The sequence below is a fragment of the Rattus norvegicus genome, chromosome 5 (genome assembly GCF_036323735.1).
Source record: "Rattus norvegicus strain BN/NHsdMcwi chromosome 5, GRCr8, whole genome shotgun sequence".
In the NCBI taxonomy this organism is placed as follows: Eukaryota; Metazoa; Chordata; class Mammalia; order Rodentia; family Muridae; genus Rattus; species Rattus norvegicus.
In genome coordinates, this window is record NC_086023.1 from 33,737,615 (window position 1) to 33,809,703 (window position 72,089).

Below are 72,089 nucleotides of genomic sequence, written 5' to 3' on the forward strand. Positions count from 1 at the left end.
CCACCAAATAACATTAATAGTGGAATGGATCTATCGATGGTGATATACTCAGGAGGGAAACTAGCATTGTTAGCTTCTGTTAGCCTTGATGTTAAACTTACAAAGTGAATTATCCCCATGGGAGTGGAATACGTTTGAGGAAGGTGTAACGGTCACACCATGTAGACTGTATGCCTCAAGTGGCATTGAACGTATATTTTCTTTTGAAACTCATTTAGCTAACATTTAGCCTTTGTGCACTTTGTAGTGTTCCATTTAGTCTAAACAAGTACCTCTACCTCTGTGGCAAAATTTATGCACAAAATCCTCCACATAAAATAAACTGATACTTAACATGCATGTACCCTTGTAACTAAGCAAGGGGACTTACACAAATCATTACACTAAAATTCAGGCAATCCCAGACAGAAAGCTGCCCAAATGATGCTAAATCACACTGTAGGAATTGGATAACCTCTGTAGTCATTTTCTGGATTTTCTGATTACAAAGGCATGGAGAGATGCATGCTGGTGGTATCTGGGCTAAAGTGCTATTCAGCTTTAAGGCTTTTACAAGTAAACTTGATTATATTGTACTGATTTTTAGCACTTCTTCCCTTTTAAAAAGTCCTTATTTACTTTTTATTATATATGAGTGTTTTGTTTGAATTTATTTATCTGCATCATGTGTCTAAGGAGATCAAAAGAGGGCTTTGGATCCTGTGGGACTAGAGTTACAGCTGGTTGTGAGATGCCAAATGCTTGCTGGGAACTGAATCCAGATCCTCTGCAAGAGCATCACTTGATCTTAATGACTGAGCCAACTCTCCAGCCATCAGATTTTATTTTCAATAGTAGTATGTAGCTTATCATTTATTGATATTTTTAAAGTTAGGAAAACACCAGTAAAATGAATAAAGTTTTATAGTAAATGTGGTATATATATATATATATATATATATATATATCTTTGTAAGATTGATGAAGCTAAGAAGTGCATCCTGACAGGAACCGGATATAGCTGTCTCCTGGGAGACACAGACAGAGCATATCAAATACAGAGGCAAATACTAGCAGCAAACCATTGAACTGAGAATGTGACCCCCATTGGAGGAATTAGCGAAAGGACTGAAAGAGCTGAAGGGGCTTGCAACCCCATAAGAACAACAATGCCAACCAACCAGAACTTCCAGGGACTAAACCACTACCCAAAGGCATGTGTACATGGACTACTACCACTACCCATGTCTACATGGACTGACCCAGGGCTCCAACCGCATATGTAGCAGTGAATAGCTTTTTTTGGGGCACCAGTGGAAGGCAAAGCCCTCGGTCCTGACAAGGTTGGACACCCACTGTGAGGGAATGTCTGGGGAGGGAGAAACAGGGGGTGGATGGGGAGGGGAACACCCTCATAGAAGAAGGGAAGGGAGATGGGATAGGGGGCTTATATCCTGGAAACCTGGAAAGGGAATAACATTTGAAATGTAAATAAAAAATCCAATACAAAAAGAATATACACTGGATAAAAGAACACTGGTAATGTCCATTTAAAACTATGTAACAACTAAAACCAAAGCTATAGGTAACAACTATACTTTCAAAGCTATGACACATTGCTGAATATTATTTAAAAAAGTACAACTATAGAAATACATTATTTACTCATTGGAGAAACTATAGCTCTACCAAAATATATAAATCCAATAGAAAAAAGCACAATATTGTATAGAGTTAAAAAACATATAGTGGCCATCACATTTTGCTGTGCAAAGAGAAATACAAAGAGAATCTTAATTGACTGTCTGGGCAGTGATAAGAGACTGACAAACTCAGGCTGCCCTCAGCACTCTGCCCACTGCTCCATGATATTAACATTTGATCCCTCACACCATTTCCAAGATCAGGATAAAGAACCACACTCAGTCTCAACATATTAATTACAAACCTACTTAAATAAAAGCAGACTATTGAAAAACAACATCAGGATTGTGAGCACCCTAAATAGTCACACCATAGTCCATTCACATTGCTACAAGAAACCTTTATAGCCTGATTGTTTTATAATCAAGTCCATATCTCAGGGTTATGAGATCAGAAGGTCAGGGATCTGTTCTTGTGTGTGGCACAGGATAACTTCTCCCTCAAAAGTCCTCATAGCAGAAGCAGTTGTTATAAACACACTAACTCTATCATGATGACTCCACCATTTCAAAGTCATCTAACTCTCACTCTCAAGGGCCCTACCTAGCACTCTCATATCATATCCAGATGTATCCAAGCAAAATACTGCTTAGCCACCGAAAGGCCATCGCAATCCCCATGCAGCCCAAACACTGCTTGTGACAATAATACATAGAAAAGTATATTTAACTGGTCTATCTACTTGTAAAAATATGGATATTAGAATATTGAATTAACACTTAGTGAAGTGTTCACCCTGGCCACATACCAGTTACTGTCCAAGGTGGTGACAGGGACAGTGTAACTGAATGCAGTGGGCTTGCATCCTGGTGAGGGCAAGTCCCAAGATCAATAGACAACAATAATAGTGAAAAAGATGTGTTTGTTTGTGTTTTGGTTTTGTTTTTTGCTTGAAACTGGTAAAGAAAGTAGAGATGTTATTCCCCAAGTAATAATTCCTCTTACAGGGAAAAGATGAGCTTTTGTTTGAGAAACCCACACACATTCATATAGAAAAGAACTTCTGGAGCATGCTCAGTCAAGGAGTACATGCATTTGGTTGCTCAGTTTGAGGTCATAGTTCAAAAGGGAAAAGTAGTGAACTCATTTTGGAGTGTACTTTGCTGAAATTACTGAAGCCCATGTTCAAAAAACTGAAATGTTAGGAAAACCTCTGTTCAATTCATCAGAAAATGGAACTCAGCTTTTTCAACAGAGTTTTGCTTAGACATAAGGAGATTTTGAAGTGTGTTAACATAGGTGTTTACTCATAAGGACACCTATATCACTTATCAGCTAACACCAACATGATCTTCGCATGCCTGCATGTCCTAAGCGTGCCATGAAGATATTTAAAAATTATTCATGTTTATCTTTGCAGACATGAAAAACAAAAACAAGTTGTTTAGTAAAACTGCAGAAAATGTAATGCATGACCACTTTAGTAAAATTTTGTTAAGTATATTCCAGTATGTCCCTATAGAATTTATTCCCTCAACTAGCACCAAAATATTAATACTCATAAGAGCCACTTTGTACTCTGATTTCAATGTACTGTTTCTTCATTTTTCTTTTTAATTTTTATTATTAATTATTTTATTTGTTTACATTTCAAATGTCACTCTTCCCAATACCCCCTCTACAAGCCCCCCCACCACATCCCCACTCTCCATTTGCCTCTAAGAGAGTGCTTCCCTACCCACCCACTCTCACCTCTCAACTCTCACCTCTAGTATCACCCTTCTCTGTGGCATTAAGCCTCCATAGGACCAAGCACCTCCCTTCCCACTGATGTCAGATGAGGCAGTCTTCTGCTCTGGGAGCTCTAGGCATCCCATTAATTGATACCTTTGTTCTTCCTACGGGGTTACATTCCCCTTCTGCTCCTTCAGCTGAACTCTTCCACAGGGGGCCCTGAACTCAGTCCAATATCTCTAAGTATCTGCATCTGTCTCAGTCACCTTCTAGTAGAACCTCTCAGAGGACAGCCATGCTAGTCTCCTGTCTGCAAGCACCCCATAACATCAGTAATAGTGTCAGAGATCGGTGACCAAGTTGGTGACCAAGTTGGGCTGGTCATTGTTCAGCCGTTTCTCCAGTCTCTGCTCCATTTTTGTTCCTGCATTTATTTTAGACAGAAGCAATTTTGGGTTGAAAGTGTTGTGGGTGGGTTGGTGACCCCATCCCTCCACTGGAGTCATGTCTGGATACTAGAGGTGGTATCTTCAAGTTCCATCTTCCCACTGTTGGGCATTTTATCTAAGGTCACATGCACTGAGTCCAGGGAGCCTTCCCCATAAGAGCTCTCCAGGACTTTCTAGAGATTCTCCTGCCACCCACCCCAGAAGCTGCATATTTCTATTCATTCTCCTAGCCCTCTAGGATTCTCTCCTGTCTCCTCCCACACCTGACCCTACCCTCTTTTCCCCTCTCCCTCCCCTCTCCTACCCAGATCCCTCCCTGTTTCCCTCTGCTTCCCATGACTATTTTGTTCCCCCTTCTAAGTGGGACTTAAGCATCCTAACTTGGGCCTTCCTTCTTGTTTAACGTTTTTGACTCTATGGAGTGTATCATGGGTATTCTGTACTTTATGGTTAATATCCACTTATCAGTGAGTACATATCATGTATATCCTTTTGGGTCTGGGTTACCTGACTGAGGATATTTTCCAGTTCTATCCATTTGCCTGCAAAATTCATAATGTCCTTGGTTTTAATAGCTGAATGGTATTCCATTGTGTAATGAACCATATTTTCTGTATCCACTCTTCTGTTGAAGGACATCTGGATAGCTTCCAGTTTCTGGCTATTATGAATAAGGCTGCTATAAGCATAGTGGAGCATGTGTCCTTGTGGTATGGTGAAACATCTTTTAGCTATATGCTTAGGAACAGTTAGAGTTAGACAATGATTGAAGGAACTGAACGGGATAGCAACCTCACAGGCAGAACAATAGTGTCAACTAATCTGGACCCCTGGGAGCTCCCAGAGAGCTCCCATCAACCAAAGAGCATGCATGGCTGTTCTGAGGCCCCCTGGCACAGAGAGCTGCCTTGCCTGGTGTCATGGGGAGAGGATGCTCCTAATCAAGTAGAGACTTGATGCCCAATGGTGGAGGGATACCTGGTGGGCAAGCACACACTCAAAGGCCAAGGGGAAGAGAGATGAGGGGAAGAACTTTATTAGGGGGGACCAAGAGGGAGCAGCATTTGAAAAGTAAATAAATAAAATAACTAATTAATAAAAAAACTTTAATGTACACTAAGCAAGGGACAGTTAAACGAGCTAGGAGATAAAGACCACAAATTCCAACAGACTGTATTAAAAAACTTGACAATCAGATGTGACAGATTAGAATGGAAGGGATGTGACAGATGGTTTTTAGAAATTCTCATGTAGTAGAATAGCAGAAGCATCAGATAATCTATACATTATAACAGGGCACTGAAAGTTAACAGGTGAAAACTGTTTAGAAGAGTAATTGTTATCCCATACACACAAGTGTTCGGTGTTGCTTTAATTTTTAATATAAATGAAATTGAAATTCAAATTATTAGCTTAGCTTAATCTTGGTTTGTTTCTCTTTAGGTCTCTGACCACTTCAGCCTCTCCCAGGTTTGAAATGCTAAGAATCTTGGATTCCTAAGCTTCACAGTTTCTGACATCAGGAATCACTCTCCCTTATATTTAACCCATAAGGGGATTGCCCAGTCCTCACACCATTCTCGACTCTAACATCAACTACTGCACCACTGTGCCACTCGCGATATCCACACTTGCTACTGGTATTGCCTGCCTTGTTCTCATGAAGCATCACGGGGCATTCTTGTGTTGAATTCAATCTCTCTCTCTGGAGGTGGAAATGTCCCAGGAGGTTTCAATCACACCCTACAGCTGCTTCTCTGATTCATAACCCTAATGACTTTCCCACAGTTGTCTGTAACTCCTGCTTTTCCAAAAAATTCCAAATCATGTTTCATTATACAGTGAGCACAAATGCAGAAATGCTTTGTCAAGCCTATAAAATAGTTCCCACATAATTTAATATACTTGCTTATATACTGTTTCTTGTCATTATGGGGTCCGATATGTACTGAGTTAGCATTTTATAGTACACAGTTGTTTCTCCCAAACTTTTTTTATATTTATTTATTTTGTATGAGTACACTGTCGCTGTCTTCAGACACACCAGGAGAGGGCATCAGATCACATTACAGATGGTTGTGAGCCACCATATGGTTGCTTGGAATTGAACTCAGGATCTTTGGAAGAGTAGTCAGTGTTCTTAACCATTGAGCCTTCTCTCCAACCCCTTCCCAAATTCTTTAATGATGGAGAAATAGGATGGGATGTGGTAGCTTAATGATCACAAGAAAAGGAACAAGTGGGGTTTTACTTATTAGTAAGGCATTCCCAAATAAAACCCCAAAGTGTGTATTATTCATAGCAATGAAGAAACTAACCCAGAATACAACAGGTTGCCTGTTTTTTAAAAAACAAAATAAGCATCCTATATAATTGCATGTCTGCTTCACACATCCAAAGAATGTAGGAGACAGGGAGAGAGAGAGAGAGAGAGAGAGAGAGAGAGAGAGAGAGAGAGAGAGAGAGAGAGAGAAGTAGTTCAGGAACCTATTCCAGCAGGTTAACCAAACCAGGTCAGGCCTTTTTAAAAAGATATTCTTACTACTTGTTATGAATCGAATTAATTCTTTTACTTACAGCAAGATGCACTTGGGAAGGGCAGATTTCTCTGCTGGTAGACTGATGTAGAGATAACAACAGGGCAAAAATGGCCATTTCATCCTTTTCTTACAGTCTGGAGCAGACACTGAGCTCTGTGTCACTCAACAGGCATCCAAGGAAGACCAAGATGTAGGTCTCATAGAGGTCTGATACTGATGAGTCCCTAACTTCTTCCCAGCCTTATGCTTTGCCCTGGAAACAAACAAGCACACAGTGTATTTCCTCAGTTACTTTTCACTTTGCTATGTGTGGAATAAACTGGGATCCTCATTTTTTTCATAAATAGACTTGGGACTATCATTTTTTTTATAAGAGTACATGAGGATCAGGAGCAGTATCAGCCTAATGCCAGTGTGCCAGCAAGTGGCAGAGGTGAAACCAAATGCCATTTATCTGGATGCACTTGGAATCATTTCCTCCAAGAGGAAGCTCTTCTTCTTTGTCTTGATAAGACCATACCATTCTTCCTGGGAGATGACTTCTGAAATTAGTGATGAATGAGTCCAGGAACTCCTGGAGAAAAGCTATCCTCATAGCCCTTGTCTGAAAACAGTACCAACCAAGCCATTGGACTGAGACATTCTTTGCTTATCTAGTCTGATTTCTTACATAACTTAAAAAAATACATGAATTTAGTTTAACCTCTCAAGGACTTATAACAGGGTATTTTCTCTTTTACAGAGTATGTTAATACTATCAACAATGACATCACCCCCCACCAACAAAACAACCCCTACCGATAATCTAAAGTTAGGTACATCCTCAAATGCTATCCTGAACCTAAGTGGTCTGAGGACAGGGTTGTTTAATACTCCTGACCACCTGCGTGGTATCTCACTGTACCAGGTCCTTGGCATAGCTAGAGGATCCAGGTAAATCAGCAGACTTGCAGCGTTCTATTGGCAGTAGTTAGATCCTGTGACAGTCAAGGACAGTGATGTCATCAGGCAACAGCCACTCAAATAGCAAGATACAATCTTTTTCACAAACTACTAGTCTTTTCCCCAGGAACTACATAGGCATAGTTGTGTGCACCTACAACCTTGCATACAACTGAGACTTGGAGTACTGCTTTAAACCAACTGCTAAACAGAACTGAATATAATTTGATTTGGTTTTATTGGGAAAACAATGCAATGTAGATTCACCATTCATTCCCAACCCTTTTAAAAATACAGAGTCTAATACAATTTCTCTTCAAAACCACTCTCCTGGCAGGTCTACTTTCAAGAGAATTAGGATCCATATAAGAACTGAAGTGAGGCAACTGAAGTTTTGTCAGAAAACTTCATACAGTCATGAACAAATCTCCCACTCTTAACAATCTTACCTTGTTCTTCAAAACCCTCCTTACAATTACTCACATAGGTTTCTGACTTACCAGTTATTTCTACCAACTTATTGTTTTTAGTAAAAGGATTGATTTCCCTACACTGTACACCTCTACTTTGTTATCGAGCCTATGATTTTGACTGAGTCAGAAACCAATAAAAATGAAACATGTGCAAACTGAAGACAGAAGGGAATCACAATTTCTTTACCGTTTCCCATTCAGACTGAGAAAATAAACTAACTAAACAATAAAAATAAAAAGAAAGATCAAAGCAGAAGGGTCCAAAACTATGATCCCAAATAAATGAAAAAAGGTTGAATGCATGTGACAGTTTGATAGTGATGGAAAACTGATCAAGAGTTTGGTTGTCTCTGGCTAACCCAACTCTCAAAGACTACTTCCTCCAAGGATATTAAGACAGACACTTTTTTTCCTCTAAGTTACAAAGTATTTCAAGCAAATTATCTAATTTAAAAATGGCAGTCTCTCAAAAGAAATTCAAAATAATAAGAACCTTCAAGAATAACCAGATGGTGAAGAGGAGAAGGGGAATGGGTGTGATAACCACAACTGAAGATTATGAAAAGCCTGATGGAAACCACAAATTTGTAAGGTAATTAAAGGCTTAGTTTTTAACAAAGAGGTTTGAAACAGATGTATTCTTCTCATATAGGTGAACAATACTGTTCTCCAGAGATGCCTGCTATTAAACAAAACAATCTCAGTGCCAGTCTATTGTTCTAAGAGTTACTGATTATGCAGACTTTAGAGGCTGTTGCCATTGCAGGCTCCACATAGTAACTACATGATAAGGCACCATTGCCAAATACACCTGTCATGTGACAGACTTTTCATAGGAAGGGCACACACACACACACACACACACACACACACACACACACACACACACACACAGCTACTCATCCCCGAAAGGGAACTGATGACTTTTACTGGGATTATTTACAGGAATATGGATGAGGGGTTACTTACAGGAACAGAAATGACTCAAAGACAGCTGTATCACCAAAGCCCTCCCAGTATGTGTGATAGCTCACAAAAGCTGAAAATCTTGAGGACACTGGACAGACTGCAGACAGCTCAACAGATTGAAGAATGTCCTTTCAGGCAGCCATTTTATTTCTTCTAGGCAGTTTGCCTATCTTTTGCTTGTCTAGGTGACTGGCCTTATCTGAGAGATCCTCTTGCTTTTTTTATTCTTCCTATATACTCTAAAGAATCAGACTTCCTGATTCTGCAACTCTTTAATACAGTTCTTTATGTTGTGGTGACTGCAACAATAAAATGTTTTCATTGCTACTTCATAACCATACCTTTGCTACTGTTATGGTTTGTAGTGTAAATATTCAATATGCTGGATATCTGATATACCACACTGTTAAAGGATTGTTCTACTCCAAAGAGGTTGTGATCCACAGATGGAGAACTGTGGCTACAGGGAAAGAAAGAGTCTAGTGTATCTTGTCAGTTTCAGGGACTTCCTTAACCTATTTTGAGTTGTTTATTTTCTTTCTTAATGCTGCTTCCTGTCAGGTTTTCCTGGTTAGGTTGTTTCACCTCTCCCTAGAACCTGATTTCACTTCCTTATAAACATCCTTTTCTAAGAAGTTTCTATAAAGATGGAAGGGTTCAACCTCAGAGGAAACAGCTATATAATAATACATACTTTGATTGAACTTCATAGATAAATCAATCTGGATATGACAAGGAAGCTCTTTCCCTGCTGGTTCACTTTCATAGAGTCAGAGGATGCCATATGGCAACTGGAAAAGAAAAGATGTTAATGATCTTTTCCAGTACTGCATGCTATAATACCTACCTGCCAGGATAGGTGTCCCCATTGATGCAGAATCAGCATGACTTATATGGAGGCAACCAACTACTTTCTGTTTTGATTTGAGGTTAGTTCACAGAAGGAATTCCATACCTGGTACTGTAAACCTGGTCAAAAGCCCAATGATAAAGAGGTCATGAATTTAGAGGAAACTTCCTACTAATGTTTTGGCAAACCTTCTACATGTTTGTGCTGCTCTCACGCTCTCAACATTGGTCAGAGCAGCTTTTTGTTCCAGTGGCAGTAGATAAGAAAGAGATTTAAATGGACAAAATACTGAGGGTAAGTGATCGTGCATGACTTGGCTCTAAAAGGAACATCTGTATAAAAGCTAGAGTAAAACCAGTGAGGCTCGGAGAACAAAGTGGGAGGTAGAAGTGAAAGAACGTAAGAGCTGGAGGATGTATAAGAATGTTGTGAAATGCTGTCTTCTGACACAACGTGACCACTGTACACATGGCCTCACAGTAACATTGATTACTGCATAAAACCTGCACAAGATCAAGCCACTCTCATTCCAGCATGAATAGAGAAGGGGATCATGATATCACACTCCCAGCAGAAGAACTATTTGTAGTTGATAGCTTATATGGGAGGGAGACTCACAATCCATGGACTCACATGCATATGTACAGAGATAGTACCAACTAGACTCAGTGAGGTTGTTTTTCTAAAGAGGATTTGAAGTTAGGAAAAAGAAGAGTTGGATGAGCAGAGGAGAATTGGATGGGGAGTAAGGGTAACATGATTTAAAAAATACATGGTGTAAGTGTGGAGAATTTCTCAAAGAATAAATAAAACTATTGTATTTAAAATACTAATTGAAAAGACAAGGCAGCCTGCCCTCATCTCTGCATTAGTTAATCCTTGGCATTGAGGCTCACACTCTCTTCCTTCCCTGCTCGCACTGAGTTAAACAGCCAGCACTCCCCACCTTAGTGCAGATGTCACCTGCCTTTGAAGGAGTCAGAAAATTAACGCTCTTGAAGTGATAAGGCTGCTGCCACTCTTGAGCTACTGGAAAGAGGTAACCAAGTGTTCCCTGACAGCTGTGGCCTAGCCTCCAATAATGGAATAACCTCTGATAACGGAATGGGTAATTTCTTTCCAGGTCAAAACGTGCCTTTTCCAGATGTATGGTCCCGCCTTGCTGTCTGAACAAACGTTATCAGTTTTGAAGGATAATATTCCTTTACCCCTACCTAATCATGTAACACCAAGGCTCGAGAGCCCCAGTTTATACATCTTCCATATATATACCCCAGACCTTTAGACCTGAGTGTAGCATTCCTAACCTGCACAAACTCTTGTGAGTATTTTCATGGGTGTCGTTATCTCTGGTGCTCTCCCAGGGTTCTTGAAGTGGGAATAACACCAATCAGATTAATAATAAATATTATGATTAATATAAAATTTTACCAGAGCAAATACAAAGATGAGTTTATAAATAATGCACTCAGATGAAGCCATGAAGACAACCATGGGCATTAACCTGTTAGGATAAACAACCTTTTCTTTATCTTGCTTTCCTGGAATGTGGTTGAAGAGGTGACATATGATAATTTAACTCAAATACTGAATTCTTTTGTTGAAGGCAAAAGAAAAAGATCAGCAAACAAAGATAAGATGCATGTAAAGAATTCTAAGTATTGACTGTTTCAAACAGAAAGATTAAAGCAGTACATGACTTAACTTATGCTAAGTTGTAGTCAATTGTGTGAGCAGTTCAGAGAATACATAACCTACTGTTTTAAATCTCAGTCTCAAAGAACCTTAATGGTCAAAACAATGAACTAATATGTACTAATTAAGCAAATGAAGGAAATATTAAGTGGTCTAAAATTTCATTTAGTAGCTCTTCTCCATGTATGTACCCATTAAGTTCCTATTTAAATGAGTTTGGAGTTCTAGCTGTGGATGGCCAGCAAAGAGGTAATATTCTGCCATCAGTGCTGGACAAAAGCTTGATTTATAAAATGGATATGCATCGGTAACATGAAAACAATGGCAAAGGAAAACAATCACGTGGCGTTTTCCTCAGTTAATGAGGAAATACACCACTGTAAAATAAATAATAAAGCACTCATTTCTACACCCCAAAACATTAGCTCCAACAAAATGAAATTAAAAGTATTACTTAGTAAGCTGAACACGTCCCACGGGCTTTTAACATCTAATTTTGTTTTGGAAGGAGAACATTAAAGTGCACACTTTGTCATTATGATGGCAGTAAATACAATATGCTATAATCTTTATAGAAAGTATCCTGATAATATTCCTCAAAGATATGTCACACACATGTATGTACGTATGCTTATAAACTCCCAAGTTTACCTTCAGAAATTCATCCTAAGGATGTTTTAGGACGTTTATAAATTTGATAATTAGAAGCCTTTGAAATGCCTCACAACAGGACCTGAAGAGATAACAGGTAAATATATACAAAATGCAAATTCCAGGGGATTTGTCAAGGCAAGATGAACTGAAGTGTGGCAGCTGTTTGCAGATGAACTATTGGTGACAGTCCAGCCAGGTGACGAAGCATGGGCTTTGAAGATTCCAGTGGAGTAGGGAAGTATTATGGTGGGAACAGAAACTGTCTCTAGCAGGTTCAGGTGTCCCTACTGATGTGATGCTTTGGGAGTTCCTGAAATTTTAGGAGGGGCCTGGTTGAACAGAAGAGATCATTGTCATGTCTGAAGGTTGCACTTGGTCCTCAGCCCTGAGTTCAGTATCTTTCTGTCAGTCAGGAGATGAGTAGCCACCTCATCCATGGGCTCCCATAACCATGACTTAAGACTCACCACAGACCCATAACCAACAGAAGCAAGCTCCGAAATCACTTTCAAAATAAGTCTCCCAGCTCGGACGCTGCTGTGCATATTTCGTAATAGCAATAAGAAAGTGTAGCTCACATAAACATCTCCTTTGCTTAAACCGTAGCATAGGGCAAAGGCTTGGGATTTGTTTTTAAAGTATTTTCTGAAACCAGGAATATACAATATGTTTATTCCATTGAGCTAGAATTTCCTTTGAAACTGGAAAAAAATAATATGATTCTTATAAATGTAGTCCGATGTTCAAAGAATAGACTGTGACAGGAAGAAGATACAATTTCTGGAGACGAAAATCAATCCATACACTCTATAACAGCATAAGAGTCACAATGAGCATCTGCATCTGAAACCTGAAACAGCCTTAGGAGTCTGTCCTAAGCACAGCCAGTCAATAAATATTTACACATGGCTGACTCTTTTCCAGGCTCTGTGCCAAGTGCACAGGGTACAGAATCAGTAGAAGTTTATGGTTAGTTTCCAAATGGTCATATGAGTTAGAAAGTACCAGGGAAGTGAGAGTATGTTTATATTAGGCTAATTAGCCAGTGCTGATGTCTCTCCTCTATCTGGAGCCATCCCCAAGGGCAGTATGAACCATTGTTAGCGAGCTATGCTCTGTGAACAAAGCAGGAGAAATGTAGTTCCTGTAATAAACAGCTTCCAACTACACAGTATGCCAAGCAAAGTATCCAAATGTAACATTTTAAATTCTTCTATAGGTAAAATCAGTACATTTAAATAACAAGAGGAGAGAGCTGTTTTAAACAAGAAGTTATTACATGTGACTGAAAATTAAATAATGGTTCTATTGCACCAAAGACAAAAATATCTGACTGCCTTATGACAAATTCTACAGAAGATTTCTTTTTTTCAAATATCAAAGGTAGAGATCTAAGAAAGGTTTAAGTTTGCAAGAAAAATACACATAATTTTTTATCTTTGAAACTTTATGCCAGGTGCTCAGAGAATACTTGGTTTTAAGGATAAAGCTTTGTGCGGCAGCAATTTCACTTAAGGTGTAATGTTTTAAATATCTCAATTTCTCCAGCTTCATAAAATGAGGGGAAATCTTAAACTAAAAAATAATTTGTTTTATCCACAAGTCACTTCTTCTGTATTTAAACTGTTAAGTAAACCGATATTTTCGTTTCTGAAATCAGGCAGAAGAAAAGGATGAACAATCATTTCTTCCCAGAACTTTCTTCTTTAAAGACTGAATGTAGCAGTGGGCTACTGCCACGAGATTTGTTCCTTCAACCTGAAACTCAGCATTTATGTCTGTGCAATGATATTTGGTGCATGTATTTTTAGATAAGCTCATTAGTCTTTTGGTATTAAACTAGGTCTCATTATAGCATCAATCACACACTTAGATGATGGGAACACATTCTCTTTGGTCTTTAACTCTCAATAACACTGTTCAGACATCATTCCACAAACTCATAAGGCAAGAAACTCTCAGAACAAACAGTTTTAAATACCAAATTTGGCTATATTTTATCTAAGGGGACTGCAGACTAACACATATGCTTCATGTGGCCCAATACACTGACAATGTATTTCTGCACATACTAATTGGAGGTATGGAGTGGGGCTACAGAAACAGTCTTCTCTAAAGAGCAATAGAAGTTTAATTTCCTAATAGGTGTAGAGGCTAGAAAACCAAAGGGTCAGCATCTGTGAGGCACTTTTGCTATGCTATAACACAGAGGAAGCCACCCTGTATAGAAGGAAGAGAGTACCAATCTAATTTTTACAGCAACATATTCTCTTCACAGCTTACCCACTGCTGAGATTTGTACCTAACTGTACTCTTGTCATTTGTGGTGCTGTAATTTAATTATTGCCAGGACATATTTTACAGAAGAGAAAATGTTTATGCATAACATGCCAGTTGAATAAAGACAGCAGGCAGATTTCAGATGCCAACCTCAATTCCCACCTATTCTAATGCCCATGTTTCTAATACCTGACCACTCTAATACTCAATCTTCCTATTACAACCTACCCAACTAAGATGGCTCCACGTTGATGCCCACTCCCCTGAATATTGTCCACCCATGGCTGGTGATTATCCTTCCCATGCTGTGTTTTCAGTGCCCATTCTCCTACCCATTCCACTAGTACCCACTTTGCTACCTACCCAATCCCTATGATTACTTTTTCTCCTGAATATTCTCAATGGTCATTCTCCTGTCTGTTCTCACTACTATTACTCCCCACTCCTTTCTAGTCCCCACCATCATCTCTAAACTTCCTATTCATTGTCAATCATCATTGTTCACTCTGATACTTTACCCATGGTGACCCATCACTACCTACTTTCCCATTCTCCTCCATTCTACTCACTGCTCTTCAATACCATGCTCCATTCTTTCCCCAGTGCTCACCATCACTGCCTACTCTTGTCCCATTTCACCCACCAGGACCATTTCCAACTCTTCTCTCTAGTACCTACTCCCATTTGTCTTTCTACATCTCACCTATACAGACCACTTACCTCTTGACTCCTCACACTGTGAAAATACTCTCCTCCCTAATACCCCATCACTGTGCATTTTGCTGCCCACTCCCTAGCATCATTTCTTACTTTTCATTCTTTTGACCACTCTCATCTCTCTGTGTTATTATTGTCTACTCTTTTCCCTCTTCTACTCTGGCTGTAACCACTGACCACTTTTCTACCCACCCTCAGTGTACACTCCATTGCTATGCTACTGTTTAGATGTCATCTCACTAAAGCAGTGACTTAAATCCAAGAATAAGTGGTTAACCTTTTCACATATTAAAAGGCAATCCACATTTTTATATCTAACATACACCAATTACCCTCATTTTTATTTTTCCCTTCTGAGATCTTAAGTCTATTTTCCTTTGATCTTATAATTAGTAGCTCAGAGATTTTTACTTAGCTTGGGGAACAGACTCATTTTTTTTCTAACCTTCCATTTAGACTGAGAGTGGGGCCCAGAACCCCAAAGGTACAATGTGGCATTTATATTTCCTATGCGTCTGGTAAATTAATGTCAAATTAATAGGATCTAGACTCACACAGGAAAGAAATATCTGGGCATATCTGTTTAAGAGTTTTCAGACAGGAGGTAGACTGACTACTACTATAGGGGCCAAACATAGACTGGGTCTTAGACTGAAAAGGTAAAAAGCAGGCTGATCCCCAGAACCCAATTCTCCCTGCTTTCTGGCTGTGGACACAGTGTGACTAAGGGCTGTGTCATGTTCCTATACCATCCCTTTTCTGTCACCATGGATTGACCCTGATCTAAAATAAACCTTTGATATGATGCTAGAATCTGACATCACTCTCTGTTTACACAATCCTAGGGCTTCTGTGCCCATTTCTTTAAACTCTTGCAAATTTATCCCCAAAACCACTTCTTAATGTTTAGCAACCATATGCTTAGGGTTTCTCATGGCAATGAATCCCCCCTCTACTTGTTTTCTGTATTAGCCTTCTCATCACCATGGCAGACATGAACCAAAGGGCGGATAATTTATACTGACTGTATTACAGTCTCAGGAGGTTTAGTCCATAGCTGCATTGTCCCATGTGCTTGGTTAGCATATCAATGGGAAGCACATATAGGGAAGGAGAGTTATTCACTTTCCAGGTGGCCAGAAAGAAAGGGCCATGTTTGGGTTGCTAGTTTTCTACTTTTGCTTCTTTTATTCCATTATGGGCTCTGTTGGTGTAGATTGGTGCCATCTACATTCCAAGGCAAGGGTGAGAAATTCTCTCATAGTTACATTCAAAAGTATGTTTTTACTGAATGGATGTTTCTAAATATGATCAAGTTAGCACAGAATTAAGTTATTGTGGTGTTGAATTTAAAGATGTCTATAGATACTAACATATTTTACAAAAGTATCATAGTTAAAATATAATAAAGATGCTGTAATATTTGACATATAGAGAGGAATACAGAGTGTAAGAAAGTAAATAAAACATTTACATTAGGACCTACCTTATCTTAGTCTTTGGGCATGCTAAACACAAAATTTTCCTGTGCCCTGCACTTGCCTTTCCTAAGCTCCATACTTTTCCCTTTTATTCCAATCCTCTTAAACAGTTCTTGGCTTTAGATCAGTAACTCCAACAGAGCCGATTAAAACAAAAAGACAGACAGACAAACAAATACATAGGGGCTGGAAATACTGTTCAGTGGTTAAGAGTACATATTGTTTTTACAAAGAATCTTGGTTCAGGTTCTAGCACCCACTCTGGGAAGCTCACAACTGTCTGTAAGTCCAGTTCCAGGAGATCTGACTCACTCTCATGAACCTTGCCTCCCATAAAATTAAAAATAAGCTCTCTTAAAAAGGGTACTACTTATTTTTTATGAAAGAAGGCAGAAGCCTGAGAAGGGAAAAACAGAAGATACCCTAGAATTTCTGGAAATGCTAACTTGTTACACTTGGTCACAAAACAAATACCCTGTCTCAGCCATGGTAGAAAGCAAGGACTGACACCTCAGGCTGTATTTTCACTATTACATGTGTGCTATGGTAGTACACAATTTCACTCACACTCAGAAACATACACATAACATATGTACCCCCCCACACACAAACCAATATAATCAAAGACCAGATATGGTGGTACACTAAGTCATAGGATGCTGAGATAGAATGATCAGAAGTTTGAGACCACCCAGGAATACAATAGGTAATTCAGACCATCCTCAACTACATAGTAAAACTTTTTCTCAAGCAGAGTTATTCACAATGGTGTATGCCTATGATCAGTAGGCTGACATGGGATGATCGAGTTTGAGGCTAACCTTGGCTACATAGCAAGCCCCTATTTCCAAGAAAAAAATATAGGACAAAACAGGCAAACAAGAATCCAACACCTAGGATGAATATCCTAGTGAGAATATTGAAATTGGAAAACATGTATGGAAAAAAATTTCAAGAGAACTCTGGTTAGTATTCCAGTTTCAGAAAGCAATGTTATGAAGTCTGAAATTCTGATCAGTCTTAAATCCTGAATCCCTATGGCTAACCTTTATCAACTTGCTTGGAGTTTGCAATATCTGACCTCATCCTGGCCATGGTCTAGTTTCAAAATGCTTAGAAATATCTGCCGGGAACATGGGCTGACTGAGCAAAACTCTTCAGGAAAAAGTGTCTCTTCAAAGCACATAGCAGAGTCTTCCATGTTCTTGCCCTTTTCTTCTTGAGTGCTCCTGCTGTTCTTTCAGAAGCTTTCTGCGATAATCCCTGGAGTCATCTAGGTCTGAGCAGGCATCCTGGCACCCATACAAGCTGTCTGTATAGATCTCCTCCGCGGGGATGCTTGCCTCTTAGAGGCTCTGTTTCCTCACTTGTCAAAAGGATGAAAGAAGCTAGAAAAATTTCATGTAAATATTTCAAAAAGGAAGTAAGTTTTATAAAACACCAGGCAAGAAATTCCATACATCAAGTAGTCCATAAACATCAGTCTCTTGCATTTGCTATTTTTTTTAAAGATTTATTTATTTATTAAGTACACTGTAGCTGTCCTCAGACACACCAGAAAAGGGCATCAGATCTCATTACAGATGGTTGTGAGCCACCATGTGGTTGCTGGGATTTGAACTCAGGACCTCTGGAAGAGCATTCAGTGCTCTTAACCGCTGAGCCATCTCTCCAGCCCGCATTTGCTATTTTTTAATTTTTTTTCTATCCACAACTAGGACCATACATTAGGTTAACATTTGTGGTCATATTCTTACCCTCTCTTACTCTCTCCTATAACTGCTGGCTTCTTTCTTCCCAAACTGCTTCCCCAGTCCCATGACTTTTTTTTAAAGATACCCACAGCATATCCAAAAGACACATTTCACTGTACATCTCTCCTTTGCTTTGCTCTTTCAAAGTTATAGACCTTCTTCCATGTTCCATCTGCCTCGGACATAGTGATATATAATCATTTCTATGGCTGACCACCTAACAATCACTTCTTAGAACTTTGGCCAATTGTGAGACTGTCTTAACTGACACCCTCTGAAAAGGGAACCTCTTTGGCCCAAACAGATAAAAGTACTATTCCTCAAATATGAATTTTAATATTTAGCAGGCAATTTGGCTACATAGCTACTTAACAAATTATAGGCAGCAGGTCTCTCCTAGGGGTTGTGATATTCCCAGCACTCTTTTTTTTGTTGTTGTTGTTTTTGTTTTGTTTTTAAATCAACTTTAGTGTATCAGGCATATATTCTCTCACACAGAGTGGACCTCAAATCAGAAAGTAGTTGATCATTCCCCAAATATTCTTACAATTGCACCAGTGAGCATATCTTGCCTAGAAGGCTGGAATTATAGCATACAAAGTATAATTACAAACAAAGTTCAACCTAATGAACCAATGACTTTTACTGGAATTATTTACAGGAATATGGACGAGGGGTTACTTATAGGACTAGAAATAACTCAAAGACAGCTGTGTCACGAAAGCATTTTCAGCATGTGTGACAGATCACAAAAACTGAAAATCTTGAGTACACTGGACAGACTACAGACAGCTCAACAGAATGAAGAATGCACCAGTGAGCATATCTTGCTTAGAAGGCTGAAATTATAGCATACAAAGTCGATAGATGGGGAAGACCACTGATGACTTTCTATTTGATTAGTAGGGTGAAGTGCTCTGATAAAGTGCTTCTATAGTCAAGGGATTAAGAAAACAATGCAAACTAGGCCATTATAGAAAGGTCTAGGGGAAGTGACTCTTTCAGAGGAATTATCATATCATGCCAGAGTTCCAAATATAGGAAGGATAGGGAACGTCCCTTCAGGGATAGAAAGGAGGCCAATATAATGAAAACATGGCCCCAAAGGAAGACAAGGTACTGAGAAATATGGGGAAGACAAAGTCCTAGGGTCAGGGCTGTCTGGCTTGTTATGATTGACACTAAAAGCTAGATGGAGCTCTGTGGTGTGAATCAGTATCCTGAGCTTCCATATACTAGATGTCCTTAGTGTCTCCTCTCCATCAGATTTGATGGTAAAAGTCCTTTCTGTACATTATTAGACATCCTTTGTTACAGTTTCTCCTCCCTCTACAACTCTTGGTTCCTCCCCATCTCTTCTCCCATCCAGATATAAGAGATAGAATGCTAACAGATAACAATAAAGCATGACAAAATAGGGAGCTGACATGGTCCCACAGCTCTCTCTACCCAAATCCAAACCCCGTAGAAAGAGAATGGGACTTTCAGAAGTGCAGACAATCCTGAGAGCACAGGGGATACCACCACTTCTGCTCATATCACTGACCCTAGAGGAACTGACCTGGGATCCTCTGGACACAGGAACCTAGAAGCAGACTGGGACAGGATCTTTTTGGTTTTGCCTATGCCCAGAGCCTACCAGGTCCCACAGATCCTATTTGGGAGATAGCTGGACTCTTGAAGTGCAGACAATCCTGAGAGCACAGGTGAGACCACTACTTCTGTTCACATTCCTGGCCCAAGAGGACCTTGCCTGGAGCCTTTTGAACACAGGAACCTAAAAGCAGTCTGAGACAGGATCTTTCCAGTTTCCACCTGCATGTGGAGCTGACCCTGTGACACAGCTCTCTAGACCCAGATCCTGCTGGGAGAAACTGGGTCTTCCAGAGTGCTGACATAGAGGCTTACAAAAGGTCAAGTCACTGTCAGAGACAGCAAGACCAGCTAACACCAGAGATAACCAGATGGGGAAACGCAAGTGCAGGAATATAAACAACAGAAACTGAGACTACTAGGCAGCAGCAGAGCTCAGTTCTCCCAGCAAAACAAATACTGGATATTCCAGTGTACTGGAAAAGCAAGATTTGGATTTAAAATCACATCTCATGATGATGATAGAGGACTTTAAGAAGGACATAAAAACTCCCTTAAGGAAATACAGGACAACACAGGTAAACAAGTAGAAGCACTTAAAGAAGAAACACAAAATCCCCTTAAAGAATATCCAGAAAACACAACCAAACAGGTAAAAGAATTCAACAAAACCATCTAGATTTAAAAATGGACACAACCTTGAAAGAAAATGTAAAATGCAAAAAGCTTCTAGCCCAAGACATCCAGGAAATCCAGGAAACAATGAGAAGATTAAATCTAAGGATAATAGGTATAGAAGAGAGCAAAGATTCCCAACTTAAAAGGCCAAGAAATTTCTTCAACAAAATTATAGCGGAAAGCTTCCCTAACCTAAAGATAAAGATGCCCATAAACATACAAGAAGCCTACAGAAGTCCAAATAAATTGGATCAGAAAAGAAATTCCTCCCATCACATAATAGTCAAAACACCAAATGCACAAAGCAAAGGAAGAATATTAAAAGTAGTAAGGAAAAAAGGTCAAGTAACAAATAAAGGCAGATCTATCAGAATTATACCAGACTTCTCACCAGAGAATATGAAGGCCAGAAGATGCTGGGCAGATGTCATACAGATCCTAAGAGGATGGAAATGCCAGCCCCGGCTATTATAACCAGCAAAACTCTCAACATAGATGCAGAAGACAAGATATTCTATGACACAGCCAAATTTACACAATATCTTTCTACAAATCCAGCCCTGCAAAGGATAATAGATGGAAAACTCCAATACAAGGAGGGAAAGTACACACTAGAAAAACAAGAAAGTAATCTAATTTCAACTAACCCAAAAGAAAATAGCCACACAAACATAATTCCACCTCTAACAACAAAAATAACAGTAAACAACAGTCTTTGGTCCCTAATAGCTCTCAACAACAATGGACTCAATTCCCCAATAAGAAGACATAGAATAACAGACTAGATTCGTAAGAGACCCAACGTTTGATGCACACAGCAAACACACCTCAGTGACAAAGACAGACACCACCTCAGAGTAAAAAGCTAGAAAACTATGTTTTAAACAAATGGTCCCAAGAAACAAGCTGGAGTAGACATTCTAATATCCAATAAAATTGACTTGCAACCAAAAGTTATCAAAAAAGGAAGGCTACTTAATATTCATCAAAAGAAAAATCCACCAAGATGAACTCTCAATCCTGAATATCTATACTCCAAATGCCAGGCACCTACATTCATAAAAGCCCACATACACATTGAAGCTGAACAACACTCTACTCAATGATAACTTGGTCAAGGAAGATATAAAGAAATTAAAGACTTTTTAGAATTTAATGAAAATGAAAGCACAACATACCCAAACTTACAGGATACAATGAAAGCAATGCTATGAGGAAGGCACATAGCTCTGAGTGCCTCCAAAAAGATACAGGAGAGAGCATATATATAAGCAGCTTGACAGCACACCCAAAAGCTCTAGAACAAAAAGAAGCAAATACACCAAAGAGGAGTAGACAGGAAATAATCAAACTCAGGGCTGAAATCAACCAAGTAGAAACAAAAAGAACTATACAAAGAATCAACAAAACCAAGAGCTGGCTCTTTGAGAAAATCAACAAGATAGATAAACCCTTAGCCAGAATACCCAGAGGGCAAAGAGACAATATTCAAATTAACAAAATCAGAAATGAAGAGGGAGTCATAACAACCAAATCTGAGGAAATTCAAAAAAATCATCAGATCCTATTTCAAAAGCCTATACTCAACAAAACTGGAAAATCTGGGTGAAATGGACAATTTTCTAGACAGATATCTGGTACCAAAATTAAATCAGGATCAGATAAATCATCTAAATAGCTTCATAGCTCCTAAAGAAATAGAAGCAGTTATTAAAGTCTCCCAACCGAAAAAAAAAAGCCTAGATAGGATTAGTGTAAAATTTTATCAGACCTTCATAGAAGACCCAATACCAATAATGTCCAAATTATTCCACAAAATAGAAACAGAAGGAACACTACCCAATTCCCTCCCGAAAGTTTCACCAGAGAACTCTTAAGACTGATAAACAACTTCTGCAAAGTGGGTGGAAATAAAATTAACTCCAACAAATCAGTAGGTAGATGTGACTCTAACCAAGCAAGTGAAAGATGTGTATGACAAGAACGTCAAGTCTCTGAAAGAAAGAGATTGAAGACAATCTCAGAAGATGTAATGATCTTCCATGCTCATGGATTGGCAGGATTAATATATTAAAAATGCATTTTGTCAAAAGCAATCTACAGATTCAATGCAATCCCCATCAAAATTCCAACTCATTTCTCCCTAGAGTTGCAAAGAGCAATTTGCAAATTCATTTGGAATAACAAATAACCCAGAATAGTGATAACTATCCTCAACAATAAAAGAACTGGGGGAATCACCATAGCTCACCTCAAGTTGTATTACAGAGCAATCATGATTTAAAAAAAACTGTACAGTATTGGGACAGAGGCAGGCAGGTAGATCAGTGGAATAGAATTGAAGACTGAGAAATGAAGCCATAATCTTATGGTCACTTGATCTTTCACAATGGAGCTAAAACCATCCAGTGGAAAAAAGATAGCGTTAAAACAAATGGTGCTGGTTCAACTGGAGGTCAGCATGTAGAAGGATGCAAATCGATCCATTCTTATAGCCCAGTACAAAGCTTAAGTCCAAATGGTTCAAGGACCTTCACATAAAACCAGATGCACTTGAATTAATAAAAGAAATAGTGGGGAAGAACATCCAACACATGGGCACTGGGGAAATTTTCCTGAACAGAACACCAATGGCTTATGCTCTAAAATTAAGAATCGACAAATGGGACTTCATAAAATTGCAAAGCTACTATAAGGCAAAGGACATTGTCATTAGGACAAAATGGCAATCAACAGATTGGGAAAAGGTCTTTACCAATCCTACATCCAATAGAGGGCTAATATCTAATATATACAAAAAACTCAAGAAGTTAGACTCTAGAGAATTAAATTACCCATTTAAAATTGGATGTAGCACTACCTGAGGACGCAGCTAAACCACTCCTGGGCATATACATAAAAGATGCTTCAACATATAACAAGGACACATGCTCCACTATGCTCATAGCAGCCTTATTTATAATAGCCAAATGCTGGAAAGAACTCAGATGTCCTTCAACAGAGGAATGGATACAGAAAATGTGGTACATTTACACAATGAAGTTCTACTCAGCTTTTAAAAACAATGAGCTCATGAAATTCATAGGCAAATGAATAGAACTAGAAAATATTATCCTGAGTAGGTAACCCAATTATAAAAATCCACAAATGGTCTTCACTCACTGATAAGTGGATATTAGCCCTAAAGCGCAAATTACCCAAGATACAATCTACAGACCACATGAAGCTCGACAAGAATGACCAAAATGAGGAAAGATCAAATATAAGAATAACAGGAATAAAAGAGGGTGAAGAATCCCAGCTCAAGGGGCCAGAAAGCATCTTCAACAAAATTATAGAATAAAACTTCCCTAGACTAATGATGAAAGGATGACTAAAATGTGGATGTTTCAGTCCTTAGAAGGGGAAACAAAAATATTCATAGGAGTAAATACATAGACAAAGTGTGGAGCAGGAACTGAAGGAAAGGCCTTTCAGAGCCTGTCCTACCTTAGGATCCAGCCATATACATACAGCCACAAAACCCAGACAATATTTCTGATAGATTATGTGCAAGCTGACAGGAGCCTGATATACTTGTCTCCTGAGAGGCTTTGCCAGAGACTGACAAATTCAGAGGTGGATGCTTGCAACTAACCATTGAACTGAGATTGGGGTCCCCATTGGAGGAGTTAGAGAAAGGATTTAAGGAACTGAAGGGGGTTCCAATCCCATAAGAACAACAATACCAACCAACCAGAGCTTCCAGGGACTAAACCACCATCCAAAGAGTATGCATGGACAGACTCATGGCTCCAGCTGCATATGTAGCAGAAGATGACCTTGTTGGGCACCAATGGGAGGAAAAGTCCTTGTTCCTGCCAAGGGTGCCCCCCTCCCCCAGTGTAGGGGAATGTCATGGCAGGGAGGCGGGAAGGTATGGGTGGGTGGGTGGGGGAATACCCTCATAGAAGAAAGGGGAGGGAGGATGGGATAGGGGGTTTACGGATGGGAAACCAGGAAAGAGGTTGACATTTGAAATGTAAATAAAATATCCAATAAAAACATAAACAAAACCCATCACATTGAAGTTGGACAAGGTAAACCAACAGAAGGAAAAGAGCCCCATGGGTAGGCAAAAGAATCAGATACCAACTTATTCACACACTCAGGAGTCCTGTAGAAATAGTAATCTGAAAGGTGTAATACATATGCAGAGACCTGATGCAGATCCCTGCAAGCCCTGTGAGCTTTCCTGCAGTCTCTGTGAATTCATCTGTTTTTGCTCAGTTGATTTAGAGCGTCTTCTTTTCCTGCTGTTTCTATCACTTACACTTTCTTACATTTTTTCTGCTTTCTCTTTTACAGGGTTCCCTGGGCGCCGAGAGGAGGAATTGAGTGGAAACATTCCACTTATGTCTGAGTATTCCAAAGTCATTTTCTCTGCATAATGTCTGGCTGTTGGTTTCTGCCTTTGTTCCCATTTGCTATAAGAAGAAGATACTGTGATGACTTCTCAGATAGGCACTGATCTTCAAGTATAACAGAATGTCATTAGGAGTTATTTTATTACTACCTTTATTTTTTTAGACACGCAGTAGTTGGTTTTACCCTGTCTCTGAGCTACTTTGACATGGTTCTTGGTCACCCAGGCATCTTCAGGTGTAGGTTGCAACTTTGTGGAGTGGAGCTTAAGTCAGTTTAGATCCTGTAAGCTTTGTGCCACAATTGCTGTAGCACATTTGGCAGGCAGAAGCATTGGTTGAAGGTTTTTGGCTTGGTTGGTGTTTATGTTTCTCTTTTGGTAGCCTGCAGAGTACCTTTCCATACCAAAGATGTTGAGAATGTAGGGACAACAGTTCTATATAGGCACCAGCTCAATCACTCCATGTTCAATGAATTGTGTGTGTGATTTCTTTAGCCATAGGGTTTTACTATCAGGTTGTGAAGAGAAACTCATTGTCTTGGCAATATCCAGTGTTTTTTTAAGATTTATATGGGAACCCCTTGGCCAAAAATTCAGTTTGATATAATCCAGTCCTGGTACTGAAAGCTTCACTTGGTGACAAGAGGTGGCCACTTGGGACCCTGTCTCCTTCTTTATTGGGAGAATTCACTAGGCACATATTTAGATATTTTCGAAAGTTTCCACTACACTATGTTTCTATACCACCCCTAAAATGCCTCACTGTGAATTCCTTTCTTCACCGCCATCTCCCCTTTCCCTTCCCACCTGATTTTCTATTTTTCATTCCTCCATCCCCAGTCCCAATCCATCCATTTTATTTCCCCCTCCCATGAAGATCCATGTGTCTTTCTAGTCCCTTTGCCTCTCTGAGTCTACAGATTGTAGAGTGGTTATTATTTAATGGCCAATATCCACATATAAGCAAATATATTTCAGGTTTACCTTTCCTGGTCTGGGAATACCTCACACAAGATGATTTTTTTCTAGTTCCACTCATTTGCCTGCAATTTTTATGATGTAATTTTTAAAAAAAGAACTGAGTAAAACTTCATTGTGTAAATGTACCACATTTTTCTTTATCCATTTCTTTGTTGAGGGACATTAAGGTTGTTTGCAATTCCAGCCTATTAAAATTAAAGCTACAATGAGCATTATTGAACAAGTGTCCTTGAAGTAGGATACTTGCCAGGGTGTCTTTTCTATAGAAAGAAAAAGTAACTATGGCAAATTTAAAAGGGGCTTCTTTCTTCTGTAAAATAATAATTTTACCTTCTTACTACAGTTTTTTCTAATTAAGCCAAGATACAACCTGTGCATGTGCTTTTTGTCACCCACTGCTAAATTATATGCTTAGCTACCAGTTATGCTCAGAGTTCCCAAACATTGATTTCAAGCATATTGTTCTGTCACTATCACAGAGCTCTATATGGATCCTACAGGGTTCATTATCTACTCATGTGTTCAGTAAATCACAACTTGGATAAATACATTCGAGAGAATTAAATGTATATCTGGCTGTTATCCTTGGGGAAAAAGGGATATGTATTTTTCTTTGTTAAACAAAAGAGAAAATGTCAGCTGTTGTGCTCTTGCATTTATTTCATGTTTTTACTCTAAAATTCTAAAGATGGTCTTGTCTTTAATACTAGTATTTAGCACTTGGTAAAAGAAAATGAAAAAAGCACATTGTGTCTGGCCAAGGAAAAACTGGCCTTGATTCCAGACTAGACATTTAAATAAGGCATCCTTGGCATATACTATTTTCTATAGTTAGGAAAAGAGATCAAGGTAAGAATCTTGGCTTGGAGTGATAAGAAAATACTAATTGGCTGAATTTAAACATGAAAAATTTCAGGGGACTAATATTTATCTCTTCCAAAAACTCAGGACCTAAAGGGGAAGAAAAGAATGAGAGAGGAAAGGAGGGGTGCTGCGGCCACTGAGGGTAGGGAGAAAGGAAAGAATAACAGAACACAACATTATAATGAGTAAGGCATAGAGAATCATTGTCCTATGCTCCTTCTTTCATGAAACTTTTTTTAAGTAACACTGCCTTCTTACAGACAGTTGAGCAACAGCTAATTTGATGTGTTGTAAAGGAAGAAACTAAGAGTAGACCTGACATAGGAATTGGTAAGTTGCCAGGAAAGGGACTAACATTTGAAATGTAAATAAAAAATCCAATAAAAAGAATATTTTTGACAAGCTAAACCAGAGCCAACTTGATGGCCAGAGGCAAGCGCAGGAACCTAAGCAACAGAAACGAAGACTACTTGGCATCATCAGAGCCCAGTTCTCCCACCAAAGCTAATACTGGATATCCAAACACACTGGAAAAGCAAGATCTAGACTTAAAACCACATTTTACCATGGTGACAGAGGACTTTAAGAAGGACATAAATAACTCCCTTAAAAAAAATACAGTACAACACAAATAAACAAGTAGAAGTCCTTAAAGAGGAAAAACAAAAATACCTTAAAGAATCCCTTAAAGAATTACAGGAAAATATAACCAAACAGGTGAAGGAAATGAACAAAACCATCCAGGATTTAAAAATGGAAACATGAACAAAAAAGAAAGCCCAAAGTGAGACAATCCTGAAAATAGAAACCATAGGGAAGAGATCAGGAGTCATAGATGCAAGCATCAGCAACAGAATACAAGAGATAGAAGAGAGAATCTCAGGGGCAGAAGATACCAGAGAAAACATTGACACAACCATCAAAGATAATGTAAAATGCAAAAAGCTCCTAACCAAACATTCAGGATATCCAGGACACAATGAGAAGGTCAAATCTAAGGATAATACAGAAGAGAGGGAAGACTCCCAACTTAAAGGGCCAGTAAATGTCTTCACCAAAATTATAGAATAAAACTTCCCTAACCTAAAGAAAGAGATGCCCATAAACATGCAAGAAGCCTAGAGAACTCCAAATAGATTGGACCAGAAAAGAAATTCCTCCCATCACATAGTAGTCAAAACACCAAATGCATACAAGAAAGAATATTAAAAGCAGTAAAAGAAAACTGTCAACATATAAAGGAAGACCTATCAGGATTGTACCAGACTTCTTACCAGAGACTATGAAAGCCAGAAGATCCTGGGCAGATTTCATACAGACCCCAAGAGAACACAAATGCCAGCAAAGGCTACTGTATCCAGCAAAACTCTCAATTAATGTAGATGGAGAAACCAAGATATTCCATGACAAAACCAAATTTGCACAATATCTTTCCACAAATCCAGCCCTACAAAGGATAATAGATGAAATATTCCAACACAAGGAGGAAAATTACACCCCAGAAAAAGCTAGAAAGCACAGATCTTCCTGGTTGCTGCCACCGCGGAGAGCTCATAAGCAATGCCCCACGAGCAAACTGGAGCCTTGGGACCACGGGTAAAACTAACTTTTCTGCTGCAAGCGACCTGACTGGTGGCCTTGGGACACACAGAGGCAAAATTCCTCTAGGACTGGACACTTCCAGGTTTTAGCAGGAGTTCCAATCTCATGCTCCCTGCGTCCAGCTCACTGCTCCCAAACCCCGTGGGAGAGAGAACTCACCGCCAAGACAGGTGGGCACTCCTGAGACTGCAGAGCGGAAGAGACCACCAACACTGCCCACCCCTGCCCACATCCCTGGTCCAAGAGGAAACTGTATACGGCTTCTGGGTTCCCTTGGATAAGGGCACAGGAGCAGGAAATCCGCTGCATCTGAGACACCTCTGGAACCTCAAGGGACCGACCAGATATACAGATCTCTGCACCCAAATCCCGTGGGAGGGAGAGCTAAACCTTCATAGAGGCAGACACGCCTGGGAAACCAGAAGAGTCTACACTCGGCCCACATCTCTGACTCCAGAGGAAAACACCAAATGCCATCTGGAACCCTGGTGCACTGAGGCTCCCAGAAACGGCGGCGCAGATCTTCCTGGTTGCTGCCCCTGCAGAGAGCTCGTAGGCAGCACCTGACAAGCAAACTTGAGCCTCGGGACCGCAGATAAGACCAACTTTTCTGCTGCAAGCGACCTGCCTGGTGAACTCAAGACACAGGACCACAGGAACAGCTGAAGACCTGTAGATAGGAAAAACTACACGCCCGAAAGCAGAACACTCTGTCCCCATAACTGGCTGAAAGAAAACAGGAAAACAGGTCTACAGCACTCCTGACACACAGGCTTATAGGACAGTCTAGCCACTATCAGAAATAGCAGAAAAAAGTAACACTAGAGATAATCTGATGGCGAGAGGCAAGCGCAGGAACCCAAGCAACAGAAACCAAGACTACATGGCGTCATCGGAGCCCAATTCTCCCACCAAAGCAAACACGGAATATCCAAACACACCAGAAAAGCAAGATCTCGTCTCAAAATCATACTTGATCATGATGCTGGAGGACTTCAAGAAAGACATGAAGAACTCCCTTAGAGAACAAGTAGAAGCCTACAGAAAGGAATCACAAAAATCCCTGAAAGAATTCCAGGAAAACACAATCAAACAGTTGAAGGAATTAAAAATGGAAATAATGGGGTTGGGGATTTAGCTCAGTGGTAGAGCACTTGCCTGGGAAGCGCAAGGCCCTGGGTTCGGTCCCCAGCTCCAGAAAAAAAAAATAAAAATGGAAATAGAAGCAATCAAGAAAGAACACATTGAAACAACCCTGGATAAAGAAAACCAAAAGAAGAGACAAGGAGCCGTAGATACAAGCATTACCAACAGAATACAAGAGATAGAAGAGAGAATCTCTGGAGCAGAAGATTCCATAGAAATCATCGACTCAACAGTCAAAGATAATGTAAAGCGGAAAAAGCTACTGGTCCAAAACATACAGGAAATCCAGGACTCAATGAGGAGATCAAACCTAAGGATAATAGGTATAGAAGGGAGTGAAGACTCCCAGCTCAAAGGACCAGTACATATCTTCAACAAAATCATAGAAGAAAACTTCCCTTACCTAAAAAAAGAGATACCCATAGGCATACAAGAAGCCTACAGAACTCCAAATAGATTGGACCAGAAAAGAAACACCTCCCAACACATAATAGTCAAAACACCAAATGCACAAAATAAAGAAAGAATATTAAAAGCAGTAAGGGAAAAAGGTCAAGTAACATATAACGGCAGACCTAACAGAATCACACCAGACTTTTCGCCAGAAACTATGAAGGCCAGAAGATCCTGGACAGATGTCATACAGACCCTAAGAGAACACAAATGCCAGCCCAGGTTACTGTATCCTGCAAAACTCTCAATTAACATAGATGGAGAAACCAAGATATTCCATGACAAAACCAAATTTATACAATATCTTTCTACAAATCCAGCACTACCATGGATAATAAATGGTAAAGCCCAACATAAGGAGGCAAGCTCCACACTAGAAAAAGCAAGAAACTAATTGTCTTGGCAGCAAAACAAAGAGAAGAAAAGCACACAAACAAAACCTCACATCCAAATATGAATATAACAGGAAGCAATAATCACTATTCCTTAATATCTCTCAACATCAATGGTCTCAACTCCCCAATAAAAAGACATAGATTAACAAACTGGATACGCAATGAGGATCCTGCATTCTGCTGCCTACAGGAAACACACCTCAGAGACAAAGACAGACACTACCTCAGAGTGAAAGGCTGGAAAACAACTTTCCAAGCAAATGGTCTGAAGAAGCAAGCTGGAGTAGCCATTCGAATATCAAATAAAATCAATTTTCAACTAAAAGTCATCAAAAAAGATAAGGAAGGACACTTCATATTCATCAAAGGAAAAATCCACCAAGATGAACTCTCAATCCTAAATATCTATGCCCCCAATACACGGGCACCTACATATGTAAAAGAAACCTTACTAAAGCTCAAAACACACATTGCACTTCACACAATAATAGTCGGAGATTTGAACACCCCACTCTCATCAATGGACAAATCATGGAAACAGAAATTAAACAGAGACGTAGACAGACTAAGAGAAGTCATGACCCAAATGGACTTAACAGATATTTATAGAACATTCTATCCTAAAGCAAAAGGATATACCTTCTTCTCAGGTCCTCATGGTACTTTCTCCAAAATTGACCATATAATTGTTCAAAAAATGGGCCTCAACAGGTACAGAAAGATAGAAATAATCCCATGTGTACTATCGGACCACCACGGCCTAAAACTGGTCTTCAATAACAATAAGGGAAGAATGCCCACATATACGTGGAAGTTGAACAATGCTCTACTCAACGATAACCTGGTCAAGGAAGAAATAAAGAAAGAAATTAAAGACTTCTTAGAATTTAATGAAAATGAAGGTACAACATACCCAAACTTATGGGACACAATGAAACTGTGCTAAGAGAAAAACTCATAGCGCTGAGTGCCTGCAGAAAGAAACAGGTGAGAGCATATGTCAGCAGCTTGACAGCACACCTAAAAGCTCTAGAACAAAAAGAAGCAAATACACCCAGGAGGAGTAGAAGGCAGGAAATAATCAAACTCGGAGCTGAAATCAACCAAGTAGAAACAAAAAGGACCATAGAAAGAATCAACAGAACCAAAAGTTGGTTTTTTGAGAAAATCAACATGATAGATAAACCCTTAGCCAGACTAACGAGAGGACACAGAGTGTTTTCAAATTAACAAAATCAGAAATGAAAAGACATAACTACAGATTTAGAGGAAATTCAAAAAATCATCAGATCTTACTAAAAAAGCCTATATTCAACAGAACTTGAAAATCTGCAGGAAATAGACAACTTCTTAGACAGATACCAGGTACCGAAGTTAAATCAGGAACAGAAAAACCAGTTAAACAACCCCATAAATCCTAAGGAAATAGAAGCAGTCATTAAAAATGGGATCTCATAAAACTGCAAAGCTTCTGTAAGGCATAGGACACTGTGGTTAGGGCAAAACGGCAACCGACATATTGGGAAAAGATCTTTACCAATCCTACAACAGATAGAGGCCTTATATCCAAAATATACAAAGAACTCAAGAAGTTAGACCGCAGGGAGACAAATAACCCTATTAAAAATGGGGTTCAGAGCTAAACAAAGAATTCACCGTTGAGGAATGCCGAATGGCTGAGAAACACCTAAAGAAATGTTCAACATCTTTAGTCATAAGGGAAATGCAAATCAAAACAACCCTGCGATTTCACCTCACACCACTGAGAATGGCTAAGATCAAAAACTCAGATGACAGCAGATTCTGGCTAGGATGCGGAGAAAGAGGAACACTCCTCCAGTGTTGGTGGGATTGCCGACTGGTACAACCATTCTGGAAATCAGTCTGGAGGCTCCTCAGAAAATTGGACATTGAACTGCCTGAGTATCCAGCTACACCTCTCTTGGGCATATACCCACAAGGTGCCCCAACATATAAAAAAGACACGTGCTCCACTATGTTCATAGCAGCCTTATTTATAAGAGCCAGAAGCTGGAAAGAACCCAGATGCCCTTCAACAGAGGAATGGACACAGAAAATGTGGTACATCTACACAATGGAATATTACTCAGCTATCAAAAACAATGACTTTATGAAATTCATAGGCAAATGGTTGGAACTGGAAAATATCATCCTGAGTGAGGTAACCCAATCACAGAAAAACACACATGATATGCACTCATTGATAAGTGGCTATTAGCCAAAATGGTTGAATTACCCTAGAGGCATAGAACACATGAAACTCAAGAAGGATGATCAAAATGTGAATGCTTCACTCCTTCTTTAAAAGGGGAACAAGAATACCCTTGGCAGGGAATAGAGAGGCAAAGATGAAAACAGAGACAGAAGGAACACCCATTCAGAGCCTGCCCTGCATGTGGCCCATACATATACAGTCACCCAATTAGACAAGATGGATGAAGCAAAGAAGTGCAGGCCAACAGGAGCCGGATGTAGATCTCTCCTGAGAGACACAGCCAGAATACAGCAAATACAGAGGCGAATGCCAGCAGCAAACAACTGAACTGATAATAGGACCCCCGTCGAAGGAATCAGAGAAAGAACTGGAAGAGCTTGAAGGGGCTCGAGACCCCTTATGAACAACAATGCCAAGCAACCAGAGCTTCCAGGGACTAAGCCACTACCTAAAGGCTATACATGGACTGACCCTGGACTCTGACCTCATAGGTAGCAATGAATATCCTAGTAAGAGCACCAGTGGAAGGGGAAGCCCTGGGTCCTGCTAAGACTCAACCCCCAGTGAACGTGATTGTTGGGGGGAGGGCGGCAATGGGGGGAGGGTGCGGAGGGGAAACCCATAAAGAAGGGGAGGGGGAGGGATTAGGGGATGTTTGCCCGGAAACCGGGAAAGGGAATAACATTCGAAATGTAAATAAGAAATACTCAAGTTAATAAAAAAATTACAAAAAAAAAGAAAATGAAAAAGCTAGAAAGCAATCTCCTTGCAATAAAAGCAAAAGAAGAGCCACACAAAAATAATTCCACCTGTAAAAACAAAATTAACAGGAAATAACAATTACTATTAGTTAATATCTCTTAACATCAAAGGACTCAACTCCTCAATAAAAAGACATAGACTAAGAGATTGGATATGTCTTTACGATCCAGCATTTTACTGCATACAGGAAACACACCTCAGAGACAAAGACATATACTACCTTAGAGTAAAAGGCTGGAAAACAACTTTCTAAGTAAATGATCCAAAGAAACAAGCTGGATTAGCCATTCAAATATCAAATAAAATCATCTTTCAACCAAAAGTTATCAAGAACAGTAAGGAAGAACATTTTATATTCATCAAAGGAAAAATCAACCAAAATGAACTCTCAGTGCTAAGTAATATAAGGGTATCTAATTTCATAAAAGAAACCTTATTAAACTCAAAGCACACATTGCACCTTGCACAATAATAGTCGGAGATTTTAACACCCAACTCTCATCAATGGACAGATTATGGAAAAATCCACCAAGATGAACTCTCAATCCTAAAAATCTATGCTCCAAATATAAGGGCACCTACATACATTAAAAAAAAAAAAACCTCATTAAGCTCAAAGTACATTGCGCCTCACACAATAGTAGTAGGAGATTTCAACACCCCACTCTCATCAATGGACAGATCATGGAAACAGAAACTAAACAGAGACATAGAGAAACTAAACGAGCCAAATGTAGTTAACATATTTTATAGAACATTCCATCCTAAAACAACAACAACAAAAAAGAATATACCTTCCTCTCAGCACCTCATGGTACCTTCTCCAAAATTGACCATATAATCAGTCACAAAACAGGCCTCAGCAGATACAGGAAGATTGAAATAATCCTATGCATCCTATCAGGTCACTACGGACTAATGCTGGTCTTCAATAACAAAAATGACAGAAAGTCCACAAATACATGGAAGTTGAACAACGTTCTAATCAATGATAACTTGGTCAAGGAAGAGATGAAGAAAGAAGAGAAATTAAAACCTTTTTAGAATTTAATGAAAATGAAGGCACAACATACCCAAACTCATGGGACACAATGAAAGCAGTGCTAAGAGGAAAACTCATAGCTCTGAATGCCTCCAAAAAGAAACAGGGGAGAGCACACATTACCAGCTTGACAGCATACCACAAAGCTCTAGAACAAAAAGAAGCAAGTACACTCAAGAGGAGTAGAAGGCTGGAAATAATCAAACTCAGGGCTGAAATCAAGTAAGTAGAAACAAAAAGGACTATACAAAGAACCAACAAAACCAGAAGCTGTTTTTTTGAGAAAATCAACAAGATAGATAAACCCTTATTTAGAAGAACCAGAGGGCACAGAGAATATGTCCAAATTAATAAAATCAGAAATGAAAAGGGAGACAAAACAACAGAATCAGAGGAAATTCAAAAAATCACCAGATCCTACTAAAAAGGCTATATTCAACAAATCTGGAAAATCTTGAGGAAATGGACAATTTTCTAGACAAATTTGAGGTACCAAAGTTAAATCAGGAACAGATAAACCATCTAAACAACCGTATAAGTCCTAAAGAAATAGAAGCAGTTATTAAAATTCTCCCAAGGAAAAAGAGCCCAGGACCAGATGTGTTTAGTCCAGAGTTCTATCAGACCCTCATAGAAGACCTCATACCACTACTGTCCAAACTATTCCATAAAATAGAAACAGACAAGAGTATTATCCAATTCCTTCTATGAAGCCACACTTATACTTATACCTAAATACCCAACAAAGAAAGGTAACTTCAGACCAATTTCCCTTATGAATATCGATGCAAAAAATATTCAGTATAATTCTCATGAGCTGAATCCAAAAACACATCAAAAAGATCATCCATCATGATCAAGTAGGCTTCATCCCAGGGATTCAGGGATGCTTCAATATATGGAAATCCATCAACGTAATCCACTATATAAACAAACTCAATGAAAAAAAAACCCACCTGATCATTTCATTAGATGTTGAGAAAGCGTTTGTCAAAATTCAACACCACTTCATGAGAAAATCCTGGAAAGATCAAGAATTCAAGACCCATACTAAAACATAGTAAAATAGTATACAGAAAACCAGTAGCTAACATTAAACTAAATCGAGAGAAACTTGAAACAATCTCACTAAAATCAGGGACTAGACAAGGCTGCCAACTCTCTTCCTACTTTCAATATAGTATTCAAAATCCTAGCCAGATCTATCAGACAACAAAAGGAGGTCACAGGGATACAAATAGGAAAGGAAAAGGTCAAAATATCAGTATTTCCAGATGATATGAGAGTATATTTAAGTGACCCCAAAAGTTCCACCAGAGAACTACTAAACTTGGTAAACAACTTCAGCAAAGTAGCTGAGTATAAAATTACCTCAAACAAATAAGCAGCCTTCCTCTACTCAAAGGATAAGCAGGCTGAGAAAGAAAATAGGGAAATAACATGCTTCGCACTAGTCCCAAATAGCAAAATACCTATGTGTGATGCTAACCAATCAAGTGAAATCTTATCTGTATGATAAGAACTTCAAGTCTCTGAAGAAAGAAATTGAAGAAAATCTCAGAATATGGGAAGACCTCCGATGTTCATGGTTTGGCAGGATTAATATTATAAAAGTGGCCATTTTGCCAAAAGCAATCTAAGATTCAATGCAATCCCTATCAAAATTCCAACTCAATTCTTCACGGAGTTAGAAAGATTAATTGGCAAATTCGTTTGAAACAAAAAACCCAGGATAGTGGAAACTATACTCAACAATAAAAGAACCTCTAGGGGAATCACCATTCCTTTCCTCAAGTAGTATTAGTGAGCAATAGTGATAAAAACTGTATGGTACTGGTACAGAGACACATAGGTAGATCAGTGGAATAGAACAGAAGACCCAGAAATGAACCCACACACCTGTGGTCACTTGATCTTTGACAAAGGATATAAAACTATCCAATGGATAAAAGAGAGTATTTTCAACAAATGGTGCTGGTTCAACTGGAGGTCAGCATGTTAGAAGAATGCAAATCAATCCATTCTTATCACCCTGTACAAAGCTTAAGTCCAAGTGGATCAAGGACCTGCACATTAAACCAGATACACTCAAACTAGTAGAAGAAAAAGTGGGGAAGAGTCTTGATCACATTGGCACTGGGGAAAATTTCCTGAACAAAACACCAATGGCTTATGCTCTAAGATCAAGAATCGACAATTTGGACCTTGTAGAACTGCAAAGCTTCTGTAAGGCAAAGGACACTGTCTTTAGGACAAAATGGCAACCAACAGATTGGGAAAAGATCTTTACCAATCCTACATCTGCTAGAAGGCTAGTATCCAAACTATACAAAGAACTCAAGAAGTTAGACTTGAGAATGCCAAATAACCCTATTTAAAAATGGGGTACAGAGCTAAACAAAGATTTCTCAGCTGAGGAATATGGAATGACTGAGAAGCACCTAAAGAAATGTTCAACATTCTTAGTAATCAGGGAAATGCAAGTCAAAACTACCCTTAGATTCCACCTCACACCAGTCAGAATGGCTACGATCAAAAACTCAGGTAACAGAAGATGCTGGCAAGGATGTGGAGAAAGAGGAACACTTCTCCATTGTTTGTGGGATTGCAAACTGGTACAACCACTCTGGAAATCAGTCTGGAGGTTCCTCAGAAAATTAGACATTTTACTACCTGAGGACCCAGTTATACCTCTCCTGGTCATATACCCAAAAAATGGTCCTACATACAACAAAGACACATGCTTCACTATGTTCATAGCAGCCTTATTTATAATAGCTAGAAGCTGGAATGAATCCAGATGCCCTTCAACAGAGGAATGGATACAGAAAATGTGATACATCTACGCAATGGAGTACCATTCAGCTATCAAAAAATAGGGGTTGGGGATTTAGCTCAGTGGTAGAGCGCTTGCCTAGCAAGCGCAAGGCCCTGGGTTCGGTCCCCAGCTCTGAAAAAAAGAAAAAAAAAACAATGAGTACATGAAATTCATAGGCAAATGGTTTGAACTAGAAAATATCGTCCTGAGTGAGGTAACCCAATCACAGAAAAACACACATGTTAAGCATTCACTGATAAGTGATTATTACCCCAAAAGCTCGAATTACACACGATACTATCCACAGACTACAAAAAGGCCAAGAAGAAGGATGACCAAAGTGTGGATGCTTCACTCCTTCTTAAAACGGAGAACAAAAATACTTATAGGTGGGGATATGGAGGCAAAGTTTTGAGCATAGACTGAAGGAACAGCCATTCAGAGCCTGGCCCACATGAGTATACAGCCCTTATATATACAGCCACCAAAACTAGATAAGATTGATGAAGGAAAGAAGTTCATTCCTACAGGAGCCAGAAATAGCTGTCTCCTGAGAGACACAGCCAGAGCATGTCAAATACAGAGTTGAATGCTAGCAGCAAACCATTGACCTGAGAATGGGATCCCCGTTGGAGGAATTAGAGAAAGGACTGAAAGAGCTGAAGGGGCTTGCATCCGCATAAGAACAATGCCAACCGAACAGAGCTCCCAGGGACTAAATCACTACCCAAAGATTATACATGGACTGACCCATGGCTCCAGCTACACATATAGCAGAGGATGGCCTTTTTGGGCACCAATGAAAGGAGAAGCCCTTGGTCCTACCAAGGCTGGACCCACCAGTTAAGGGGAATATCTAGGGGACAGGGAATGGAATAGATGTGGAGGGGAACGCCCTTTAGGAGGAAGGGGAGGGGGAATGAGTTAGGGGACTTATCTCTGGGATTCTGGGAAAGGGAATAACATTTGGAACATAAATAAAATAATCAATAAAAGAAAGCAAAACAAAAACAAAACAAAAAATTATAAAAATGTCCAAAAACAGAATCTGTAATATAGTATGTCAGACAAAGTTTTGTTGACCGAAAAACATCACACTCACTACTTGTCCTGGTTTCTCTGTAGAACAGGATTTCCTGAGTTATAGAACTCAGAAAACTCATTACAGAATCTCTGACCTAGCCTACACACAGTGCTGCCTGTTACCTGGAAAACATTGAGAATGTTGGGGCAGACATAGTTTACTCTGAGGCAGAAAGAAGAGGAGGTTAGAAGGAGAAGGGGAGGAAGAAAGAAAGAGGGAAAGAGGAGGAAGGGGAAAAGAGAGGAAAGAAAATAAAGAAGAAAAGAAGGAATAAAAAATATATGGAAGGAGTTAGAGAGAACAATATATGTATGTATGTATGTATGTATGTATGTATGTATGTATGTATGTATATATGTATATAGGCAGGAAGGGAGGGAGGGAAGGAAAGAGGGAATAAAGAAATTAGTAGGAAATGAGCCTGAATACATTGACCAAATATTTCTTGGGCCACAGCAGTATAGAATGCAAGCTCTTTGGAAAATATGTGAACGAAAAATTTATAAGAACTCCCCTATTTCCCAAAACAAATGGATAAATGTAGAACTGAAATGACATTGGTTTGATGATCTTCATTTGTCATGACTTTGTAGAGAGAAATAGACCAAAGAACTTGTCCTGATATTCTCATGGCTTCATGCTGTTTCTGTGGACTCAGGCTATTGGCAGAGACTTGCAGTCTCTACTGGATCAAACTGCCATTGCTGATTCATGAGTGGTGTTTGCAAGTGGATGGTACCACCGCTGCTGATTCATGTGAACTAAGCTGCTGATATGTTGACAATGAAGATTGGAATCACCTCAAAGAACTATTTCTAAACAGGCCCACATCCCCATTTGCCCTATTAACCATTCTTTCCCACTACCTCTGGTGGGTGCTTTGCTAGAGGAGAGGTTAAAGCATTTAAAACCCCTTACTAAAGTAGGGGTAAAGTAATTTTTAAAAAATTAAACTGACAATTAAATTAGTGATTCAGTGTACAAAGTGGCAAATTAGGAATACTATCATTCTCCTAACAAAAGTATAAATAGATTGAGAAAGGGGTCTTGTACACTACTAATCTCCAATGTTTTATACATAGTGATCAGACAAAAGTTGTTTATGTAGAAGGAGGCAAATTATTTCCTGTTTTATTATTATTTCCCATGTTCTTACCACTTGGTGATTTTTTTCCTTGCTTTCCAAGACACTAGGCCAAGTGTGATGTAAACTAATGGCAAGAACAACTGAAGTGAATATTTCTGCTTTCTTTGGAGAGTCAGTTGTATCACGTGATGTTGTCCTGGAAACTCTTGTGAGAGGTTGTTTTTCTGAGAACAGACACATGATGTTTTTCTGGAAACTGCCTAGTGAAAAGGCCTGTGAAGTTTTACTGGAGCGGGTGCTTGAGAGGAGATGTGATGTTTGGATAAGGTTTAACTCAACAGATAGTGCTGTAGTATCGATTTGCCTTGCTACTCTTTGTTGGTCTTTGTTGAACTCGGCTGACACTGCTCTTCACTGATTGTGCTGTGGCATTGGTTCACCTTGCCTTAATCACTAATCATCACTTGTCAAGACTTTGTAGAGAGAAACCCACCAATGAACTTATGATATTCCAGAGGCATCTTGCCTTTTCTGAGGACTTGGCCAAGGTTTCTTCTGGCTCGAAATGCTGTCTGTTGCTGATTCCTAAATGGTGTTTATGAGTGGATCAAGCTACCACTGCTGATCTGTATGAACTGAACAGCTACTATCCTGACAATGAAGATTGGAATAGGTCCAAAGAAGTATTTCTAAACAGTTCCACATCTCCCTTTGCCTTATTAATCTTTCCAGTCCTCTGCTTCTCTGGTGGATGGTAGACTAGAAAGCATTTAAGAACCCCCCTTCAGAGTAGGTTTTGAAAAATCTAACTTTATAAACAACATTGTAAGTATTGAGTCCTAGTGAGACTTCACATGCAGATGGAGAGACAGACAAGTAAGCTAATGAAACCATCAGTTTACTTATTTGAGAGCAGGGTTCTTGGAAGAAGACTTTATCTGATGACATTGTACCTCATTTCTCTCTCATCCTAAACTCTTAGCATGGGTCTCAGAGCCTGTTTTCCCAGGTTCAAGCAAAAGAAGAATATTTCTGCATCTGTTCTCAAGATGCACATGTCCAATAGAAAAATGAATTAAATACATGAAGTAGCAGTAACATGGGATAGTATATAATTGTGGTCATAGGCTCATATATTTGAATGATAGTAGTCACCACGAGTGACACATTTTGAAAGGAACTAGGAGTTATGGCTCTTTTGGATTGAGTGTGGCCTTTTTAGAAGAAATGTGTCACTAAGAGTGGACCCAAGACTACTCTCCCTTTACCTTCTCATTTCTACCTACCTATCTATCTCTCTATCTATCTCTCTATCTATCTATCTCTCTATCTCTCTCTCTATCTATCTATCTATCTATCTATCTATCTATCTATCTATCTATCTATCTATCTATCATCTGTGTCTGCCTGCTCCCTGTGGATCAAGATATAAAGATCTCAGCTACTTATCCAGCACAATGCCTATGTGCCTGCTGCCTATCATGGTGATAATAGATTAACCTTCTAAAAGAATAAACAAGCCCCCAGTTAAATGCTTTTTTAAAAATAATAATAAGATTTGCCTTGGTCTTTGTGTCTCTTCACAGCATTAGAACAGTGACTAAAGCACTTATTTACTCCAATGGCTATTTAGAACAGCATTTAAATGTAAAGAAATTGGGGTAGAGTGTCAAAGGATGGCTGTGATTAATTTTCTAGTTATGATAAGAGTCCAAAGTGAGGAAAAAGAAGGAACCTCCACTAAATAATAGATGAAGAGGATAAATAGACCAAAAGAACTGAGATTTGATAAATACTATTACAAAAATTATATTGATATGAAATATAATTAATATTTAATTGCTTTGTATTTATTGTCAAATACAATGTCATAAGTACATGTTAAAAGATATTTAGTACTCATAAAAACACTCTATGGAAGGTACTAACATTGATTTATTTTAAAAATAAGGAGAGACTTAGGGTTGTCTGTGGCCTTTTGATCAGAATTCAAAGCAACAAATCCAATCTCAGAGCCTATGTCATCATGTAGAAATCTACAGAGTGTCCTCATGATGTGCTCGAACCATGCTATTGCTGGGACATTGCTAGAAGCACTCTTAGGGCAAATGGGGGAAGACAGTATCTCAGGCACAGGTAGGTTAATTTGTGTATCGTAAAAACATTTCCCCACCTTCAAGAATTGATCACCCTTTCATAGGTCAGAATAAGCAATCTAAGCATTTGATGCAGAAGCTGAACATGTCTCTAGGATGTACTACCATGTCCTCTGCATATTTTAAAGATGAGACATGCATGCAATGAAAATGTTAAGTGGCATCACGGTGTGTAAGCAGCACAAACTGAATATAAAATATCATTCATGCCAACTACTTATTCTCAATTCAGCTTCAATCTATGAAGGTAACCAAAGCAAAGATTTACCATTTACCATACATCTCAATTGCAATATTTAACCATCTCCTTGCTACCAAAACATTACAAAAGCATGTGTTGCATAATTCATTACTTTTATTAGAAAAATTATCTAAAACATGTCATAAGTCATAGAGTCTGATTATGTTTTCCATTATCATGTGGGGCAAAGGCCTTTAGGGATTATCCAGAGCAATGTGCTTCGTCTATCTCTTTGATTATTACTGACTGGACATCACAGACTTCATGAAATTACTTATTTGACTTGTTTTATTCAATAAAGACGGAAATAATTTGGTGACATAAATAATGTTAAATAGCCGTGACATTTAGACTGTACTAGAGCCTCATTAATAAAATCAAAACCATTAAACATCTCACATTAATATTAAATATTCTATAAACACCTTAAAAGTAAGTGTTTTTTGGATTAATCAAAACAGCATATTAATTTCACTCCTAAGTAATACTATTACAGAATCATAACTTCTGATAGTTACATTTTCTGGATATAATACTTCTGACAGTCTAGAAATAATATCTACCTTCATTGTAATTTTTTTCATACCTGTGGTACTAAAATATATTACAAATATATCTGCTGAGTGGTGGCATCAATTTCACTTCAAAATTCCTGGTAAACATCTTTCTTTTCTGTACTCATTGTGATGATTTTTTGGTCCCCTAAATTCTGTTATTACCACATAAATTTGTGCTTTTTGGGGGAGGATGTTGAGACAGAGTTTCTCCGTGTATCCCTGACTGTCTTGGAACTTGCTACGTCAACTGGGCTGGCTGTGAACTCAGACATTCTCCTACCTCTGCCTTCCCAGTGCTGGAATTAAAGGCATGCTCTTTCATTGCCCAGCAGAATGGTTTTTAATTAAGATTTATATCTGTATGGATATTAAGTCTGCATGTATGTATGTAAACCATACATGTGTCATATGTGGATGTCAGAAGAGGATATTGGGTACTGCAGAGCTGGAATTAAGATGGTTGTGAAACACCATGTGGGTACTGGGATCTAAAACCAGACTTCTGCAGGAGCAGGGCTCCTGACTTCTGGGCTATATCTCCAGCTGAACATGAAATTTTCTTGAAGCGTACCATCGAAAAAGTGTTACTCTTTACTTGAAATTGTCATTCCTGCTGGGCAAAACCATATTGTGTACAGTAGGTGAGGAATATGAAAATGCTCTACACTGCTGGCAACATGCCTTTTCCTTGGATAGATGCTCTACTTCGACACATGTGTGTCTGCTCCCACATGCAGGCCAGAAAATATTTTGCTTGAGATGGAAAATGTGGACTGGCTTGCCTTTATAAAAATGAAATCCTGGAAATTATTTGACAACAAATACCACCACCTGTAAAAGCTCTGTAGTCTTTCTCCCCACACCTGCAACAGAGATAGGAAAGAGCTTGTGAATAACTAAGCCTGTTCTTTTCCAGGATGTAATAAGACCTAGAGGACTTCAGCTAAGGGAAAATGACCTTTAAATGCACACATTTCTAAAGTGTCTGACATTTGGCTAACAATGGGGTTCATGTTTTAAGTGTGGCCAGGAGTGAGTATTCGGTTAAGATTTTTAAAAAGCTTTATTTTAGTAGACTTTAACGAATGCAAAGATATTCAAGACTATTAGAAGAATGAATCCCAATGAGGAAAATTAGAATAAATTAAAATATTGCTCAACAATTTAATTAACCTTTTGAAATTGCAAAGCAAATCAGGTAATGCCATATTGTGCTCATGTTACCTTAATGAGACACTATATACATAAAAACTACACTCAAATTATATCATCACTAACATTTTCCTGAGGTAAGTTCTAACATTTTTTTTTGCCATTTTGCAGTAACATTTACTATTGGAGATTGAAAAGTTCCCAACAATCTCATCACTAATAATTTAATATTTACATCAAGGTGTTTTGCTTTTATTTGCATGCATTTATTTATTTTGAGAGGAAAATAAACACTCAGATACAGCCTGAAAAGCCCCAATTGCATAACTGTAAAGAAGATACGTATTATAGTATGCAAATAAGTAATGTTTTGGTCCCTGGGCTAAGTATAGTAACTATTCCACCAATATGAGGGGTGCATACAATTGTCTCTTGGAAATATTTCTTCCTAAAACCTAAGAAATAGTCTTTATACTTGATATTTGGATTGGATGAAGTAATCAAACAGAATTCTTGCTCAATAGGTTTTTGTTGTTTTGTTTTATTTGTGCTTATTTGTTTAGCAGCCTATTAGATGTAATAAGTATTACAACTAAATAGAAACATTTCATGTGTCTTAGTGTTTTACTGCTGTGAAGAGACACAATGACCATGCTAACTCTTATAAAAGAAAACATTTAATTGGAGGTGGCTTATAGTTTCAGAGGTGACAGGCAGCATGGCAGCATGCAAGTAGACAGGGCTACAGAAGGAGCTGAGAATTCTACATCTCGATCTGAAGACAGAAGGAAGAGAACTGGTTTAAACTACTGAGACTTCAAAGCTCTTAATGATATACTTTGTTTAAAATGACCATACCTACTCCAACTAGGCCACGTCTCCCAATCATGCCACTCCCTATGGAGAAAGCAATCAAACACATCAGTCTGTGGGGGCCATTCCTATTGGAACCACCACATTATGGTATCTTAAAAACTAAGAAACAAAGAAATTAAGACAATTTCTAGCTATATCTGTGATACTTTGAGAAAAATCCTGGGCATACTTCATTTTTAATGTAAAAACATGCTTTCATATTTTTTCAAAGGAAGGAAAATGATAGTAAACAGCTCTTCCTCTGAAGCAGACATGAAAGTGTTTCCTGTAATTTGAGGCTGTTGTTGTTATGCTGAAGGTTACTGCATGAGGTACTGAGAAGTTACATAAGCTGTGCAAAGACAATGTGAATAAGTGGCAAAGCTGGTGAACAATTTTAGGACTTGGAGTTGCAAATCTCCCATTTAGTCAAATGCCTCATGCTGCCCTTAGGTTGCCCATCTATCTTTGATCTTGGTTGACCTAAGATATTTGTAGAGAATACTTAATGATTTAAAAGAGACTTCTTTGGTGAATATGGTTTTCATCCTCTCCTAGCAAAATTTCAAATATGGTGGGTCTAATTGCAGTTTGACCAAGGATACAAAAATGTTAAGTATATTTTTCAAAACACATGATTCCTTCTACAGAAGCCTGACATGATCATGCCCTGTTCTACCTCTCCTAGCTCTCTAAATATCGCTTCTATTGCTGTTGCCATTTCTCTTCTTTTGGTTTCTAGAATATAATTATGGATTTCTTTGGAACCAAAGACTGAGTCTGTGTTATTGCAAAGAAGGCAAATATACTATAAGTTCTCAAATTAAATAGAAGTAATTGTCTGACCTAGTAAATAATGCCACTTTATCTATTTACAAATTAAACATATATGGGGAGATAAATAAAAATAGTTGGAATTAAATCAAATGGTTAAATGATTGTACAATACTAATTATAATTATTATTATATGCTAACAAAGATAAAAACTGTTAAAAAATTTCAGAGATTTGAAATATTAATTTTACCTAAACTGGTCAAGAATGGCTTCAAATGCATGTTAACTGAGCTCTAGGGCAGAGAAAACTAACATAGGCAACCAATGTGGGTGGCATATCCAACAAATAGGATGTAGGGAGCAAAGGCACAGAGAAATTCCAATGAACATAAAGAATTTGAAAATATTGTCTGGTTGTTGTCAGTAGAGGGTATATGAATTGAGGTAAGAATAATTACCCCAAAAATTTGGCTCTCATAAGTAGCCAAATGATAGCTAAGAATTGAAATATGGATGCTGGAGAGGTGGATCAGTGGTTAAGAACACTGTCTACTTTTCCAGATGTTTTGAGTTCAATATCAGCAACCTCGTGTCACAAGTATAACATGTATTCTGGGCTTTAATGCCCTATTCTGGCATGCAAATGTACAAACAGAGCACTTAGACATAAATTAAATACAATTTTTTTTAAAAAGTAATGAAAACTCAAGTGACAGCAGATGCTGGCGAGGATGCGGAAAAAGAGGAACACTCCTCCACTGTTGGTGGGATTGCAAACTGATACAATCATTCTGGAAATCAGTCTGGAGGTTCCTCAGAAAATTGACATTGAACTACCTGAGGGCCCAGCTATACCTCTCCTGGGCACATTCCCAAAAGATGCCCCAACATGTAACAAAGACACATGCACCACTATGTTCATAGCAGCCTTATTTATAATAGCCAGAAACTGGAAAGAACCCAGATGCCCTTCAACAGAGGAATGGATACAGAAAATGTGGTATATCTACACAATGGAATACTATTCAGCTATCAAAAACAATGACTTCATGAAATTCATAGGCAAATGGATTGAACTAGAAAATATGATCCTGAGTAAGGCAACCTAATAACAGAAAAATACACATGGTATGCGCTCACTGACAAGTGACTATTATCCCAAAAGCTCGAATTATCCAAGATACAACCCACAGACCACATGAAGCTCAAGAAGAAGGATGACCAAAGTGTGGATGCCTCACTCCTTCTTAAAAGGGAGAACAAAAATATTCATAGGAGGGGATATGGAGGCAAAGTTTTTAGCATAGACTGAAGGAACGGCCATTCAGAGTTTGCCCCACATGTGGCCCATATATATACAGCCACCGAAACTAGATAAGATTGATGAAGGTAAGAAGTGCATGCTGAAAGGGACCGGATATAGAGCTCTCCTGAGAGACACAGCTGGAGCATGTCAAATACAGAGGCGAATGCTGGCAGCCAACCATTGAACTGAGAACAGGACCCCCATTGGAGGAATTTAGAGAAAGGATTGAAAGAACTGTAGGGGCTTGCCACCAATTAAGAACAACCATGCCAACCAACCAGAGCTCCCAGGGACTAAACCACTATCTGAAGACTATACCTGGACTGACCCATGACTCTAACTGCATATGTAGCAGAGGCACCAATGGAAGGAGAAGCCCTCAGTCCTGCTAAGTTTGGACGGCCAATGTAGGGGAATGGAGGGGTGGGGCAGGGAGGTGGGGTGGATGGAAAGGGAAACATCCTTATAGGAGAAAGGGCTGGGGGATGGGATAGGGCACTTATGTCTGGGTTCCCAGGAAAGGGAATAACATCCAAAATGTAAATAAAAAATATCCAGTAAAAGAAAAAATAAATTAATAAAAAGAAAATTCTAAAAAAAAATTGTAACATGAATAGAAACACTTTCTAGAAAAGCACATAAATGGATCTTTACCCATTTTACATGATATTTCTTATTATGTGATGAGTTGGTTATTTCTCTCAGTGAGTGTCTGAGAATGAGAAAGTAAAAGCCCTCCTCTCCCCTGTTCCCATTCTTTTCTGCAGCAACCCACAAGTGTTTGAGAGTCCCTCTAAACACTGCTTTCTTAGGCAGTAGTCAATGGTAGACAGAACGCATACTCTAATGTGCTCAGGACCAGCCTCCGAGTCATATTTAGAAGTCTAATCTGCTTCTTCTTAATTCTGAACCATCCTTTTGTAAAATGCAACTGATCCAAAGTCTCTATTTTTGTAACTAATCTTTGAATTTGCAGGACAGAGTAAGAGAGAGATGTGGTAAGATTTGAGTGTAAATTCTGACTCAACCAATTATTAACTATCTTGGGCATATCACTCCATTGTAGCTGAATTCTCTATTGTAAGGTAGGTATAATAATTTTAATCTTTCAGGGTTCTTGTGTGAATTAATCATGATAATAAATGGAAACCATAGATGTCTCATCAAATGTTAACCTCTACTGCAGACACATAATTTTGTTTCCTTCATTATATAAAACATTCTCTTGCACCAAGGGAGAGTCAGGCAACAGAAAGAAGAAAGTTTAGCATATTAAAGATGCTAATTAAAACTGGGAATGAGCATATTTCTTTATTTTCTTGAGGTTTCCTCAAATGACAGAGTGCCCTAGCTGTTGCTAATTAGTCATTCACTGTTGAGAAAAGGACTGTTCCTATGTAATAACACAAAATATCCAATTGCTTGCTTGGAAGCTAAGAGATTCACATTTTAGTGAAGCTGGCAGGAACCTCATCATTTTTCATTTCCTCTGAGAATCATTTTCATCTTCTTTGATTATGAGGCAGAATACTTCCAACATTAGATCCTTTTATATGTGTTGAGTTATTTAAATACTGTTACCATCAAATCTCTTTGGCAGAAATTTAAAATCATTTCTCTGCTTCCAATTAACAATGGTGAGTTACCTGAGGATTGTGAGACAACATGTTAGTAGTAGACTTTGTTCCAGTTTGAGTAGGATACTATTTAGACAAAGGTCATAGCTCCATCCGCCTACTTCCCATTTAAACATGTAATTCTATGTAGACAGTGTGCCCTTAGTGTGCCTTCAGTCATTGGTTGCTTAAGGCGGTGTAAAGACAAGGCTTCTTTGGGAAACAACTGTGTGTGCTTTTGACTGGATAATGATTGCCTGCTTTCTTGTTTCATTTTTATTATATCTATTGGTGGGTGGCACCAAAGCTAGAATTATTGTATGTAGAAGGCAGATAAAGAAAACACAGTGTGAAAAATATTTTCTCTGATATTTATTATCTGCACTGTTTTCTGGGAATGCTACACCCTTTAGGATTCATTTATGGGCTGAACAGTAGTGGACTATGGTGAAAAGGCTGATCCAGAAAAGCTCATTGTTTTAGTCAGTGTTCTATTGATTTAAAGAGATACCATGACCACTGCAACTCTTATAAAGGAAACCTTACAAAGGTTTAGTCCTTTTTTATCATGTGCTGACCATAGCAGAGATGGTAATGGAGAAGACCTGAGAGTTCTAAATCTGGATTCACAGGCAGCAAGAAGAGACCACGGCCTGCCTTGGGTCCATGAAATCTCAAATCTCAACCCTCAGTGACACAATTCCTTCAACAAGGCCACACCTACTCCAACAATGCCAGACTTCCTAATCCCTTTCAAGTAGTACCACTCCCTAATGGCCAAGCACTCAAATTTATGACCCTATGGGTCCCATTCCTATCTGAACCACAACATTCTATTCCATGGCACCATAGACTTGCAGCCATAATGCCAAAATGCATTCAGCTCAACTGCAAAAGTCCCCACAGTCTATAGCTGTCTTAAAACTGTTTTTTTAAGACAAGAACAAATCAAAATAAAAATTTTAAATTAAATTTTATTTTTAAGTGTTCACTTTAAATCTTCCTCACTGTTCTCCTGGTCATCCCTTCCCACAATTCTTCTCTCATACTTGATCCCCTTCTCCTCTGAGTGAGTGGAGGCACCCCTGGGTATCCCTTCCACCCTGGTACTTCAAGTCCCTGTGAAACTAGGTGCTTCCTCTCCCACTAAGGCCAGACAAGGCAGCTTAGCTAGAACATGTCCTACATACAGGCAACAGCATTTGGGATAGCCCTTGTTCCAGTTGTTCAGGACCCACATGAAGAATGAGCTGCACGTCTGCTACATATGTGGTAGGAGTCCAAGGGCCAACTTGTTTATGCTCAAAACTGTTTAAAGTTCCAAAGTTCAAAGTCTCCAAGATTCACAGCAATCTCTTAAATTAATCCCTTGTTGAATCAAACTTAAAAAGCAACAAATAATGCCACAGAATATACATTACCATTCAAAATGAGAGAAAAGGCAGCATAATGAGGAAATACTAGACCAAAACAAGACCCCAAAACAGCTGGACACCCTCCAAAAACTCGATCTTCACATATGTCAACGAACTCTTCACATCTCCACTTCCTTTCAGTTGTTTTGACTGAAACACACTGCTCTCTCATGGGCTGGCTCTATACTTGGTCTGCAGCTCTCCTTGGCTGGTTTTTTCCTGACAGTAGCATCTCTAACATCTAAGGGTCTCCGACAAAATCGAGGTTCTGCTCTCATAACTTTATGAAGAGTGGACAGTAGTTCACTCTGCATCTATATGCAGAGATACTCCTGACACACTCCTGGCCTCAGTGAGTTTCTTTAGCTGTGGAGGGAGATTCTATAAGCCTTTTCTTATATTTTTTACTCTAAAGATAGAACCACATGGCTGAAGCTGTTGAGTTCTGCTGCTTGCTGGGGCTGGACTATGGCCCCTTGTTCAATTACATCTGTACCAGCTTTCTGTAGTTGAACTTTTCCTTCAACTTGTATGCTTTTCTTTAATTCCTCTTCATATGTTGGAAGTTTAGCTCAGTTGTGTCTTGTCCTGAGGTCATCACTGCCTTTATTCCATTTAGAGTCAGGCTTTCTTTTATCTCCTTGAGCTCTGGACTTAGCTTCATTATACTTCCTGGACCTTTATTTCTCATCATATTGTAAATTTTGTATTTTTCTTATTCAGATAGCTTTTTAAAATTATATATCTGCATAAAAATGGCCACTAATAAGCACACAACAGACTATATAATAGGCTGTCTTGAAATTTCCTTTGCCAGCACCATTGATCCAAAATTCTACAATTTAGCGCCAGGCAGATTGTTTTGGACAAAGACAGATTCTTCAACAAAAATATCACAAGAAGACTCTCTAGGTCATTTATTAATATTCTTCTCCTCAGAAACCTATTAAATCAGGCCATCAAATCTACATTGCTCTCAGCACTGTTATCTTATATGCTTCTACTAGAATGGCCCATTAAGCCCAACTTAATGCATTCAACTATTTTCCTAATACAGGGTCCACATTCCACCAATAAGCAATTTGGTGAGGCCTTTCACAACAGTACTTCACTCATGGATATCAACTTCTGCTGTAGTCACTGTTCTCTTGCTGTGAAGAGGCACTGCGATCACAGCAACTCTTATAAAAGAAAGCATTTAATCAGGGCATGGTTATAGTTTCAGAAAAATTGTTCATGGCAAGATTGAGGCAAATATGATGCTAGAAAAGCAGCTGACAGTTCTATACAAAATAGGAAGAGAGCTATTAAGTCTAAATTGAACCTACTCCAAAAAGGCCACACCTCCTAAATTACTCTCTATCAAGCATTGAATATATGAACCCATAGGGGTCATTCCTATTTAAACCACCACAGTCTTTAAAGGACTAAAGAGAAGCCAGCTTCATTAAAGAGGGGATAAGGAGGCAAAGTTTAGAACAGAGACTGAAGGAACGCCCATTCAGAGCCTGCCCCACATGTGGCCCATACATATACAGTCACCAAACTAGATAAGATGGATGAAGCAAAGAAATGCAGGCTGACAGGAACCGGATGTTGATCTCTCTGGAGAGACACAGCCAGAATACATCAAAAACATAGGCGAATGCCAGCAGCAAATCACTGAACTGAGAACAGGACCCCCGTTGAAGGAATCAGAGAAAGGAGTGAAAGAGCTTGAAGGGGCTCGAGACCCCATATGAACAACAATGCCAAGCAACCAGAGCTTCCAGGGACTAAGCCACTACCTAAAGACTATACATGGACTGACCCTGGGCTCCAACTGCATAGGTAGCAATGAATAGCCTAGTAAGAGCACCAGTGGAAGGGGAAGCCCTTGGTCCTGCCAAGACTGAACCCCCAATGAGCATCATTGTTGGGGGGAGGGCGGTAATGGGAGGAGGATGGGGAGGGGGACACCCATATAGAAGGGGAGAGGGAGGCGTCAGGGGGATGTTTGCCTGGAAACTGGGAAAGGGAATAACAATTGAAATGTAAATAAGAAATACCCTATTAAATAACGATGGAGATAGAGAAAAAAAGTTAAAAAAAAAAGACTGCAAGTCACAGATGAAATCATTTTTGGAGGGGTTGAGAGTGGTTCTTCCTGTCAAAAATAGAACTCTTAATTCATGTTATTAACAAACAACTCTTTGTTTCTTCTGACCCTTATGTTCTTTACTCTTATTCAGAAAAACCTAGGATACCACTTGGTTATATAGCATCAGACACACACAAAAAATGGAATAAAAAAATTGAGTTTCTTCTTAGAAAACAATACAAAAAAATGATAAAAATTTAAAAACAAACAGAACAGAACAAAACAAACAAAAAACCCAAAACAAGACTAAACAAACAAAAAAACCCAACCAAACAACCAAAGTAACAAAATAGTTTTTATTGAATGTAAAAATGAATGGCTGTTTTTACTGTTTTATTTTAATTTGTTTGAGACTGTCTGATTATGTAGTCCAGGTTGGCCTTGAGCTAACCATCTTCCTAGCTCCAGAGTATTTGTTCTGTAGGTGTTAACCACCACATATGGATAGAATATTTTATTCATTAGTGACAATTCATGAGCATAGAAAAAAGTATGGAGAAAACAAATCTTATTGTATTCATATTTAGTGTATCAGGGTGTATGATTCCATCTTCAAAAATCCTGTAGCAACATAAACATAAGTATATGCAAAGGGAATAATGATAGGAAGACAGTTCGAGGGGAAAAAGAAAATGGCAAAATATGAGGCCACAGATTTGCAGTAAGATTGCCAAATCCCTGCGAGACTTTGGAAGAGCCTCTGTCACTGAGAAGGATCCTATAACTCTAGCCCCATTAGCTTCATAATCAATCTTTCTCAGAGGTAACCCAGGCAATAGCTTTCTGTCTGTATTATTACAGAAGTCACCACCCCAATCACCTTAGCATATCAAGTATTATTTTAGCCTTTTAAAAAAATCATTAAAAGTGTTGGTAATGTTAGTTCCAACTAAAATTCTACAACATCTAATGTATTATTATATTTAAATGTCCAATTAGTAAATGTTAAATGTGTATGAGTTATATTTATGTATAATACATATGAAGCATCAAGAATCTTTTATAATACTTGTCACACAATAATGAATAACAGAGAATCTTAGCTCTATTTAGATCTTAGAATTATCTTAGAACTACTGATGGCGAAGAAGGATTGTAAATGTTACAATACAATGTGATTATTATGTGCAGAGTGCTTTATATGTTGTAGGTTACAAACTCTAATGGGGAAAGAAATAAAATCTAAACCAAATCTGGAATGTTGGTTGATTTTCTAAATAGAAGTAGGGAGAAAATAGCAACAATGTCAAGTTTTTGATAGAAGATACTAGTGCACGAAAATACCTACATATAAGAAACTCATAGAATAATTGAAACTTTGAGAAAAAAAAGAATGCTCAAATTGAACTCTTGGGTACTGAAATAGGCCAATGGGGCAATGGTGAGGTGGCCAAGGGTAAGACTGGAAGATTTGCAACATAAGATCAAATTTATAGACCTTATGACTAGGTGAGCTTTTCTCCAAGAATACTATGACATCCTCAAGATGGAATTAAAGGGGAAGAATAAAATGAATACTAAGGAACAGGACCATGTGTTTGACTTGGTCTCGGGGTAGTATTTACAAACAAGGAACAACAAGTTGGTTGACAACTTCAGTTTTAAGTATTGGATTATATTTAAAGAGAGAGAGCTCCAGGGCAAAGATGGACAAAGTTTCTAAGATTCTAGAGTGGTATGTTGCCTGATTTCAGCATGCACTCAGCACTACTGATTTACACATGAGCTCATCATTACCTCAGCATAGCAGTTTAATCTTTATTTGCTGCTGAAATCACATCAAGTAGCCTGGGAGTGCCATCAGCCCTGGTGTAAATGTGAATGAGGTCCTCGTGTGATCCTTGTTCACCTGAGTTTCTCTATTGCACTAGACTTTACATCTATACAAATGCCAGCCTCACCTTTTTGTTTGGATAGGCCCAGTAATTCGAGCAGTTCCAGGCATATGATGGAAAGAATGAGTATTAGTTTAATGAGACAGCAAGTGATAAGATTTAAAGAAGTAAAAAAACCTGTAAAAAACAGAATAGTAGCAAAAGTTGGTGGTAATATCAGAGACTGCAGTGCTATAAAGGTCAGAGAGCATCAGAGAAGTTAATAATGGAGTCTCCTGTAACAGAGAGATCAAATTAAAATAAAATTTCAAGACACATTAACTGGGTTTGTCAAGAGTAAAGGTTGTTTCTCATCTTTTCCTAAATTTCATTCTGGTTCTGTTTTATGCTACCTAAGTTTTCATATTCTACTTGAGTAACACAGAATGAAGCTAACTTCTTTTGATGCTCTTTGTACCCTTAATGTGTAATCAGCATTCTAGGAGGATTGGATATTGGAAACATTAAGGATGCTTTTCACACACTTGTATGTATAGAATCATAAATCTGAAACTCTCACTGAACCTTATGAGGTCCTGCTGTCACCAGTGTCAGCAGTCTTATTGGCTACAGACATTAAGAAGACCTTTTGTTTCTAGAAACTTCCTTAGAAGTATTTGTAAAGAACATGGTGCAGTCTATGTGCATTCTCTGACTTAATGACATCATTAAGAAACTGCCTTATTCTTCGGTAATTCCTCATTACCAATTCTTCATTTTTCCTGTCAATCAACACAGTCTTTCAACAGGTAAAGGTTATGGTGGGACAAGCCTGGTGAGCCATTTGTCTCTTGTTCCACTAATGTTGTCTATAGTCCAAACACCAATATTTTTTCCACAATAGAGTTAAAGATAAGACTGAAAATCATATTCTAAACCTCTCCTTGCTTAATAACCCTCTTAAGAAAACTTGCCAAGTCAGCAATTTTCCATTTGAATGGGGTCAAGAAGAAGTGTGAAAATACAGGCAATTACTCAAATTAATGACTTAAAAACAGTTTCACCAGAGAAGAACCAAAAGGACGTTTTAGAAATATGACAATAAATAAGGAATATAGAAGCTTGGGGCAAATGTAGGGTTCAGGAGGAGTTCTATTTATAGAATAAGGAAATACCAGCATATTAAATAATATTAAAATGACATCAATAGAAAAAGAGAAGTAGCCAGAATGAGGGATTGGTCATTGGAGTAAGGATCCTCTATAGATCTGGGACCAGATCACTGTAGCTAATGGTGGAAGACAAAATAATTCTAGAATTCAAGGTGAAGCTTTCTCCTTGCTACTGGAAAATATCCATATCTCATTTCTCAGAGAGAAGGCAAGTCAGTGCACAAGGTCTGGGTTTAAATAGAATACCATAGTATGTTAATGGAAAAGAATGAAACAGAGGTTTGAGGGCCTAGTTTGGTTGTTGACTATGTTTTAAATGATACTCACCTGAAAGTTCCCATAATTTTTCTTCTGTAGTTGTAAAGTAAGGCAAAGAGTGCACAGGAAAGAACACTAAGCCTTCTTTGGACCATTCCCACCTATAAGGCACAGACATCAAAGTGTTCTTAATTTATTTATTGCAAACAGAAATAATGAATGCTGGTGGCTGTATTAAATTGCTTGGAAAGCATTTTCTATCTTACCCAAGTTCAATATCTTTCTTTTTGCTCTTGAAGTTGACATTGTTAAATAGCATATTCAGGAGATTTCCTGTAAGCCTAATGGCCCAAAAGAATTCTAACAACTGTGAAGCAAATTCAGTTAAGTGAAAGTCTGATTTAGTGAGGCACTTGCCATGGAAACATATATGGGGTCTCTGGAATTCATGCGAGAAGCTGAATTTGTGTGTATTAAATATGAAAAAGATCTGAATATCTTTATGAGCAGGTACAGACTGTGACAAAGCCACGTTCTTTATTGATTTTTTTTACAGAACAAAGGCAAATTGTTCCTTTCAGGAACACAGCCTCAATTGATCTGAAGAAATACTAACACATAAATTTATTTTCTAGACTGAGTTATACTTCCAATTTCTGTAGCCACTTCTAAGCCAAACTACCCTTTTTTAAAACAGATACATAAGTAGTGTGTGACTATCTCCCTTTTCTAAAATATGGAACTATACAGAACTATATGGAAGAACAATTGTTGTCCTAGTCCCTGATCTAGTCTCTTTTTTTGACCCTTTTATCCAGAAACAAAACTGCTGTAAGATTTCCCTATAAGTGTTCATACATTTCTTTTAAATGCAATATATGTAAATTCTCCTCAATGTAACATAAATATAAAAGGTAAACAAAAAGTTACGAAAGAGAAATGACAGGCATCTATACTTTAGTTTTGAATAAGATTCTAATACCTTTTTATTTTTAAGTTATTGTCCCTCTAATGAGACAAAGTTTTTCAGAATAGTAATTTGTAGCTCTCCAAGTACTAGAATGACCATCTTTTCATGTGCTTTTATGAATATTTATTTATTTTTGTATAGTTTCTTTGCCTGCTCATTCTTGTCTTATGCTGTCTTTTCCTACTGTTTTCTTATTAAAAATTATGCACCAGGTGTGTGTGACTTCATATTTTACTTTATTTATGATATTATTTATTGTTTGGCCACTTTTAATTTTACCATAGGCAAATCTTTAGTCTCTATAATTACCAAATTCTCCTTATAGTATTTTCCTATGACCAAGATTATAAAGTGAGAGCCTTTTTATAATGCTTTAACTTAGAAATTATTTATTTATACTTAATAAAATTGGAGGAACTGCTACCCCTCACAATTCCCCTTACACAGCGCCTTCCCCAACCCCCTTCTTCTCTAAGAGTGTGGTAAATCCCACCCTGGCAAATCAAGTCTCTTCAGGGTTAGGTGCACCCTCTCCCACTGAGGTCAGACAAGGCAGGCCAGTTAGGGGAAGGGATTCTACAGATAGGCAACAGTTTTATGGAAATCCCCTTCTCCATTTGTTGGGGGAACCCACATGAAGACCAAGCAGCACATATGCTACATATGTGCAGGGGTCCAAGGTGTAGCCTATGTATGCTCTTTGGTTGGTGGCTCAGTCTCTGAGAGTCCCAAGACTGTTGGTCTGTTGGTCTGGTTGTTCCCTTTCAAGGCCCTCAAACCTTTCCCAAACTCTTCCATAAGACTCCCTGATCTGAGTAATGTTTGGTTGTGGGTCTCTTAATCTGATTCAGTCAGCTGCTGGGTAGAGCCTCTCAGAGTTCACTTAAACTAAGCTCCTGGGTGCAAGCATAAAAATCAATCGCATTAGTAGTGTCAGGGGTTGGTGATTGCTCATGGGATGGATCTCAAGTAATTGGCTGGCGATTCCCTCAGACTCTGCCCCATCTTTGTCCCTTACTATAGGAGGTAGCCTCTTCAGGTTGGATATTCCCCAACCTCTCCAGCTGCAGATTTCCATTCATTTTTCTGACCCCTTCTAAGTGAGATTGAAGTATCTTCATGGGCCTTCCTTCTTATTTAGCTTCTTTGGGTCTGAGGAGTACAGCATAACCTTTTCTGTACTTTATGCCTAAAAGTCACTTTTATGTGAGTACATGCCATGTATGTCCTTCTATCTGCTGAGATGTGCTTTGTGACCAAATATATGGTTACTTTTAGAGAAGGTACCATGAGGTGCTGAGAAGGTATTTTATTTTGTGTTTGGGTGAAATGTTCTGGTGACATCTGTTAGCTCCATTTGATACATAATAGCTGTTAGTTTCCTTATTTCTCTGTTTAGTTTCTGTCTGAATGACATATCCATTGCTGAGAGTAGAGGGTTGAAAGTTCCAACAATTATTGTGTGAGATTCTATGTGTGAATTAAGCTTTAGTAATTTTTTTTGAATGTGGTAGCCTTTGCATTAGTGACATAGATAGAATTGAGGCTCATCTTGGTGGATTTAGCCTTTGATGAGTATGAAGTATATTTCCCATCTCTTTTGATTAATTTTGGTTAAAAATTTATTTTATACCTACTTTAGCTTGCTTCTTGGGTTTGTTTGTTTGAAAAAATGTTTTCTAGCCCTTTATTCTGATGTAATGACCATCTTCGTTGCTAAGATGTGTTTTTTTTTTTTTTTTTTTTTTTGTATGAAGCAGAAGATGGATCCTAATTTCCCATCTACTCTGTTAGCTTGTGTCTTTTTTTCTGGGGAATTGAGTCCATTGGTGTTGAGAGATATTAATGACCAATGACCAATGATTGTTTATTCCTATTATTTTGATATTGGTGATGGTTCCCTCTCTCTCTCTCTCTCTCTCTCTCTCTCTCTCTCTCTGTATGTTTGTGTGTATTTCTTTTTTTTTTTTTGCTGGTGTGTCAATATTTCCTGTGTCTTCTTTGGTGTTATTAATCTCCTTTAATTTGAGTTTTCCTTCTAGTATCTTCTGTAGAGGGGGATTTGTGGATAGATATTATTTAAATTAGGTTTTGTCGTATAATATCTTGTTTTCTCCCTCTATGGTGATTGAAAGTTTTGTTGGGTATAGTAGTCTGGGTTAGCATTCATGCTCTCTTAGAATTCTAGAGCCTGTCTTGAGAAGTTGGGTTTAATTCTGAAATTTCTGCTTTTATATATTACTTAGCAATTTTCCCTGGCAATTAGTGGTTTGATTGGTACGTGGCAGGAGGTTTTTCTTTTTTAGTCCTTTTTATTTGGTGTTTTGCAAGCTCCTTTTATGTTTATAGCCATTTCTTTCATTAGGTTAGAAAAGTTTCCTTCTGTGATCTTGTTGAAAGTATTTTCTGGATATTTGAATTTGAAATCTTCCCCTTCTTTTATTTCTATTATTCTTAGATTTGGTGTTTTATAGTGTTCCATATTTTCTATATATTTTCTGTCAGGAACTTTTTTAGATTTAAAATTTTCTGTGACCAATGTATTGATTTCTTCCATTTTATTTTTATTCCTGAAATTCTCTCATCCACCTCTTTTATTCTCTCAGCGATGCTTGCATTTGTAGTTTCTGTTCTCTTACCTCAGTTTGTTTTTCTTATTGTTTCTATTTTTATTTTCATATCTTAAATTGTTTTGCTCATTGCCTTTACCTGTTTGTTTGTATTTTCCTGTATTTCTTTAAGGGTTTTTTTTTTCATTTCCAGGTTTAAGGTCTCTCTTATCTTCTTAAGATTGGATTCAAGGTCATTTTCTAGTCTTTCATCTGTGTAAATGTATCCGGGGCTTGCTGTAGTAAGATAGCTAGGCTGTGATGGTGCCATATTTCCCTGGCTGTTATTGATTTTGTTATTATGCTGGCCTTTAGTCATCTGGGTTTTGTAGTTATTATAGGTTTAGATGCTGACTTCTAAGTTTATCTTTGTTGAATGGGTCTTTTATAAAAGTGTTTTTTCCCTTGGTATCTGTTTTTTCTCTGTCAGCTAGCATGAGTGACCTAGATTTCTAGTATCTAGCTACTCTTTAGGTCCAATAGGGTGTCTCCCTAGGGGTGTTTGTGGCCTGCATAGTTTCTGGGATTTTTGAGTGCTATCCTTGACTCTGTAGTCTCTAGTACCACTGTGGCTTCAGGTTCTTGATGCTGGTGAGCAGGCTGCACTGTGGGCTGGCAAATGGGGGTTCAGGTGATGGGGTGCAGTGTAAGGCTGATGGATGTGTTTTAGAAGAATATAGCAGGCAAGGGTTTGGGACCGCGTCTTATTTGGTTGTCCCTAGAAACTGTGTGTCTCCAGGAATGCAGGAAGTGATGTGGGGCAGAAAATGTAACACACGGTATTGGGTGCAGTTTACTGTATTGGATGAGCTTTTAGTTAAGTTGTTGATGCCTCTTAGGTGTGAATGTTTAATTTGCTACTCTATGGTATGCTGGAGTTATGTATAATTGCTCAGCTTTAATTCACGATTAATAGTCTCAGAACAGACTTTGGACATTTGACTACTATCAGACTTTCTAAAGATTATGGGTCCTTTTGCAGTTGTGATGAATCCATTTTGCATTAAGAGATGGGATGCATCTATGAATCTAAGGTAAAAGTCATGGCTTGAGGTTCATGTGCTTTAAGACTTGGTTCTAAGCTTATAGTGCTGTTTTAGAAGGCTCTAAAATTTTTAGGATCTGGTTAGAAGTTGGAAGAAATGGGTTATTAAGGGAAAATCATGGTGATTATATCCCAGGTCCACTCTTATCCCAACCTTCCTGTTTCCAAATTCACCTAGATATTCATTAAACATTCATTGTTATTGCTATAAACTGTTCCTGTTACTATGTTATTCCTACCATGAAGGGACATACTCTCTTCCTAAACCTTGAGCTAAGTATAAACTCTTCCTCACTTAAGTTGCTTCTTATCAGGTTGCTTAGTCAGAGCAATGAGAAAAATGTTAATATACCTATCACATTGATCAGATCATTTGACTTTCCCCTCTAAAATCTGATTTCTCCTTCGGGTCTCATATTTAAGATACTGGCTGCAGAAGTCATCATTGTGGTGGTTAGCATGAAAATGGTCCCATTGGCTCATGTATTTGAGTGCTTAGTCCTCAGTTGGTGCAACTGTTTGGGAAGGATCAGGAGGTATGACATGGGTGAAAGAGCTTGGTCACTGGGAGTAGGCTTTGAAGTTTTTAAGACCCACATTATTTTCAGCTCGGTTTCTCTGCTTACTCCTCACAGATAAGATCTTGTGTCTTCAACTATTATTTTAGAACTATGCCTAAAGCTTGATGTCATGTACCCCACCATGAAATTCTAACCCTCTACAACCTTAAGTCCCAAATTAAACATTTTATGACACACCCGCGGATCCCGGCCCGCAGCAGCTCTCTGCTCCCAGACCCGGTGAGAGAGAGACCCAACCGCCTGGTCAGGTGGGCACTCCTGAGGCTGCAGAGCGGAAGAGACCACCAACACTGCTCACCCCTGCCCACATCCCTGGCCCAAGAGGAAACTGTATAAGGCCTCTGGGCTCCCGTGGGGGAGGGCCCAGGAGCGGCAGGACTTCTGCGCCTGAGACACCGCCGGAACCTGAAAGAAACAGACCGGATAAACAGTTCTCTGCACCCAAATCCCGTGGGAGGGAGAGCTAAACCTTCAGAGAGGCAGACAAGCCTGGGAAACCAGAAGAGACTGCTCCCTGCACACACATCTCGGACGCCAGAGGAAAAAGCCAAAGACCATCTGGAACCCTGGTGCACTGAAGCTCCCGGAAGGGGCGGCACAGGTCTCCCTGGTTGCTGCCGCTGCAGAGAGCCCCTGGGCAGCACCCCACGAGCGAACCTGAGCCTCGGGACCACAGGTAAGACCAAATTTTCTGCTGCAAGAAAGCTGCCTGGTGAGCTTGGGACACGGAAGGAGAATTTCTCTAGGAGGCACGGTCTGTGTTTACCGGAAGTCCCACACCCGCGGATCCCGGCCCGCAGCAGCTCTCTGCACCCAGACCCGGTGAGAGAGAGACCCAACCGCCTGGTCAGGTGGGCACTCCTGAGGCTGCAGAGCGGAAGAGACCACCAACACTGCCCACCCCTGCCCACATCCCTGGCCCAAGAGGAAACTGTATAAGGCCTCTGGGCTCCCGTGGGGGAGGGCCCAGGAGCGGCAGGACTTCTGCGCCTGAGACACCGCCGGAACCTGAAAGAAACAGACCGGATAAACTGTTCTCTGCACCCAAATCCCGTGGGAGGGAGAGCTAAACCTTCAGAGAGGCAGACAAGCCTGGGAAACCAGAAGAGACTGCTCCCTGCACACACATCTCGGACGCCAGAGGAAAAAGCCAAAGACCATCTGGAACCCTGGTGCACTGAAGCTCCCGGAAGGGGCGGCACAGGTCTTCCTGGTTGCTGCCGCTGCAGAGAGCCCCTGGGCAGCACCCCACGAGCGAACCTGAGCCTCGGGACCACAGGTAAGACCAAATTTTCTGCTGCAAGAAAGCTGCCTGGCGAACTCAAAACACAGGCCCACAGGAACAGCTGAAGACCTGTAGAGAGGAAAAACTACACGCCGGAAAGCAGAACACACTGTCCCCATAACTGACTGAAAGAGAGGAAAACAGGTCTACAGCACTCCTGACACACAGGCTTATAGGTCAGTCTAGCCACTGTCAGAAATAGCAGAACAAAGTAACACTAGAGATAATCTGATGGCGAGAGGCAAGCGCAGGAACCCAAGCAACAGAAACCAAGACTGCATGCCATCATCGGAGCCCAATTCTCCCGCCAAAACAAACATGGAATATCCAAACACACCAGAAAAGCAAGATCTAGTTTCAAAATCATATTTGATCATGATGCTGGAGGACTTCAAGAAAGACATGAACACACTTAGGGAAACACAGGAAATCATTAATAAACAAGTAGAGGCCTACAGAGAAGAATGGCAAAAATCCCTGAAAGAATTCCAGGAAAACACAATCAAACAGATGAAGGAATTAAAAATGGAAATAGAAGCAATCAAGAAAGAACACATGGAAACAACCCTGGATATAGAAAACCAAAAGAAGAGACAAGGAGCTGTAGATACAAGCTTCACCAACAGAATACAAGAGATGGAAGAGAGAATCTCAGGAGCAGAAGATTCCATAGAAATCATTGACTCAACTGTCAAAGATAATGTAAAGCAGAAAAAGCTACTGGTCCAAAACATACAGGAAATCCAGGACTCAATGAGAAGATCAAACCTAAGGATAATAGGTATAGAAGAGAGTGAAGACTCCCAGCTCAAAGGACCAGTAAATATCTTCAACAAAATCATAGAAGAAAACTTCCCTAACCTAAAAAAAGAGATACCCATAGGCATACAAGAAGCCTACAGAACTCCAAATAGATTGGACCAGAAAAGAAACACCTCCCGTCACATAATTGTCAAAACACCAAACGCACAAAATAAAGAAAGAATATTAAAAGCAGTAAGGGAAAAAGGTCAAGTAACATATAAAGGGAGACCTATCAGAATCACACCAGACTTCTCGCCAGAAACTATGAAGGCCAGAAGATCCTGGACTGATGTCATACAGACCCTCAGAGAACACAAATGCCAGCCCAGGTTACTGTATCCAGCAAAACTCTCAATTAACATTGATGGAGAAACCAAGATATTCCATGACAAAACCAAATTTACACAATATCTTTCTACAAATCCAGCACTACAAAGGATAATAAATGGTAAAGCCCAACATAAGGAGGCAAGCTATACCCTAGAAGAAGCAAGAAACTAATCGTCTTGGCAACAAAACAAAGAGAATGAAAGCACACAAACATAACCTCACATCCAAATATGAATATAAAGGGAAACAATAATCACTATTCCTTAATATCTCTCAATATCAATGGCCTCAACTCCCCAATAAAAAGACATAGATTAACAAACTGGATACGCAACGAGGACCCTGCATTCTGCTGCCTACAGGAAACACACCTCAGAGACAAAGACAGACACTACCTCAGAGTGAAAGGCTGGAAAACAACTTTCCAAGCAAATGGTCAGAAGAAGCAAGCTGGAGTAGCCATTCTAATATCAAATAAAATCAATTTCCAACTAAAAGTCATCAAAAAAGATAAGGAAGGACACTTCATATTCATCAAAGGAAAAATCCACCAAGATGAACTCTCAATCCTAAATATCTATGCCCCAAATACAAGGGCACCTACATACGTAAAAGAAACCTTACTAAAGCTCAAAACACACATTGCACCTCACACAATAATAGTGGGAGATTTCAACACCCCACTCTCATCAATGGACAGATCATGGAAACAGAAATTAAACAGTGATGTCGACAGACTAAGAGAAGTCATGAGCCAAATGGACTTAATGGATATTTATAGAACATTCTATCCTAAAGCAAAAGGATATACCTTCTTCTCAGCTCCTCATGGTACTTTCTCCAAAATTGACCATATAATTGGTCAAAAAACGGGCCTCAACAGGTACAGAAAGATAGAAATAATCCCATGCGTGCTATCGGACCACCACGGCCTAAAACTGGTCTTCAATAACAATAAGGGAAGAATGCCCACATATACATGGAAATTGAACAATGCTCTACTCAATGATAACCTGGTCAAGGAAGAAATAAAGAAAGAAATTAAAAACTTTTTAGAATTTAATGAAAATGAAGATACAACATACTCAAACTTATGGGACACAATGAAAGCTGTGCTAAGAGGAAAACTCATAGCGCTGAGTGCCTGCAGAAAGAAACAGGAAAGAGCATATGTCAGCAGCTTGACAGCACACCTAAAAGCTCTAGAACAAAAAGAAGCAAATACACCCAGGAGGAGTAGAAGGCAGGAAATAATCAAACTCAGAGCTGAAATCAACCAAGTAGAAACAAAAAGGACCATAGAAAGAATCAACAGAACCAAAAGTTGGTTCTTTGAGAAAATCAACAAGATAGATAAACCCTTAGCCAGATTAACGAGAGGACACAGAGAGTGCGTCCAAATTAACAAAATCAGAAATGAAAAGGGAGACATAACTACAGATTCAGAGGAAATTCAAAAAATCATCAGATCTTACTATAAAAACCTATATTCAACAAAATTTGAAAATCTTCAGGAAATGGACAATTTCCTAGACAGATACCAGGTATCAAAGTTAAACCAGGAACAGATAAACCAGTTAAACAACCCCATAACTCCTAAGGAAATAGAAGCAGTCATTAAAGGTCTCCCAACCAAAAAGAGCCCAGGTCCAGATGGGTTTAGTGCAGAATTCTATCAAACCTTCATAGAAGACCTCATACCAATATTATCCAAACTATTCCACAAAATTGAAACAGATGGAGCCCTACCGAATTCCTTCTACGAATCTACAATTACTCTTATACCTAAACCACACAAAGACACAACAAAGAAAGAGAACTTCAGACCAATTTCCCTTATGAATATCGACGCAAAAATACTCAATAAAATTCTGGCAAACCGAATTCAAGAGCACATCAAAACAATCATCCACCATGATCAAGTAGGCTTCATCCCAGGCATGCAAGGATGGTTTAATATACGGAAAACCATCAACCTGATCCATTATATAAACAAACTGAAAGAACAGAACCACATGATCATTTCATTAGATGCTGAGAAAGCATTTGACAAAATTCAACACCCCTTCATGATAAAAGTCCTGGAAAGAATAGGAATTCAAGGCCCATACCTAAACATAGTAAAAGCCATATAGAGCAAACCAGTTGCTAACATTAAACTAAATGGAGAGAAACTTGAAGCAATCCCACTAAAATCAGGGACTAGACAAGGCTGCCCACTCTCTCCCTACTTATTCAATATAGTTCTTGAAGTTCTAGCCAGAGCAATCAGACAACAAAAGGAGATCAAAGGGATACAGATCGGAAAAGAAGAGGTCAAAATATCACTATTTGCAGATGATATGATAGTATATTTAAGTGATCCCAAAAGTTCCACCAGAGAACTACTAAAGCTGATAAACAACTTCAGCAAAGTGGCTGGGTATAAAATTAACTCAAATAAATCAGTTGCCTTCCTCTATACAAAAGAGAAACAAGCCGAGAAAGAAATTAGGGAAACGACACCCTTCATAATAGACCCAAATAATATAAAGTACCTCGGTGTGACTTTAACCAAGCAAGTAAAAGATCTGTACAATAAGAACTTCAAGACACTGAAGAAAGAAATTGAAGAAGACCTCAGAAGATGGAAAGATCTCCCATGCTCATGGATTGGCAGGATTAATATAGTAAAAATGGCCATTTTACCAAAAGCAATCTACAGATTCAATGCAATCCCCATCAAAATACCAATCCAATTCTTCAAAGAGTTAGACAGAACAATTTGCAAATTCATCTGGAATAACAAAAAACCCAGGATAGCTAAAGCTATCCTCAACAATAAAAGGACTTCAGGGGGAATCACTATCCCTGAACTCAAGCAGTATTACAGAGCAATAGTGATAAAAACTGCATGGTATTGGTACAGAGACAGACAGATAGACCAATGGAATAGAATTGAAGACCCAGAAATGAACCCACACACCTATGGTCACTTGATTTTTGACAAAGGAGCCAAAACCATCCAATGGAAAAAAGATAGCATTTTCAGCAAATGGTGCTGGTTCAACTGGAGGGCAACATGTAGAAGAATGCAGATCGATCCATGCTTATCACCCTGTACAAAGCTTAAGTCGAAGTGGATCAAGGACCTCCACATCAAACCAGACACACTCAAACTAATAGAAGAAAAACTAGGGAAGCATCTGGAACACATGGGCACTGGAAAAAATTTCCTGAACAAAACACCAATGGCTTATGCTCTAAGATCAAGAATTGACAAATGGGATCTCATAAAACTGCAAAGCTTCTGTAAGGCAAAGGACACTGTGGTTAGGACAAAACGGCAACCAACAGATTGGGAAAAGATCTTTACCAACCCTACAACAGATAGAGGCCTTATATCCAAAATATACAAAGAACTCAAGAAGTTAGACCGCAGGGAACAAATAACCCTATTAAAAAATGGGGTTCAGAGCTAAACAAAGAATTCACAGCTGAGGAATGCCGAATGGCTGAGAAACACCTAAAGAAATGTTCAACATCTTTAGTCATAAGGGAAATGCAAATCAAAACAACCCTGAGATTTCACCTCACACCAGTGCGATTGGCTAAGATCAAAAACTCAGGTGACAGCAGATGCTGGCGAGGTTGTGGAGAAAGAGGAACACTCCTCCATTGTTGGTGGGATTGCAGACTGGTAAAACCATTCTGGAAATCAGTCTGGAGGTTCCTCAGAAAATTGGACATTGAACTGCCTGAGGATCCAGCTATACCTCTCTTGGGCATATACCCAAAAGAAGCCTCAACATATAAAAGAGACACGTGCTCCACTATGTTCATCGCAGCCTTATTTATAATAGCCAGAAAATGGAAAGAACCCAGATGCCCTTCAACAGAGGAATGGATACAGAAAATGTGGTACATCTACACAATGGAATACTACTCAGCTATCAAAAACAACGAGTTTATGAAATTCGTAGGCAAATGGTTGGAACTGGAAAATATCATCCTGAGTGAACTAACCCAATCACAGAAAGACATACATGGTATGCACTCATTGATAAGTGGCTATTAGCCCAAATGCTTGAATTACCCTAGATCCCTAGAACAAACGAAACTCAAGACGGATGATCAAAATGTGAATGCTTCACTCCTTCTTTAAATGAGGAAAAAGAATACCCTTGGCAGGGAAGGGAGAGGCAAAGATTAAAACAGAGACTGAAGGAACACCCATTCAGAGCCTGTCCCACATTTGGCCCATACATATACAGCCACCCAATTGGACTAGATGGATGAAGCAAAGAAGTGCAGACCGACAGGAGCCGGATGTAGATCGCTCCTGAGAGACACAGCCAGAATACAGCAAATACAGAGGCGAATGCCAGCAGCAAACCACTGAACTGAGAATAGGTCCCCTATTGAAGGAATCAGAGAAAGAACTGGAAGAGCTTGAAGGGGCTCGAGACCCCAAAAGTACAACAATGCCAAGCAACCAGAGCTTCCAGGGACTAAGCCTCTACCTAAAGACTATACATGGACTGACCCTGGACTCTGACCCCATAGGTAGCAATGAATATCCTAGTAAGAGCACCAGTGGAAGGGGAAGCCCTGGGTCCTGCTAAGACTGAACCCCCAGTGAACTAGTCTATGGGGGGAGGGCGGCAATGGTGGGAGGGTTGGGAGGGGAACACCCATAAGGAAGGGGAGGGGGGAGGGGAATGTTTGCCCGGAAACCGGGAAAGGGAATAACACTCGAAATGTATATAAGAAATACTCAAGTTAATAAAAAAAAAAAAAAAAAAAAAAGAAAGTTAGTGACAAGAACATAACTTCCTAATGACAAAAGGAATTGAATGTGAAGAGTATGAAGGGAGAGATCAGTTCTGGCTCATCTTAATAGAAAAGGCAGTCATATTGGCCAGATCTTGAATAATGTAAATATTTTAGTAACTATTAGACAATAGGTCATTCACGTTTAAAGGAAAACCATGACCCAAAGCAACAGGTTGTGGTGCACCTAGCTTGATTTGGAACAGACAACATCCTGATATGACTGGAATGCAGCATAGGAGACAAATTCTTCTATCTCCCTCTTCCTAAGCAGCACACTGCTGCCAGCCAGTTTTTCATCCCGTGCTGGGTGTCTTTACTCTTTGGTCTAATATAGCCTCTTTGAACTTCATACGTTCCTCAACTAAAAGAAAGATTCTTGACCCCAGTATCATGATATCTGCATGTCCCCTGGCAACCAAATTCAAGTTTCACCAATCTGCTGGATAATAGCCTCATCTGTTTCCTGAAACTTGTAGAATTTCCTCTAGAACTCTCTCCTCTCTTGGAAAGCCAGTTACGCCCAACCAAACTCCTTGGCGCTCTTTACTCACTGACCTTATGATATGTTGCTTCTCACCTTTTAATAATCTCCTCCCAAAATAGATGGTAAAACCTGTGCTCTGTCCCCTCCTTTAATCTTCCAAGAAACCAATAGTATATAAAATGTTGAACACATAGCAAATATTAGCTGTAATAAAATCTGATGTTCAGTAAACTGGTTTATACCAAGATAGACTTTACAAGTTCAACACAAAAATCTATTTATACCATTTCTATGAGATTACCAGGGACCATTTTTTTTGCTCTACAACATTAGCGGAAGGGTACACTGAAAGATAACCAAAGGAAACAGCAGGGCAAATCCCAGTGGAGTGATGAAATGGTATGTAATCAATAAGACAAATCATTCTCACACTGAAAAAATGGTATTTGTGTACCATCACAGAGCACATTATAAATAACTTTCTATGTACATGCAGTGCATTGTGATTTGCATTTCTCTGATGATCAGTGTGATTGGAGATGGATGGATATGTGGATAGATAGATAGACAGACAGACATACATCTCAGCCATCATCTATGACTTCTTTCAGAAGTGTTTATTTAGAATTATTTAAAAGTAAGATTTATTAATGTATATTCAAAGAAATAGTTATGAGTTGCATAAAGGCATTTTCAGTTAAGTACATCATGGATGATGAACATATTCACTCCAGGTACTCCCTTCTCTCTGCCTCACTCTCCTGCCAGAACTCCTCTCCCCTCAGTCTTCCTTTTGCTTTCATGTTTTATGAGTGTGTGTGAGAGTGTGGGGTTATAAAATGTACATATTATATAAAATTTGAGAAAACGTGATGTATTTGTCTTTCTGACTTATTTTACTTAATTCAAACTCCAGTTGTGTATATCTTCTAGCAAATTATATAACTTTATTCTCTTTTAATGGCCAAATAAAAACTCCATCATGTTATACATGGAAAAAAAAACATTTTATTAGTTGCATTGGTCATGGTATTTTGCCATTATAACCTAAAGGTAAGTAAAATAAGCATATTGATTTGTATATCATTGGTTCTGAAAACTGTTTGGACCACAGTGGGGATCACCACATAAAAAAAGTATACTATTTTAGACAGACTGCCTTGTTTGTACCCTATTCTCTGATTCTAAAGGACCTTCCTCTTAGCATCAGCTCAAAGTCTTTTCAGTTTTTTTCTAGCCATGATTCTACATATTGAAAACTTCTTCTGGGATATCCGAATAGTGTGATTTGTTTTCCTGAACAGTGGAATGCTTATGGCTAGTGACATAAAATTTTAGAACCAGATCTCTGTGATATGGACTGTATTAGGGGAAAAATAACTAGGAAAATTAAGCAAACTAGGGATGTTTAATAAAAGTATTTATGCATTAGAATAGTATACCAAATGAGAATTCCTGTGTTTGAGGAATGAGAATGGGAAAATGTAGGTGTGCCACATAAAACTATCTTATTTGTCTTAGTTGTTTCCTATTGCTATGGTAAGGTGTAATGACCAAGGCAACTTATTTAAAAAATGTTTAATTTGGGCTTACAGTTGCAGAGGGTTAGAGCCTTTGACCAGCATGGCAAGGAGTGTAGCACCAGGCAAGCAGGCATGGTACTAAAGCAGTTACTTTGAGCTTACAATCTGGTCTACAAGCTGGCAGAGAAAACTCACTTGTGAATGATGGACATTGGCTTTTGAAACCTCAGTGCCTGCCCCCAGTGACACACCTCTTCCAACAAGAATATACCTCCTATTCCTACCGAAATGCTTCCACCATTGACAACCAAGAATTTAAATATATAAGCTTCTGCGGGACATGTTTATCCAAACCACCACCACTGCTTTGTAATTTAAAAAAGTTTGATTTTATTTTAAATATCAATACTAATATTTGTGAGAGTCAGAATAATGTTTTTAATATAAGCCAGTATTTTTCAGTCTCCCTGATGTTCTTCCTGCTTTGGGAAAGTCACCACCCAGCACCAAACATCTCTGAAATAAAAAGTTATTTGATATTATTTTAAAACTTAAAATTTTTTATTAAAGAAATTATGCCTGTCTTAGGTTGGGAGTGCTGAGATCATAACCACAGCAACTCTCATAAAAGAAAATATTTAATTGGGGGTAGCATACAGTTCAGAGGCTTAGTCTATAATTGTCCATAGTGGGAAGCCTAGTGGGAAGCCTACAGAGAGACATGCTGTTGAGAAGCAACAGAGGGTTATATCTCCAGATGGGCAGGCATCAGGAAGTGAGAGTGATAATAGGCCTGGATTTGACTTCTAAACCTCAAATCCTATGCACAATGACACACTTCCTCCAACAAGGACATACCTCTTAATACTGACAATCCCTCAATCTATGAGGATCATTTTTATTCAAACCACCACAACACCTCTCTTCATGCCAGCCTTTCGGAGACAACACCATGAAGCACTTCTGATATCTTGTTTTTGTTGCGTAGGAGTAGAGGGAATTTGTCTGAAATGCTACTTTTTTTTCTGAGGCACTTTCTCAAGAATTTGTACTGTGAGGAGGTCATGAAATACCAGAACAATAAAAGCAAAGGATGCACTGGGTTAGAAGACAAGGTTAGGAAATTGCATTTGTATTAAGGTCAGAGAAGTCCAAGGTATGAAAACAGACTGAGGTGGTATCCCAAGTTGCTGTAGAAACAGAACAATGAAAGCTGAATCAAAGGCAAAAAATCCTGAAAGCTAAAACATGTTATACAGTATTTCATCCTATATTCTGATCAATAATTTATTTCTTACTTGTATAAGGGAAATATATATAAGCCACTTATCCTCCACCCCATGCCCATCCCTAATTCTTATCAGTATGCTTGGTTTTGCATAATTTGCATCTTTACTAATATCATTCATAATCCTCCCTTGGCCTAACTCCTGGTCCCTATGATGCCCACTGCAGTCTATCATCACGATCCCAGAGATTATTAAGGTGACTGAGATTACTACTTGGTGTAGGAAAGCCTTTATACCTTTTAATCCTTAGTATCTCAGCTCCTTCTTCCAAATCATATTTGCCTATGTGGTGCCATGTTTCCTGCCTTGGCAAGACAATGATAATGCATTGCTCTAGCCAGTGACTTCTTTTAATCATATTCTTTTTTCTTTCCCAAATGTTCCCATATCTTGCCCATTACATACCCATACGACTTCATATTATTTCTCTCACTTAAAAAAAAAAAAGAACAGTGGGCTGGGGATTTAGCTCGGTGGTAGAGCGCTTACCTAGGAAGCGCAAGGCCCTGGGTTCGGTCCCCAGCTCCGAAAAAAAAGAAAAAAAAAAAAGAACAAAGCATATATCGAGTCATAATTGCATTGACTAACTATTCCTGAGCAAGAGGCCTACCCTGGAATGTGGTTGATTTATTTAATATCACTTCATTGAAGAAAACAGACACTCCATATCCTAGCACCTACTAACTAGACTAGGAGTGGGCCTTTGTGCCCATTTCTCCTTCTCCAAACTGAGAATTTGTTTGGCTTAAAATTGTGCAGGCCTAAGGACACTGTGGTTAGGACAAAACGGCAACCAATAGATTGGGAAAAGATCTTTACCAATCCTACAACAGATAGAGGGCTTATATCCAAAATATATGAAGAACTCAAGAAGTTAGACCGCAGGGAGACAAATAACCCTATTAAAAAATGGGGCTCACATTCAGAGCCTGCCCCACATGTGGCCCATACATATACAGCCACCCAATTAGACAAGATGGATGAAGCAAAGAAGTGCAGACCGACAGGAGCCGGATGTAGATCGCTCCTGAGAGACACAGCCAGAATACAGCAAATACAGAGGCGAATGCCAGCAGCAAACCATTGAACTGAGAATAGGTCCCCTGTTGAAGGAATCAGAGAAAGAACTGGAAGAGCTTGAAGGGGCTCGAGACCCCAAAAGTACAACAATGCCAAGCAACCAGAGCTTCCAGGGACTAAGCCACTACCTAAAGACTATACATGGACTGACCCTGGACTCTGACCCCATAGGTAGCAATGAATATCCTAGTAAGAGCACCAGTGGAAGGGGAAGCCCTGGGTCCTGCTAAGACTGAACCCCCAGTGAACTAGTCTATGGGGGGAGGGTGGCAATGGGGGGAGGGTTGGGAGGGGAACACTCATAAGGAAGCGGAGGGGGGAGGGGGATGTTTGCCCGGAAACCAGGAAAGGGAATAACACTCGAAATGTATATAAGAAATACTCAAGTTAATAAAAAATAATGGGGTTCAGAGCTAAACAAAGAATTCACAGCTGAGGAATGCCGAATGGCTGAGAAACACCTAAAGAAATGTTCAACATCTTTAGTCATAAGGGAAATGCAAATCAAA